Here is a 71,893-nt window from a genome sequence, read left to right on the forward strand (position 1 = left end):
CTAGCGTCCCCTTTGACCAAACACCTGGGCGCCGAAGCCTGGCTGAACTAACCTGTCATGTTCGCCGTCAAGGAAGGAAACTTGATCTCCCAGCGGCTAGGTTACTTTCTGCAAGGGACCCAGTCTCCCCAAAGCCCAGGGGCTGAGACAGCTGTCATTCTCTTCTCGTGACCATGGGCTGGCTGGGCCCCCATGGGGGTTCCTCACGGGGCTGCAGGCAGGTGGCAGAGGGCTCTGTGGGGACGGCTGGGAAGCGGGGGGCCTCCCCCTGCCTCCATGGGGCTGAGTCAGGCCGAACGCCCAGAGCATGTGGTCCAGGGGAAAGCCCATCTGGCTGTACCACAGTCTCTCATCGGTCACACCTGCCACATGGGCGAGGCCCTTGTAGGAGGGGACCACATGAGGGTGTCATACCAGGCGTGGCATCCAGCGTGACCGTCCACCACAGAAGTCAGCATTAGGCCCAGGTCAGTCTGACAGGGCTCTGGGTCCCTGAAAGGTCTGTCCCCATGCATCACGGTGGCTGAAGGCACATCTCCGGTCCTCACCAGTGTCTGACCATGACCCCGGCGGGCCTGGCGGTGTCCCACCCCCGTGACCTGTGGCTGACCTGCCGGAGAGGCCTGGCTGGGAACACATCCATCTGGGTGCATTTCTTGTGAGAAATGCTGCCCAGGGACTCAAGAGCCCAGCGAGGGGTCCGTGATGGGATCCGGGACCACCCTGATTCTCTGGTGCTCTGGGACCTCTGTGCCCGCAGTGGGAAGCCTGCCCTCACGGTTTCATGGGGGCGGGCGCTCAGCTTGGACTTTGTCTTGGGCACAAACACTCACTGCCCTTCCTGGTCCTGTCTCTCGTTGAGGATCAGAGGCCTCCCCCCAGCCTGGGGAGAAAGGCAGCGGAACACCTGTCCCTCACTCTAAAATGAAAGTCAGCACTCCATGTCAACCTCTTATGAGACAGAAAGTCAGCACTCCGTGTCAACCTCTTATGAGACAGAACCTCTCAAGGGTGGACGCTGAGGGACAATGACCACGAAACAGCCCTTCTGGACATGTCTAATCTCCAGCTCCGGTTCTACGTGGACATCTTTGCCAGCCTCTTGTTCCGTATTGATTTCAACCCTGTAGACACGGACAACGGGACGTGCTGCTCAGCGGGCACTTAGCACCTACGGCTGTCTCCATTCATGAGGCTTCCTGGTGGGAGCTGGGGTCAGGAGCCCAGCAGGTGACACGTGACACGCTCGGACGCATCCAGGCTGCTAGATCAACGGTCCTGGAAAACCTGACCGTTCGGATGACTGCTTTCAAAGAACGATACAGAGAATCCATGCCAATCACACGCACCCTGTGAGTGACACGCCGCGCCTAACGGCCTGGGATGTGCGTGGGTTTACGACGGTGTAGCGCATGGATAATATTTCACGGCAGAGAGCGCCCACGGTCGATATGCTTTCCTTGTGTATGTAAAGCTGCATTCGTAGTCACAGAACTGTGAGTTGAGTAAGTAATTCCCATCACAGGAACGGAGGGAACCAGTGAGGCCCCCCTGTGGGCAGTTCTGTAGAGTGCTGAGTGGTCCCACACCGCGTCTGGCCACCCTGCCATCCTGGGCGTCTGCCCGCTGCCTCTGCCATCAGAGCTCTGACTCTGGGGTGGGCGGTGGTCCCGGGACAAAGGGGGTTCCCCTGTTGACCAGTGGCTGGGTGAGGAAACTCCGAGCCCCAGCCCCACGCACCCCCCAGTGTGTGTGGTTTCCAATCTCGTTTGTCTTCCACTTAGAAAGAGGAAGAGAGACCGGAGGAAGGAGGGCCTCCAGGAGGTGCGAGTAAGGGGTGAGTGGGCCAGCGCTGCTGCTCGCGCCCCTGGCTCACGGGCAGTTTCGCAGGTTGGCGGGGCGGATGGAGGCAGATTTCTGTTCTCTGTCCCCTGGCAGGTGGTGTAACCCAAAGCTGGGTGTCACAGGACACGCTACACCTCCAGGATGTGCCACGGTCACTCTGTGCTATAAAATCTTCCTGGGGAGTGGCCACACACCTGCCAGTCTGGGTTCCGACCCCCCTCACCTGCCCCTGCCGGCCTCCATCAGGGTGCGGGTCCCTGCGTCCCACCACAACCCGCCCAGGGGCTGGAAGATGCCACCAGCACCTGGCAGACACACAAGGTCAGGAGCACCCAGACCAGGTCCTCCTCTGGGCAGGGCAGGAAGATGGTAGAGAGGGTTCTGGGGGACACAGATGTCCCAGCTGGTTGACGGGCATGGTGCTAGCACAAGAGAGGGTGTCGGTGGGGACAGGGAGATGCCCACTTGCCTTGATGACGTCTTCATCGGACGATCTGCACTGTACTGACGTCAGCAGGTCGGTCACTGTGCCGTCCTCCTCCACGGAGACCACCTTCACCGGAACGGCCACCATCTTCCCCGTGAGGATGGCCGTGTTCAGGATCTCTACCTCCTGGAAGACCAAGCACACCGACCATCACATCCCTCCCGGCGCGTTGGTCTTCCCAGCCCCCCGCACATGGCCTGGCCTCTTCTCAGGCTCAGCGAGCCACTGCTCTGCACCAGCCAAGGGGTCACGGTGGCTAAGGGATGACGTGCCGTCCCCCGGACTTCTGCAGGGGGACGGTATGGGCAGGGTGTCGCACGGGGAGGGTGCAGAAGCCACCTCATCATGCACGTGGCCCTCGACAAGCCCCGCAGTGTGCCAGGACCTGCTCCGACTGCTTTATACACGTCTGCTTGTTAGTTCCCATAGCATCCCGCCATGCCCGCCACACAGACGGCACTAGAGGTGTCGTAATGTGCCCAAGGTCACACAGCTCCTGGCCCCTGGGCCAGCCTGCCAACTGGTCTGAGCTCATATAAGCTGTTTCGGACTTAAGTGGCCAACTACTGGCCAGAGGAGCAGGGCAGCCCCCACGGAGCTCAGCATAGCAGCCCCTGTGGGATATGAGGGTGTGTCTAGCCTGTGGCCCGCCCATCTGCGCTCTCCCGGGCTACTTCTGGGGCCTAGCCTCTACAGCATCGGCCATGCGCTCACGGCTCCAGGTCCCTTGAGGCAGCGTAGAAACATGCAAGCCCAGAAATGTTAGGGTCACCACTGCTCGTTCACACACAACTGGCACTCTTTGCCATCATCTGCCCTGCAGGCTGAGGAGCGCGCACGCTCCAGGTTCCGCAGCTGCGAGAAGGGAGGGTGCCGCTGGCCTGGCTGCCCAAGTCACCACGTGGGGCGAGTGGCCTGCTGACCCTCACAGGGCATGCAGCCGAGGTGGTAAGCACGTGTTCCTCATTGCCTCATGGGGCAATGAGGCTCTGGAGCTGTTTGTTACTGCGCTATAACCTGACCTACACTGACTGACACACATCACCTGCCAACTTCAGTTTCAAAATCAGACAGTCACTGGATTCTGGAGTGTGCCCTGAGCCTGACTCAGCATGCCCTCCCCAGGCGGGGTGGCCGGCCCTTTGCCTCCTGGTCATAGCCCTGGTTTCCACTGTCCTGAACCTGGGCGGTCCCGGCCTCCATCAGTGTGGACAGCCCACATCTCTGCGGCCATGCTGTTCCTCAGTGTGACTCCTAAATATTCTTGAGTTCCCCAGCACAGATCAATAACCTAACAGAATAACAAGTCCTCACTCTCCCCTTGGCTTCCCGTTTGGCCGAACTCTGTCCTTCTAATACCCCAGCCTGCACCCCCAGGAAGTGACAAGCCCTCCCCAACCCGGGGATGGTGGCAGTGCCATTCTTGGTCGCCGCATATTACACGGAAGAGCTATGGAGGCCCACAGGGACGCCACACCTCATTAATGAGAACGCTGCCTGCCTCTTTTAACAAGTGGTGGAGTCCCAGTGTCTGCACTGTGAACACACTGAGCAACCAGCCCGGGTTTGCAAGCCCGTCGCCCCCGGGAGGAATGGCTGGGGTGCTGTGTGGACCACTACTGTGTTTCAGCAGCCTTCTGAGGTTCAGTGAAGCCGCTCCTGTACCCATGGGGACGCGGGGGGACGTCACACGGCAGAGTCCTCGGGAGTCGGACCGCCTCTTGGAACCACCGAACACAAGCTGGTGCGCGCAGCTTTCTTCCTTTCTGCTTGAGCTTAAAAACCCGATCGAGGCTATACGGCCTCACTCCCAAAATGCGGCATTTGTGGAAGGGTTCATCGTAAATGCCACACAAGGTCATCCCAGCTCAGGCCCTCCATGGAGCGGGCCCCCCCACCCGAGTGTGAGGGGTCTGGCTTTCTGTCAGCTCCCAGAACATGACAGGTAACTGGCGTGACTGCGGTCTCACACTGCTGCAGAGAGAGGATGAGCCAGAGATGGAAAACTGTGTCTGTTTACAGCTTAGTATAGATACTATGTAACGCTATAGTATCACCTAACTACATAGTCTCTTACGGTCACCAAGTATCTAAAATAAGCTATAAAATAAGCGTCAGTGTGGCGAGTGCTGGCTCTGAACCCCCCTTCCTCTACCTACTAGCTTTGAGGCTCCAGGCGGACTAGTGACTGCACCATGCCTCAGTTTTCCCATCTGCATAATGGGGACTGTAAAGGCCTCCATGGTATCAGGATGAAGTGAGGGTTTGCACATGTGACAGACACTCAGAACCCTGGCTGGCACGTGGTAGGTACACCCTGTTCGCGTTGTTAGGATCACCCAGTGTCCCCGACTGCCAGACCCCCAGCCGGGTCAGTCACCTGTGAGGGGAGCTGAGGGCGGGGTACAGGCTGAGGGACGTGGGCCAAGCTTTACGCAGCTGGGTGACCTTGGGCACACTGGGCAAGCTGGGGGGGGACAGCAGGGTCCTCATCTTAGACGGTCAAACGAGATAAAGGAGCATCCACGCAAGGCTCTGGGTACAGGAGGCCGGGGTGCAAACCACTGCCCAACCGCGCGGCCCTGCAGGTTACATCTGCTCCCTGTGCCGGCTCCCCTCCCCCGGGAGCCCAGGCTGGGTTTCCGAGCACATCTACTCAGAGCGTTCCTGAGAAGACTGAACGAGCTGACGCACAAGGCGCGGCGCGGCAGGCCTGGCACGATCCGTTTCCATCGGGCTGGTTATTATTAGTAGTAGCGTCATACAGGCAGTGACTTATACTAAGTCAATATGGTCTTAGCAAAAGAAAAAAAAGAAAAAAGCCAGAGAGAGGAGGAGAGGAAGGAGGAAGATGAGGAGGAGAGGAGGTGTGTCCCCTCCCCTCCGTACCCTGCAGAGTGAGCGTGCAGGGGTGGGGGGAGGAGGCTCGCGTGGGACGGGAGGTTCTGGCCCCTCAATGGCCCCGGGCACTGTGATGTTGCAGATAAACTTCCCCCGCTGGGCTCAGGGGCAGAAGCCAACGCCGTGCCGCGGTGCCCACGCGGAAGGAGACCTGGTGGCTTGGAGACGGACACAGACTCTCATGGCAGCCGAGGGCGGTGCTGACTGTGCGCTGTTCTCACCGCCTGTGCTCACTCGGGACCTGACCCCTGAGCGAGCCAGGCTCGGGGCCGTGGGCGAGGTTTAGCGTGCTGACTGTGTGCTGTTCTCACCGCCTGTGCTCACTCGGGACCTGACCCCTGAGCGAGCCGGCCTCGGGGCCGTGGGCGAGGTTTAGCCAACACCGCTTTGCAGGAAGACGGAAACCCCGGTTTGCGTGTCTCCTGATTTTTCGAGAGAAGCGAGAATTGGTATTTTTTAGGAAGCATCTGGTGGTTTTTATGTGTGGCTCACCGTCCGTGAGAACCATGGTCGAGCCTGAGCAGAATGTGTCTTAGACCGCACTGACCGTGGGCTCCAACCTGGGCCCTCTATCCTGGCAGATAATTGTCCCAGCAGTGAGGCCCTATCTGGACATAACGGGGGGGGGGGGGGGGGGAGGGTGAACTCTGGTCTCATTGCCGTCACGCCCCAGCGAGGCAGTGCTCTCCCGGGACCCGAGTTCCTTTCTGCGGGCGAGGCGACCTCCTGGAGCCACAGAACCCGGTGTGGTCCTGCATAACTAATTTCAGATCTTATTTACTGTCAAGTTACAGAATTAAGAAGCCAAGTGACAGCCGTTTAATTAATTCCTTAAGCTGATTAGACAGCAACACAGAAATCCGCTTGGCAGGGGGGACGCCACCGCGTGGGGAGAACCTAGGGCCATGCTCGTTTTTGTTTTTTTAATTTATTTATTTTCCATTGTAATATTTGAAATGTAGGAAGCAGTTAAGCCAGCTAGCCAAGCATCCCTGACACCCCTCAGGAAGTGGTCAGACACGGACTTTTATCTATCACACTAACTTCAGCGCAGGGTTTAGATCTGCTAAGCAAACGAGCATTAGGGGAGGGGTTCGGATTAACCTTCAGTCCCCACGTCACTGGCTTGTGCTGCCTCCTCCCCATCGATGAGACAAAGTCACTTGACAAGTGAAAAACTCTAACCCTAGTTTATCCTTAAGATGAGGGTGTTTAGAGGGGAATTCCCGAGGAAGAGAGGAAGCCGCAACGCTGCCTGACTCTAAGCGCCCGTCTGGGCAGGACGCCATAGCGCTGCAGACAGCGTGCCAAGAGATGGGTTTCCCTTCTGTTCCAGGGCTGGGCTGGGCGACCCTGGGCAACACGGCACAGACAGAAGACACGGCCAGGGGCCTCATGGGCAGACAGAGAGGCTCACGTAACATGTAAGCTACCACTGGCCCCAAGTTTAGGCGACGGCACGTAACTAAACTTCTTAAAAATGGAGATTAGGCATTAATTATAGCTGTTTAAAAAAGCTACTTTTCAATTGCGGTTGACATACCACAACTGTGTTAGTTCCAGGTGACTAGACATTCGTCGAGCACCCACTGGACACATGTTAGCTATCACAGCGTTACTGATGGTATTTATTCCCTGTGCCGGGCTGTGCGTCCCCGTGACCGAGTGGAGAGCTGGGAACTTGTATGTCTCCCTTCTTGTCACCTTAGTCCCCGTCCCTCTGACCCCTCCTCCCTCAGCCTGTACTCCGTGGCTGGGCGTCTAAGTCTGGGGGAGGTTATTTACAAGAGCCAAGATGTGGACATCAGCCAGTGTCCCCTGCTGGACGCCTGGACACAGAAAACGTGGTCCTATGTACCATGGAGGACAACATGGCCAGACAGGAAGAGGAATGGAAACCTGACCATTTGCGGCGGCGTGGATGGACCCTCCAGGGCAGTAGGCTCAGTGACACAGGTCAGACAGGGACAGACCCGAGTTTACCTTCTGAACTGAGGTTCAGGGGGACGTCTGTGGTAGGCTAGGGGGGGAGAGGACAGGGCATCCAGATCGCTGTGTGGATGAGTTCAGCTCTTGCTCAAGGTATGGAGGATCTTGCTGTATTATTAGTATTGTTATTATCGGACTCGCATACAGTGTGCAACCCATGAGCTCACAATACAGTCACCAGAATTGTGAAACCATCACCCCATTGACTTTAGGATATTTCATCACCTTATGAAGAAGCCCTCTGCTCTGCTGCTGCTCCCACTGGCTCCCCCGAACACCACCCATGTCAGCCCGGGGCAATCTCTCGTCTCCGCTCTGTCCTTGTGGGTTTCCCAGGAACCGAATCACACAACACATGGCCTTCAGTGCCCGGCTTCTCTCAGGAAGCACGGTGCTGCCAGGCTCCACAGGGCACGGTGTGTGCCACCCTTCCCTCCCCCTGGGGCCGAACAACCTTGCTCACGGCCGAGAGGCTCCATGTTTTCCGTTCTGCGAATTCAAGTTTTCTGGTGCCGCTCGAGTTCATGTTTGGGAAGCAGGGCTCTGTGGACGGATTGGCCCCTGACAAGGCTGGGCTTGGACTGCACGGATATAAGTTATCGTACAGATGGGGAGAGAAGCAAAACTCTGGGGAGTCTCCACCAATCAAGTCAGGCGGTTCCAGAGCACGTTCCGGGGACGGGGAGCAGTGACCACTGTCCATTTCAGAGTCCAGTCCTCCAGCAGGCAGAGTGGCCCCAGGAGGTCTGACCTGGAATCCCTTACAGCTAGTGCTTGACTTACGACCGCGATTGGTTCCGACAGACCGATTGTAACACGATTTGGTTGTAAGTTGAGTAGGCTATATGTACCCGTACTGTGAAATGATATTATAAAAATCTTTAAGTCATATTTTATCATAATTTTCTTTCATTATTGTTATATATCATAATTTTCTTTGTTCATTTTATGCCATTTGTATCATCTCTACACCATTTTGTTTCTTATTTTTACATTCGTCAGGTTTAAGTAAAACACTTTCCTTCTTGGCAGGCTGAGGCGTAGACAAAGACAATTTCCTCTTGGTAGACATCTTGGGAGGGGTTTAATGAAAAATATCCAAGACACAAAACACAAATTGCTGTACCGAGTCTGGGATGACAGTTGAAGTGGTGCACGCGGAGACGGTAGTGCTGCCAGAAACTGGTCCGCACTGTCGTACGCCCAGCTGGGCAACGCTTGCGCTGCCAGACGCGGAGCAGTCGTGGTTAGCGATTGTGGTCGTCAAGTCGAATGGTCGTAAGTTGTATAGGTCGTAAGTCGATCAATACCTGTACTTAGAAGCCTCCAGATGGCAAGGCCTGTGCCGTTCCAGGTCTGCTGTGACAGGACGCAGACCCTGCCCGGTCCCCGCGGCTGAAACGGAAGGCACGCGTCTGCATCAGAAACAGACCCAGGGCTCGCCGGGCCGTCTCTGACAAGTGACGGGGGCAGAAGCGCCGTGAGCGCGCTCAGTATGTGTCACGGACTGGCCACCGTGGACGCTGACAGCGGCTCTTCCTACCAACATGCGCCTCCCGACCGCCAGGCTGCGGCACTCGGCCGGAGGAGTCCAGTCCTGTCTGTGGTCAGGGTCCTCTTCATGTCCTGTGTTTGCTCTTTCAGACGGGGAGAGTTTCTGCCTGTGCCTCTGACGACAGGGCCTCACCCTTCCCCGTGCTACAGAAGGAGGCACGTCACGTCAAAGGGGCAGAGCTGTGCACAGGCTGGGAGAGGTCCAGAGGTTTCCCGGAACGTGAAAGTGAGAAATTAATTCCACTGGTATGGAACGGACACACAAAATGTACCAACATCAGAGGGCCGCTCCCGGACATCCCTGGAGCGAAGTGGGTGGACCGAGAAGTGGGTGTGATTTAGGGTCCCAGTCCCCCCCAGAGGGGTTGCAAGAGGTGCTGAGTCCCAGTCCCTTCCTGACTGATCCCCTGTGGGACCTCAGCACTCAGGGGGCGGGGGCAGGCCTGGGGCCATGTTCTCATTATCTATGTGGATGATGTGTCCGCATGATGGGCCCAGAGCCGGGAGAGTGCAGCGTCATGCGGAGGCCGACCCTGGAATACATGATGCGTTTTTTCTCTCTTCCACCAGACAACTTCTTAATTATGTTGTCCTCAGGCTAATGCAAAAGTGAGTCTGTATGCCTCGGGTTCACATTAATTAGGAAGAGGGAGGGATGCAATTAAGATTACTCTGGGAGGCAGGGAACATCTACCTGGGGTTTTAGGGTGGCCTCAGCCGTCCACGGTTGACTGCGGCCCCAGCACGCACGGGCTTTGAATGTGCTCTGCGGGGGTGACGGTGCCACCTCTCAGAGGACAAAGTCGATCCTCCCAGCCAAAGCCTTCCTGTCTCCACCTCCTCTCGGGATCCAGGGCCCCATGTTTCTGTACGTTTTAGGCCTGCCAGCTGGTGAAGGTGGAGCTCAGCCCTCGCTGAGTCAGGGGGTCAGGCTCACGCAAGTGTGAGGAGATGGGGGACACGGAGCCCACAGTTCTCCATCAGAAAGTTCCGTGCTCGGCGGGCAGGTCCCTGTGGACACTTCTGTCTTCCACGTCCACTGCCCGGAATTGGGAAATCTCGTTTTCTCCATAAAGCTCAAGGTGAACAATGAGTCGCACATTTAAAGTAGCCAAACCTGGTGGGACGTACATAGTCTAGTGCAGAGCAGAAATGTGTGTGTGTGGGGGGTCTCGTGGGCCGGGGTCCTGCCCTGTGTCTGCCTTGAGTCCTTGCCCTTGTTCTCTCTGTTGTTATTAATCAAGGTGGATGTTGCCCCTGCTGTAAGGCTGAGAGAACATCTGCCTCTGATTAGCTCAGCTGGTAGGAAGGTGGTGCAGATGAGTTCAAGGGCGCGGGTCAATCCCCACCTGGGTGGAGGTTTGCTCAACATCGGCGGGCTCAGATGGTGACCCTGATCTCGGCCAACAAGCTACACGCTTGCGGGAGGCAAGGTGGATGTTTCAGAGCCACACCAGCTTATCTTCCCGAGGCTCCGTCATGCCTGAGGCCAGGTCCAGGGCAGTGGCTCTGAGCCAAGGCGGGAGGTGGTCCTTCAGGAGAGTGGACGGGATGCCAAGGTGGGGGCCGGCCGCTGCCAGCTGGGCCAGGTCTCTGGGGGTGGGGCCTGTCACCAGTCCCATTCTCCACCTTCACAGGGTTCCAACCCCTGGTGAGAACTTGGCCGCATGTCAGAGGTGCTCAGGGAGATCAGACACTGCGGGTGCTGAGATCCGCACAGAGACTTGGACTGGGAGGAGCAGTCTGGACTCGGGAGGGGCGAGCTGCTCCCCTGGCAGCCAAGGCTGAGGGTTACTGCGCGTTCCCTTTGTCCATGAAGGGTGGTCGCTTCCCGCAGAAGGGCCCCATGCTGCTGGACCTGAAAGTCACAGGCACGGACCAGTGTCACCCCAGTGATATGGCTCTACAGGCAGCGCGGACGGCAGACTAGTGCGAGAATGGGGTTTGCTGCATGGCATTGAAGGGTTTTACAACCGTGTGACAGGCCATAAACAGAGGTCAGGTTAGGGCACATGGACAGACAACACTCAGGAAGAACCATGTGAGCGCGGGCAGCAGTCTGGTCCTGAGACCCCTGCTGCCGTGCCAGAGAACCAGGGTGCCCAGGCCAGACCCCCACAGAGCTCCTGTTCAGTCACCTCCTCTGACCACCAGCCACCCCCCAAACCCCACCTGACACCCTCCTCTTCACCGTTGTAATACAGTCAGCAGTGACCTCATTTCTGTTTATTTACCTCTAACATTTAATTGATTAAATAAAATATTATTGATGCAATTAATAATTTTACTGGAGCCCTGGCCAGTGGGCTCAGCGGCAGAGCATCAGCCCGGTATGTGGATGTCTCAGGTTTGATTCCCGGCCAGGGCACACAGGAGAAGCACCCATTTGCTTCTCCACTCTTCCCCCTCTACTTTCTCTCTGTCTCTCTTTTCCCCTCCCGCAGCCAAGGCTCCACTGAAGCAAAGTTGGCCCGGGAGCTGAGGATGGCTCCATGGCCTCCGCCTCAGGCACTAAGAAGAGCTCAGTTGCTGAGCAATGGGGCAATGCTCCAGATGGGCAGAGCATCGCCCCCTGGTGGGCTTGCCAGGTGGATCCTGGTTCGGGGTGCATGCAGGAGTCTCTCTCTGCCTCTCCTCCAACCTCTGAATAATAACAAAAAGAAAGTACCTCATCTTTTAGGGCTTGCCAGGGGGGAGCTGGCACACCAACCTGTGCTCAGGAAAACAAACCCGGGATTGACTTGGCTTCCCAGCCTCGAGCCCTGAAAACTGCACAGCTTCTCCATCACCTGATTTCTAACGACCCACACAGTCTGGTCCTCCCCTGCCCCAGCCACAGAATCGGCCTTTCCCTGCAGCCTCCTGTCCACAATGGAACCCATTTCATGACGCTCCCTGTGTCCTCCCGACCTCTGTGAAATCCCTGGGGGCACCCGCAGGATCACCAATGCATCAAGGGCGCCGACAGCAGCCACTTCTTATGCTAATTGGGTAGGTTTTTAATAACAGATAGAAATATAAGTGCTGCTATTGTGGGCGAGCAGAACGATCTCTCTCACAAAGGCGATCGATCCATGTGGGTGGAGGCCATTATGGTAAAAGCCCTCTGAAAAGGATCTATCTGTGTAGCCGGGGCGCGTCGACTCAGGCAGTTGTTCAAGTCCATTAAACGCGCTCCGTAATTAGTTGGCCAAAGAAATCTCATTAGACGTACATTAAATGTGTATTTAAGCCATATTTGAGACACTTCATTAAAGGGCGACACAGCGAGCTCTACTGCCTAACTTCAATGAAAAATAATTCTACTCAAATTAAAACTTAAATTTATGGCCACTCTTCCTCTTTCTCTGAGAACAGAACATTGTCTAGAATCATTGTTGTTTTCTTTTCCTGCCTCCACAAAAGACCAGTGCCAGCCACGCTCTGTATCTCATAACTGCTTCGTCTAGGCATAACTTCCATAAAATAAATTCAGCTATTTTAAATGTATAATTCAGTGAGCTTGCATACATTTACACAATGGTGCCAACGTCACCGCCATCCAGGTTGAGAGTGTCCCACCGGCCTGGGAAGGGGGCAACGCGGTCCTCACTCCCTCCCCAGCATTCCCAGTGTCAGCCCCGCCCCATCACCACCCTGCTGGGATGGGGCCAGGTGCGCTGTGCTCCAGTGTTGGGATGTGTTGTGTGGGTCACTGTCCACAATGCAGGGGCACTGGGCTGCACGTTTCTTTCCCTTGCTGTCTCTGTGTGGCCATAGCGTCCTGGCCTCACAAAGTAAATTGTGAAGTTGTTTCACATTTTGAAAGAGGTCGTGTCTGTTGGTATTCATTTAAAAAAAAGATACTAAACACCTTGTCTCGCCATCGGCCACGCAGATCAGAAGTTCACAAGTCGCTTTGGTGCTGGGCGTGCACACCAGCAAAATGACCACAACTGACGTGACGCGTGCACCTGCCAGTCCCAGATCTCCCGTGGCCCCTGGCCATCCTAACTCCCCAGCCCCGCCCTACTCCAGCCCGCCTTCCGGCAAGCACCCATCTGCTTTCCCTCACCACAGGTTAGCGTGTCCTTTCCCACGTTTTTATACAAACAGAACCATTTAGTATGTACGTACCGTTGTTACATGAAACAGAGTTTGGGAATCCTGTATTGAGCGTTGAACTGTGTCACCCAGAGTGCTGAGCATGGGACCTTATTTGTACACGTGATCCAGTTCAGATGAGGTCCTGCTGGGTTAGAGCAGGCCCTAATCCAATGACCGGTACCCTTCTATGAACAGGGAACTCTGGACAGAGACAGGGAGAAGGTCATGTGACTGCAAAGGCAGAGACCACATGCCAAGGACTGAGGCGGCCAGGAGCTGCAGGAAGCCAGGAAGGACCATCCCGGCAGCCCCAGAGAAGTTCGCCCTGCAGGCCATTGGGAACCTAGACTCCTCCCTCTCATCTGTGAGACTAACTCTCTGCTGTCTGAAGCCACTGACCTAGGGACCAGCCCCAGCAGCCCCAGGACACTGGTTCTCTCTGCCCAGAGCAGTGAGATTTTAGTCCCTGGAATCACACTCAGGTCTCCCGGGCACACCCCTCTCGGTATGTTAACCACTGGTCCGCTCTCAGGGAGGACCAGGAAGCCCTGGCTCCCTGGCTCAGCAACGAGCAACGTCTGCCTCCCATCCACGCCCGTGGACATCCGCTTGCTTGCGTTAATATGATGAAAGTTGAGTTTGCTCTACTGTAGCATGTGGAGATGAACTATTAGCACAAAGAAAACGGGAGTAAACAGCAAGCCTGCTGCCCGGGCAGACCGCTGTGGGCATTCCGTGTCTCCTCTAGGACTTTCCCCAGTACGCTTGCAATTTGTTGGTTTTATGTAGAAACTGACCCCCTGGCGTTGTGCTCTTGTCCTGTGGCTGCCTGTCAACCCTCCCCCCCATTTCATTGCTGATGTAAATTTATTCCATCTGCGTCCTTAGTCTCAGCAAATGGCTTCGCCCTGTCCCCCAGGGCGGCAGTAATTAGGATGCTCGAGTACACATTCCGTTACCAACAAACTGAGCAACCGGACAACACGCTGTCAGAAAACCTTCCTTGAGTGAATTAAGATTGTAGAATTGTTCCAAATCAGAATGTATCAACCTAGATGATGCACTGCTTCCAAATCATGGTGTCAGGTGACAGAGGGACGAGGGAGGGTGTGAGAACCCGCACGCAGAATGGCTTCCATATTGGGGATTAGACAATAAATAAAAAGGGCCCTGGCTGGATAGCTCGGTTGGTTAGAGCAGTGGTCCCCAACGCCCAGGCCGCGGACCAGTACCGGTCCGTGGGCCATTTGGTACCAGTCCGCAGAGAAAGAATAAATAACTTACATTATTCCCGTTTTATTTATATTTAAGTTTGAATGATGTTTTATTTTTTAAAAATGACCAGATTCCCTCTGTTACATCCGTCTAAGACTCACTCTTGACGCTTGTCTCGGTCACGTGATACATTTATCCGTCCCACCCTAAAGGCTGGTCCGTGAAAATATTTTCTGACATTAAACCGGTCCGTGGCCCAAAAAAGGTTGGGGACCACTGGGTTAGCGCATCGTCCCGAAGCACAGAGGTTGCTGGTTTGATCCCCGGTCAGGGACACATACAGGAACAGCTCGACGTTCCTGTCTCTCTCTCCCTTTCCCTCTAAAACCAGTACAATAAACACATAAATAAGTAAGTCAATAAATAAAAAGCTGTGAGATTTTTGTGTGTAGAATTCTTCCGAAGCCATTGCTACGTTTTTAGGGGTCCAGGTGCTGGGTACCGTTTCTAAGAGACCGCAAACTCAGGACGGGCATCCCTAAGCCGATGATCTTGCCCCAAAGCTTGGTTTTCCTGCCTCAGGGAAGGGCACCTGTTCTACCCGGCCACTCAGGTTGCCACCCTGGGAGGTCGCCAGCCATGTCTTTCCCTTCCTGCCCACCCAGCACTGTGTGCTGCCCGCTCTACCTCTGACCCCCAGCCCGCCCCTTCTCCACGCAGCACCGTCTCTGCCCCGACCCCCACACACCGTCATCCAAGCTGCCCTTTCCCCAGCTTGGGCTCTGGAGGCAGAAGGGCTCACTCACAGGCCCACCCACCATGGAACCCCAATCAATCATCTGTCCACTGAGTTCCGGCCCTGCCCCAGGAGAGCCCTTCCTACCTCCGGGCACCTGTCTCCCTGCCCGTCCCTGCCTCGGATGACAGTGAGCTCCAATGCTTTCCTCTGTTAGTGAAGCAGCAACACCTCCCTGGACACTGCCCCGAGGCCCTTGTGGGTACAGGCCTCTGCTGGTACACCCGTTTCCCACCCACCGCGTGGTGGTGCTGCTCCCGCATCGCTGGACGGAGGTCCCTCCTGTGCCGGCACCCCCCCCAAACACTGTCCCCTCCAATCCCCCAGGCACTCCCTCTAGCCCCTGCAGACCACCAACTCAGCACCGGTTCCTGGGAGGAGACCCTTCTTCTAACAGCCAGCCTCATGCCGCAGTCCCCTCCTCTACGGCCCTTGTCGCAGACGCGATGTCGTTTCCACCTGTCCTTACGTGACTAAGAGCTCTCCCCCTCACCAATCTGTGCTGCTCGAGGGCAGAGACTAAGCATGCTCTGTGCCCATCTTGCCCCTGGCCCGTGGCAGGGCGCTCCGCAAACAGCAGAGGATGGAGAATGTGAGCTGAGGGGAAGATGCGTGGGAGGGACCCACAATGTGAAAGGGACAGAAAGTAATTCTCCCTCTGACTGATCCAGCATCCCGTCCTCCCCATTCGCCGCAGGTGGCCCTTCCAATGAAGCTGCTTCAACCAGGACAGCCGCAGTTTCACAAGCCCGACATTCTGGGCGAAACGTTTCCATATGCAGAGCGTGTATGGAATGTCTGTAAGTGTGTGTGTGTGGGGAGGGCAGGGGCCACGGTCACGTCCATTTCTCCGTCACACCTTTGGCTGTAGAGTCGAATTCCGCTTGCCAGCTCTGAAGCCACACAAAGTCTCTTTTGCTTGGTTTGTCATTTCCCAACCGACCTGCGACTTTCAGTCTTTCTGGGCCCTTGTATTTTCCGCATATGCATATGTTTAATAATAAAACATGTACAGCTGGGGGGGGGGGGTACGTAATTTTTAAGTTCGGTCTGATGATTTCAGTCCCTGAACTGCAGAGTTGAATCCATTTTTGTTGGCTCGCATTACCTGCTACCCAGATACCTGAATTCATTCTTTTCACAATTTCTGTGTCTCATGCTTATTTGCCAAGTCCCTCTGACGTTTGCCTTATTTTTTGTTTCTTCTCTTCTTGCCTTTTGTGTCTTGTAATTGGCTATTTTCTCCACTTCTGTTGTCCGAAGTTACTCATTTTTTTCTTCTCTCTTATTTTCAGTAATTACCCCAGGGATTTTATGTTGAATGCAGTCTACTGATGAGTTCTTCAGTCATGTTACGAGGCAGCTATGGAATGCCAGACCCTGGGACTGTGCACAGGAAAAGAACTCCATTGGGCACAGGAAGTCCGGCGAGGGAGGCACTATTTCCTGACAGAGTCCGCGGGCACTGGGCTGCCTTCCTCACCTCCTGTCGGTGGAAGACGCTGCCCATGGATTCTGCAGATCTCGGCTTAGATTCGTAACTCTGCTCCAAACCCGTGGGTCGATTTAGCCTCCGACACAGCACGCAGAGCAAGGCAAACACACACGAGCACACACATGCATGCACGTGCACACACACACATCTGTGCCACCTCCAATCACAACAGATAATCTACAGTACAGACCAGCTGTGCTTTTCAAACATGCAGTTTTCCATCTTTTCGTTGAGAACCGTCTCACCGCTCTGCCTGACAGCAACTGCATCTGGTTCAGCTTCATAGATGAGAATGCTGGACATCAGCACTTGGGAGGGCTGGACCGAAGATTTAGGAACAAACCCGGGACTCTCTTCCGCAGGGCGCGCGCTGGCAAAGCCTGGTCTGCATGCATTTGCACACAGGGTACAGCCTGGTTCCTGTCTGCGGTGCGTGTGTTGTGGCATGTGTGTGGGTTACAAGGCTCGGGTGTGATGCTCACCTTGTCCTACACTCTGCATACAGAGGCAGCCGCTCTGAACGGGCAGGGTTTTGCCAGCCAGAGTTGACTGGCTGGAAGGAGTCTGGCCTCTGGCTGGTCTCCTCGCTCACGTGGGGCACCCTCTCCCGTTATTTTTGGGTCCCCCTGTTATCAGCAGAGGAGGCTTGATTTTAATCCTTGTAAAGGTGAGTTGAATGCAGAGTACATTAGATTCCTTAATGGGGTTTTCTTTAGCATGAATGAGAAATGTAAAATGTCAATATCAAAGGGCAGGTTGTTCTTGATTAATTTTCCTCTGATGGCTTTCGCTAACCGCCGGTGGGATACATCTTCGGTAATGACTTCTATGACTACCGTGTCTTGGAATTGAATGGACCGCTGGTGCTCACACGGGCAGATTTTTTTTGCAGAGTAAACAGGGCGGACACCTGGCTTAGGTTCCCGTCTGGAATCTGAACGCCCCCCGCTGGGGACAAAGCGCTGGGAGCTCCAGTCCCTTTTCCCTGGCAAGGACAGGGACAGCCAAGAGCGGTGCGGGGACCACTGCCCACCAGACAGAGGATACACATCTCACCTGTCTGCAGACAATCAGAGTGCAGCGTGGGGACACTGAAAAAGGGCCGGAATGAACCAGAAACTTGGGAAATGAAGAGGGTGCATTTAGAAATATTTGTTTATTATGCCAGGAAATCAAAAATGAGGACAACTGAATAGCTCTTTCAAGCTTGGAATAGTATTCCATTATCCAGATGGACTACAGCTTATTTATCTACTGAAGAACGTGTTAGCTGCTTCCAATTTGGGGGCCGTTACGCATAAAACTGTAGTTGGCCTTGGAAATGCAGAGGTTAGGTAGGGGTGCCAACCCCCCCCCCATGCAACCAAAAATTTGTGTATAATTTTTGACTCCCTCAAAACTTAGATGCCCTTTGATATGCACCCAGGATGGGTTCAGGGCTCCCTGCAGATATCAAAATCCGCAGATGCTCAAGTCCCCTAAATTAAATGTATATAGTTGGCCAGCTGCATTCACAGACCCCCACCATGAATAGAAAACAGGTATTCAGTGAGAAAACCCCCACAGGTAGGTGGACCTGCAGCAGTTCAAACCCGTGTTGTTCCAAGGGCAACGGTACCATCAGTGTTTGCATTTAGCCAATTTTTAAAAGTGCGTCAGAACATTTTGTGGACTAAAAAAGAGTTCTGCAACTCCGGAGACTTCTAGGGCCAGCTGATTTGTAAAGGAACAACATTTGTTCGCCATAGTTTAGGGGGTTGTGATGTGGGGTCTGACGGTGGATGGTGGCCACAGACGGGACGTGGCTGGGCCAGCCGGCGGTGAATGGCACAAGGAGGAGAAAACTAACACAGGATAGAACAAGACGTGAGAACTGACAGCCCCAGAAGCCAGACCTGGCCCGCCTGTGCGTTGTTTAGCCTGCCTGATGTTAAAAAAAAAAAAAAAGGAATGACTTGTCAGCCTCTAAATATCAGGAAGTTTCAGCAAGAATACAGAATTCTGGCTTTCATGGGAAAACAGGCACATCTGCTGAGCCTGGGCGTGGCCCTGGCATGCCACCACTGGATCAAGCTGAGGCGGCTGCCCCTCAGGCAGAAAGGGGCTCTGCTGGCCTGTCATCGTCCCCCTCGGGCCAGCCCTCCACACCCACACAGACAGTACCACATCCAGAAAAGGTCACCTAAAGTGACAGCTGGGAGCACCGCTTGTTGTTTTAGAGGAAGGGGCAGTAAGGGTGTCTTCTCTCCTTCCCATCACGGGAAGCTAGCTGCGTCTTGGAAGGCGAGACTGACACCGACTGAGAGAGATGGGGTGAGGGCTCGACAAAGGCTCGATAGGTGGAACTGAACGTAACGGGGCCAGGTTTCCGTGACCAGGACCTGCTTCCTGTGTGACACCGACTCCACTGCCATTGAGGGACCTGCCATTTTTGTGGAACAGGAGGACCTTACACAGTTCAGGGTACATTCTCTGCTCCTGCAACCAGTTGTGCTGCTTGTTAAACTGGCATCGAAGACACGAAAACGCTACACGTGATAATAGAGATTTTCAAATGAGCCTGTCCTCCTCCCTAATTGAAAAGGTAGTTTAAAAGCCTTCTTGGTAGCTTGCTTGCTTTCCTCTCAGTGTTGTATCAGCGAATGGACTCGAGCTCAATGTCTGGAAGCCACCATGCAGATGTTCTTTGGAAAGTGTACACGTCACTCTCCATTTACATTTCGCCAACCCTTCCAGTCCGGGGTTTGCGCAGAGGTTTTGTTCTCTGCATTTCCAGCCCCAGAGAGTGGGTAGGGAGGTCCGTGTTTGCAGAAGGCAAAGCGCAGGGATGGATATTTTAAAATGACGACATTCCGAGTGATGTCTGGGCCAGAAGTCAGCCCTCTCCCCACCTGGCATTCAGACTCTCCACACACAGAACTGCTGTCAGCCTCCTAAAATAAGGCTGAAATAGCTCACACTCTGGGCTTAGCAATGGAATGGCATTCTCCAGCATCCCGGTGACCACCAAGTCTAAACCGTAGAGGGGCTGTTGCCGCTGCTGTATCGCTCTGTGGCTTCTCGTCCCTCTTCGCAGAGACAGGAAGCCGAATTTTAGTGCACATCCCCCTGTGGGATTCACAGGGCTGTGGAACGAAGGACAGGTGCACCACCGCTTAGACCAACTGATGCCATGAGCAGGGCGTCCGTCCTTCCTCCCTCTGTGAGGTCAAGGTGAGGGGCCGACTGGCTGGACCACCATCGTGGGGTGGGAGGCAGCCATCCTTCTGGGGCCGTTTCTCCTGATGAAACTTGAGAGACTAGGAAGCTCAGGTGTTTCGAGGCAACAAAGCTCCCAGCCAGCAATGATATCTTAATAGATATGTAAGGCTTCCCTGGTTGGATATTTACATACCCGTAACATTAAACTTGAGTCAAATCTATAATTATTTGCTATCTTGATATCATCTTGTTGAATTTCCCCCAAGTCTGTTTGCAAAGACAGGCAAAGTCTTTTTTACATCAAGTGGAAACCGCCTAATTGCACTTGACTGTGATCTGAGACTTCACGAAGCTTGTTGAGGGACCCGCGTTGGGGGAAATGTTTGCTGAAGGACGGCGCTGGCTCACCTCATGCTGGAAACTGTGTCACCGACAGCCGATATCCCCATCAACTTCATGGTAATGAGCTCATCCTACCCTGTGATCTCACACCAATCGATGCAACGATCGTGCAAGGACACTGTGAATACTCACTATGATAAACAGCGAGGGCACCCTCCTCACAGAATCCACCCTGCTCGGGAATGAAGATGGCTCGTCGTGCCGCAGCGTGGGCGTCCCTGCATGCGCCCGCTGAGAACCACACTAGCTGCTGGGCCCCACCCCACATGGGCTTAGATTCTAATGGGGTCGAGGCTGACTTTTCACTAAGACGCCTGTTCTAACGTCCTTTGCAAACGAGGTCAGGGATTCTGCTAGCTGCCGAAAGGCAAGAGGTGGTGACATGGTCACCTGCTCAGGTGAGTGCCTGCCTACAGTGGACCCATGTCAGGAGACATTTATGTTCTACACTGACAGGATGAGTGGGTCCGAGCCCCTCTGGTTCCTGTATCTGAAATTTACAAACACTCAGAAGTTTGGAAAGTTGTTCGGAAAAACGAGAGAAGGAGTTGGGACACATAACAGTTCTGCCTGATAGAGAGAGAGATGGACAGGGCAGAGTCTCCTGCAGAGACAGAGCACAGGGCACAGCAGGGGCCTCCCACCTGAGGTGCAGGGGTGCCTTTCCTGGGTAGGGGGACCCTGAAAGCCCAAAGGTGATTTCTTCCCTTGGGGCTTTTTGGTGACAGCATCGGGGAAACAACAGGTGTGAAGCCAGGCAGGTGAGACCACGGGCCGCCCCCTAGACAGGTGCCAGACTCCTGTGCCTTGCCTGCAAACCGTCTCCGAGCCCCAGCTCACGCGGCCCAGACGCTGGCGCAGCGGTGGCCTGACCTGGCTGACCGCTGAGGACCGGACAGGCCGGCCCCCACTCGAAGTCCGAGTACTGTGAACTCATTCACACCTCTGCAGGACCGCACAGACTGGCAAAGGGAGACCAAGGTTAATTTTTCTACCAAACCCTGAAAGATGGGGCTTTGGGAAAGTAATTGAGTTACAGCAAAACAAAGAAATAAATATTTCTTGATTAAGTGAGCCTGCCCACTGAGATTTCCACCCACGGGAGTTGGACACGTGCTGATGAGCAGTGGAGGCCTCAGGTCTCCTGCAGGTGTGAGCTTTATTGTGTTGTGTCGGAATGTGGCTCTTTGCCAGTGGTGGGTGTGGCCAAGGAGCACCCAGTTCAGGACACAGGGGGTGGGGGGTGTCAGCTGGATGTGCCCTGGTGCTGTGGGGGGGGGTGTGCCCTTTTGTTTTCAAGTAGGAGGGACCTACTTGCACACAAACTGAAAGGCTCCCAACTGAGCTCTGTGTACCGGATCTGTGATCCCACCCACAGTGATCATTATAAAGACACTGTTGTGAACAGTTTATTTCCTACTCGAGCTGTTGGAATTCGAGAAGGGAAGTCAGTGGGCAATGGAAAAGCTCGAAATACGACAGGAATGTGCAGTCCTACAGAAGTGTGCAGACTTGGGGTTTTTCTTGGCTGAGGCTCCAAGGGGCTCATGCAGCGACGACAAGGTCACTGTAATTGTTACCCTGGGAACTGAAGGCACACGCCCCCCTGGCCCATGTGGGGATTTATGAAAAACCCTCAAATGAGAAAGCCGCACAATGGAGGTGGAATCAAAATTGAGGTGAGTTTATAAACTGTGCCTGTGCTACTGGGCATCTCTCCGGAGTTAGGGGCGGTGGTTCAATACCGGGCTCTGCCACTGACTGGACCTGGGACTTTGGACAAATTAATCTCCATAAGCCTCAGAGCCCTCAGTAATGGAATGGGGATGGATGGGTCTCCACACTGCACAGATGGGGTGAGAACTAAACGGGGTCAGGCTTGTGAAGGGCTCCCTGCCGTGCTGGGAGCTTGGACTACTGGGGGAATGTGGTTCTGATTTTCCTAAGAGAGGCACGTGCCTGTCAAGACAAGGCTCTGAGACCATGTCGGGAATGGGTACCTGCCCGGAACGCTGTGAGTCTCTTTACTCATTCTCCCCCACCATCTCCGCCTGTTCACACGCGTCCAACAGGCTACGGTCCAGCCCCACCTGGATTCTTGCCTCTCATCCTGCACTCTCCAGGAGACAGGGTCCGGCTCCCTTGTGACCAGAGGCCACATGAGACCCCACAGATGCTGGAACTGCAGGGGACAGGTGCTGCTTCCTGCACCTGGCGTGTTTTGGGCCAAGCTGGGTGCAGAGTTCACGCTGTGTCACCTGCGGGCACCCACCCAGTTTCTCTGTTGCATGGCTCTCAGTGACATAGTGTCAGGTTTAAAGCGCAGCGAGAGTCAGCAAAGAAAACATGAGGTACCCCATTGAATGCAGAAAAACAGTGAAAAAGTTGTTAGTATATATAAGTGTGCCATGAAAGTTGTACGGAACGTATTGATAAAAATTATTCCTTATCTGTATTTTTGTCTGGTGATCTACACATCCTCAGCCCCTACTTGTCCCTCACTCCACCCTCTAAGGCATCCCATCTCCATTTTGGGCTCAGCGGCCTTGGACAGCAAAACAGACACAGCATTTCAGACCTGACATGCTCATATGCACACCTGGAAGGGAGAGGGAAAGAATGAAACTCTGTCTCAGAAGCACCAGCAAATGCCCCCCTCTGTCCCATTGGTTCTGAATGACTTCAATACCCATGCAGGAACCAATCGCCTCCTTGGGGGTGGAGCCTACTTTGCCACGCCCTTGGATGGAGCCTATTTTGCCAGCCACTGGGTGGAGCCTATTTTGCCATGCCCTGGGGGTGGAACCTATTCGCCAGGCCCTGGGTGGGGCCTATTGAGTGGCTTCTGTCAATCCAACAACATGCTGCTGCAGGAGAGAGGCCACATGGCTGTTACCAGGGAGGCGGCAGTGTTTGCAGGATTCTTGTAGAAAGAGGGCAGGTGCCAGGTGCCAAATAAAACAAGTCCCCATCTTGAGGAGCTCTTCTCGGACTCATCCCTCCCTGTGCTCCTGTGTAACATCAGCGGGGAACTCCCACACTGTAATGCCCAGGCAGAGACCCACCCTGGGGCTCCTGGCCTCCTACCTCAGCTGGCAGGTCACCTTTCCACACTCCGCACGCCAGAGTCACCTGGGAAGAACGTTTTTTTCTGGGGTAATAGACTCTAGATACAGGGTCACCTGCTGGCCACAGAGGGCAGTTCTGGTGAAATCTGCTCACCTTCTCTGCTCAGGGTGCTCGGACAACCACATGTGAGCAAACCCTCCCTCCTCAGCCTCATCCAGGTGAGAACGTGTGCCTCAGACGGGTAGTCACAGCTCTGTGCCCTTCCGAGAGCAGGCGTGGGTCTGAGGACAGACATGGAGCCTGTGCAGGGCCAACGAAGCAGAATTTCACTGGGGTTTCCAGAAGTGCCACTGAATTTGAACCTCTAAGGATGTGGACATGAACCTGAGCTGCAATAGGCTCCACCCCCAAGATGTGGTGATTGGTTCCTCAGTGGGTATTGAAGCCATTCAAACCCGGGGGCGGGGGGGGGGGGGGTACAGAGCTGGGAATAAAGGTTGTCCAAAGGGACTGAGAGACGGAGGATCCTGGGACCCGGATGGGCTCCTCCGGAAGCTGGCATTCCCTGGGTGGTTCTAGCACACATCATTTACCTGAGATAGAGAGTTACAGCATCCTTTATCCTTTTTTTTATTTTTTTGTGCCTGAGCCACTTTGGGCCAGGTTACCTACTTCATGAAATGAAGATCATCTTAACTGACGCAGCAGAGAGACCATTCTGTACAGCCCTCACTGTTTAAACAGGACGCTCCCCCTCCCCCCAGATACATGGGTTTGACTTACTGACTCTAATCCCTTGTGGCTGGCTGAGCCCCGGCAAGTCATTTAAACTCAGAGCGTCAGTATCCTCATTTATAAAGCCGGGCCGGATCCCACACAGTTTACGGGGTTGTTTTAAGGATTAAGTGAGATCATCTGTGTAAATCAGATTGTACACATGTGACCCTCAGCCAGAACACTCCATCAACATCATTAATCGCACTTGAAGCCACAAGCATGCACATTTGTAAGAGGGTGACGCTGCTCTTGATCTTGTCAGCAGAAATGGAAAAGGCACGGTCTCCGCCTTGAGGCTGCTTGGCCTCAGATCAAGGGAAACACTGTTCTGAGTATGGACAGGCTCCTGGACCCCCGGGGGAGAAATAATTTTAGACTGATGAAGTTATGCTACTGACCTGATTTATCTCCGAGTGACATCTGCAAGGGGAAGAGGAATGACCTGGGCCATGTGTTCATTTTGTCCTTTTTGCCAAAAGACAACCATGTTGCTGGTGAGCCACGTGAAGCCGTCGCCTGCGTTGTGTGCGTTTGTTCTGTCCTGTAAGAGCTATCAGTGCCCACAGTGCACCAAGCACTTGTCCTGGGCTTGAACAGCTTTGGACAAAGAACTCCTCATGAGCGAAAAGGGCCGGAGGTACGCAAACAAATGCAGCCACCAGATACGTTCTGATAGCAAGTGCTGTGAGGTCAACAGGCAGGGAGACAGGATGCGTGCCCTAGGTCCAGGTTCCTAGAGGCAGAGCGTGAGAAAGCGGTGTGGGCGTGCGTGATGTACTGAAGGACACGCTTCAGGAAACACCTACCAGGAAAGGGGGGGAAGAGGTGAGCTGCCTGGCCGCAGGGGGAGCCGGCTTTGGCCGACCCTCATGGGCATCTGGAGTGTGAGTCCCACAGCCTGGCTGTCCACTGCTCAGCCAACATCAGCTGGCTGCTGGCCCTGGGCCACCCTCAGGAGGGGGGACTAGGTCTAAGGGTCAGAGCTGCCTGAGGCAGGGGCTAGTCTATGTTTTCATGCGGGATACAGAACCCAGCACTGTGTTAGAGAGTGTGCTGGGACAACAGGGCTTCAGTTACTGCCACTTGGTGACCGAGTGGGGTGAGACTCAGGTCCTCTGGAAGGCAAGGCAGTGATCCAGTCCAGGGGCGGGAAAGGACGCGAGGAAGGTGGTGTCCACCCCAGGGTGGGGCAGGAAAGGAGAAGGTAGTGACCCCGCCCAGGGGCGGGAAGAATGCAGGTGTAGGGAGCTTGACTATGTATGACTCTCACAGGCTCTGTCTTTTGAGTCGTCGTGTGTCACAACCTGGCCGCCACAGTGCGGGGTCCCGCATGCCGATCGGTGTGGGTGTGCCCTGCTCCTGCCGCTGTTCCCACTTTCCTCCTCCGGTGACGATTCATCATCCGCATCTCTGTCAGGGAGGTGAGTGCTGTCATGTGTCACCAGTTTCTGTAACGGAGGCTGTGTGCTTCCAGCTTGGGTCCAGAAAGCCAGCCCCCGCCGGTCGGGTCCGGTTGCCATAGAAACACCGAGAACACTGGGTACCACCTGAGTTTCGGGTCTCAGACTGAGGAGTCAAAGATGACTCCTGGAAAAAAACGGAGGCGGTAAGACAATGTATTCAGAAACTGGTTGCGTCACCAGGCACGATGGCACTAGTGTGCCCAAACCCCTGTCACTCAGTGCCGTAGAAACAGTGCCCAGAGACACACCTGCTGGAGCCACATCCAGTTGAGTTTCCATCAGGCGACGGAACAAAGTGTGATATGTATCTGCAGGGTCTCTGGGGCATCTTTGGGATGGCACCTCACCCATCATGGTCGGAACCCTACTGTTGGTGGGAGGTCTGAGCGGGTGTGTGTCATGAGGCTAGGTGTTGAGTGGGAAAAACAGGTGCTTTCTGTTTCACGCGAGAAGGGGGCTTCTCATGCGTTCGGCTAACGAAAGGCTGAGGCACTTTTCAGATAAGTGCTCACGCTGGGGGCTGGTCATGTGTCACAATATTAGCACCTCTGGAGCCCATCACGGGTGATCACAGTCACGGAGAGGTTTCAAGGCCCCGCAGAAATGGCGGCTGCTGGGCCTCTCGAGGTGCCTCTGGGCTCTGTGTTCCAACTGGCGAGGCGTATTTTTTCCATCCGTGCGGTTCCCGTGACAGCCACCTCAGAAGCTTTCTTGGGAAGAGCGAGAGCAGGAAGAATGCATTGCTTATCACGCCACAGACAGGCACACAAAGGGTGTCTCTCTCCACCTTCCCTTCTTTCTTGACTGCATTTTCCCTAAAGCAATTTCTTTTAAGTAAGGTTTGTGAAACTGTTTCGGGGGGGGGGGGGGAGTGGGCCATGATTTGTGGGGATTGAGTGAGGTTTTCAGGCAGGAAGACACCTAGACACCAGCCGGGAGGCCAGAAATGGTCCTTTCACTGGGGCCTCTCAGGGACACTTGTGCTCAGCTTGGGACGGCAGTGCCAACGCGGACAGACCCCTTTCCAGGGATGCTCACGGCTCACCTCACAGTGCTCCTTGGAAGAAGGCCGTGGCAGGAGTTTTATTCTGCAAAGTGGAGGTCCTAGAATGTCCGCGGTGACATACCAGGAAGAAAACAACACTCGCCTGTTATTGCAAATATGGTCCTTTGAGCACTGGTGCAGCACCCCCTGGAAGGTTCTAGACATGCAGAGGCAGACCCTCCCCTCTCTGACCGACTCAACTGGGAGTCTTCATCTTACTCAGACCGCCAGGTGCTTTGTAGGCACCTCGGAGCCGAGATGGAGCTGTCGGTGGTCAGGGGGGCGGGTCGTCTATGACCCTTGACTGGTGCTGGGACCTCTGCCCACTCCCAAGATGAGGTCAATAAAATCACGATCCACTGTTAACTCCTAACTGGGAATTCCAGGCTTTACCAATGGGGCTACCTGGGGTTGTCCACAGATGGGCTAGTTCTTTGCTCCTGAGGCAGAGTCTTGTCATGATTTCTAAGTCGGGACTCCCAGTGCCTTTATTTCGCCGGCTGTGTGAACCGTAGCCCCAATTCAGACACACCTGCACCTGCCACAGTGGAGAAAACATTGTCTCTGGTGTGAGCCCACAGTTGTAGAATAAAGAGAATGCATTTAAGTGACCCGATTTCCCCTAAAAAAATGGGGAGCTGGACATGACTGTTAAAAGGACTTGTATGCTTCTCTGCTCCCCACCTGTCCACCCCATGGGGACACGTCCTCTCAAAGCTGTGGAGTCTTCAAGATGAAGAAAGCCAGGCAGTGTCTACACCCATCAAAGCCGTCCTGTTGGAACCGTGAGGTCCTGGCTCCTGGGAAGATCGGGCGAGGGAGGTCTGAGTGAAGGCGTCACACGCAGGGAGACGCACACAGCCCCCTCCTCCGTTCCTGGCTGTGGTGTGAGACCTTCCCGAGCTGCTGTCGGGTTGGTGCTGCTGTGTGCGACTCGCCCACTGTCCTTCAACCACCAACAACCCACTCCTGTCTTTTCTTTCTTTAAACAAAGAATGAGAAGATGTCCTGGAACTGTTTGTTTTCTAACGTGGTTATTTTTACAGTTACTCTGTCATAACAGTAACAGCAATAAAAGTGATACAAGTAATCTTTAAAATATAATTATGCCATTAAAAAGTGGAGTCTGGCCTGACCAGGTGGTGGCGCAGTGGATAGAGCATTGGACTGGGATGCGGAGGACCCAGGTTTGAGACCCCAAGGTCTCCAGCTTGAGCGCGGGCTCATCTGGTTTGAGCAAAGCTCACCAGCTTGGACCCAAGGTCGCTGGCTCGAGCAAGGGGTTACTCGGTCTGCTGAAGGCCCACAGTCAAGGCACATATGAGAAAGCAATCAATGAACAACTAAGGTGTCGCAACAAAAACTAATGATGCTTCTCATCTCTCTCCGTTCCTGTTTCAACAGGAAGCATCTAGCCGAGGTAAGAACACAGAAAGAGCCCACATCATGGAGGCTGTGCCAGGACCCCTGAGCCCGGGGGCCATGCTGCCCTGCTTGGAGCACAGAGGGGCCGACTCACTCCCTGGTCCAGGCTGAACACACAGACCATGAGCTCAGAAACCCCCACCTGGCGCTGAGTTACACAGAAGAGATCACTCAAGGTGCACGGCGGGCAGGCAGCTACAACAGCACATGGCAGGGGATGGGAGAACAATATTCAAGGTCAGAAAGCCCTGTTCCCTCAGCAACCCTCTTCCAGCCTCTCCCAGGCCCCAGGTCCCTTGCGAGTCCCATGAAAGCCACACCTGAGATGGGGAACTTCCCTGCCCAGGGGAGAAGCCGTCTACAAGGGTGTGTGAGCCCAGCCAGCCAAGGGTAGGATTTTCCAGAATCTGTCCACTTCGGGAAAAACTATCTTAAATAACTCACTGATCCATCTCCTGTGGAGATTTCTCTTTGAACTGTCGCCCAAAGATAAAATGTGTGCCACCAGAGGCACTATTTTGCTAAAGAGGAGCTTTTATGGAGCACGCCGTTATCAGAGGCTCTGGAAGCTGAGTCGTCACTGTGGACAGCGTGCACGGGTTTTTTTCCACTGTTTTTTTTTCTTTTTTTCAGACAGCTTCTGAGGACTGGGACAAAGCTATGAAAAGGATGGTACTTACAGAACCAGGGATTTATGGGATTTGCCCGTTATTTGCACCCCCTCGTTTGTCAGCAGCACTGCGGTCTGCTCTTTGTGCGGAATTATCTGCTGACCTCAATCCCAGCAAGTTACCCAAATCCGCTGCTTGGCCCAAGCCTTGCAGGAGGGTGACAGGCTGGTCAGTGCCGGGCACGCAGCCCTGCACGGAAGGGGCATTCCGTGTGTTTCCCCAGCCCCAGACAGGGGGCTACACGGGTGAAGCATGACCCATTCACCCCCATCATTTCCAACCACGCCTAAGTGCTTGTTGCTTAAAAACTGCAGTAACAGGGTCCCCCCACGCCCAGGTCTCCTGCCAACCTTCCCAGCATCACCACACCCACGCTGTCCGTCTGATGCATGGTCCCGAGAACAACCGCCCGGGCCAACCTGACGCGCTGTCTCACACTGCGCCTGGTGCTCTGGGGAGACTGGGCCGTGTGTCGCAATGTCATCGCAGTTCCTGCGCCCGAGTCTCAGGGAGTCTGTGCCTGGTGCTCTCCGTGACTGACTGTCGACGTCCACTGCCTGAGAAGGCCTGACAGGAGCTCCAGCCCAAGGCGCCGTGGAGGGGACGGCAGTTTGGACCCAGGATCGGGGCTCCAAAGGCGAGGACAGAACAGCATGGAGGGGGCTGATAGCACCAAGGGGAACTGCCAGGTCTTTGCACAGGGACGGCGCGGGAAGACGTGGACGTGCGCGACACAGACCTTCGGAAACGAGCCCGGCTCTCTCGCTCTCTTACGTCTTCCTGGCCAGAGGGAACCGGGTCTGCGTGGCTGGGAGGCTCTTGGGAAGGAGAGGTTTATTCCTCTCTGTCTCCAGACCCAGCTCTTAGAGGTCTCCCATGTCCAATCAGAGCTCAATCAATATTTTAAAATATCTGCTATTTAAAACGTTCTATTTGATTAGAGATCTACCACAGATTATCACAAGAAATTTCAACATTAAATTTGCCAGGGAAAAGAAAGAATGTGGTCTCAACTGTTGTAAATTGATGAATGCTTGTAAAGAATGATTTTAAAAGTTTTTTTTATTAATCACTTGTTCATCAATGCTGATTATGAAGAATTTAAGTAGCTCATTAAAAATGATCTGATGTGGCCATTTTCAGCATAAAAGTTATGCTCAGGCACGCAAACTCAAGTTTCTCATTAAAAATGTACAAGATTGGATTTGGAAGTTATAAACAAATAGAGTTACTAACATTCTTTCTTAATTGCTTGTGTGATGTGCCTCTGACCAGAACCATGTAAAATGAAGATAACACACCACTTCTTTGGGGACCCCTCTAGATGCTTTGTGGTCCCCAGAAGGCCCCCGAGCTGGGCAGTCTGTCAGGAGGACAAAGCGTGGGCAGTGTTGGCCACAGGGTGACCCCACAGGTGGGAACCCCTCTCCTCAGACCGTCTTCAACAGCTCCAGTCTCTGCTGAAGGACATGTCCAGGACTTCTCACCAAGGGTCAGCTTTCTGGTGGACACCTGTCCCTTTGCAGTGGGACAATCTGAGCGAGAGTGGCAGATCAGGGAGCTGAGGGGCAGGCGGGGCAGGAGGGAGGGCTTGGGGTAAACGGTGAGTCCTCCTCAAGACAGACCCGCCGAGTCCTGACCCCACACCCCCAAGCTCTCGACTGCAGGGAACACACCGCCCAGTCAGTCTCCCGAGCTCCCTGTGGCCTTTGTGAACGCAATGTCCTGGCTAATGGCTGACGCCCCATTGCAGGGATGGACCCTGTGCTGGGAGAACGGTGTCACTCCTCGGCCTGCGCAGTACCCAGTAGCAGCGCTCCCCTGGGCCAGAGAGGCCAGGAGGTCAGGGGAAACCCCGGGAGGAATTCTCCGAGAAAGGGGAGGGGTGGAGCGAGAACAACTGCCCTCCGGGCCGGGCTTCCCACCCTCACCTGCTCCAGCCTCTGACTGGGGTCCCAGCACGTCTGGCTTCAGCAGGAGAGGGGGAAACTCCTGACTTTCTGGGGTCAGGAGGCATCCACCTGCCTCCCGGCTCTTCCTCAGGAAACGCGAGACCACCGCCGTTTGAATAAGCAGCCTGCGGCATGGAGGACTTCCGGGGCTTGGGCTCTGGGAGGAGGAGAGAGAACTTGCTTTAGAAAGCATCCTGCTTCCTCTCTTCACAGAGGTCTTCTCTGGGCTCCCGACAGCCGGCCCGCACTGCCCAGAGGCCACGGGAACACGGAGAAACCTGCAGAGGATGGGAGGGGTGTCAGGGACACTGACACTAGCCAACTCTGGACAGCACTGCTCAGATGTCACTGTCACCGCTCCTGGTGGTGGATCAGAGCTCTTGCAAAATGCCTGGGTGGGGCCAGAGAGGTGGCAGGAGGGCGCACAGGTCCCACGGTCCCCTGCAGAATGTGGGATCCGACGGAGACGCTCATCCGAGCTTCAGCTGAGGGCTGCCAAGCAGGGTTCTTGCGCGTGTGACGGTTTCTAGTTTTATAAGGGAATCAGAGACCCTCAGCTCTATATAAAACGTGATGTAAAACTCATCAGTAAAACTGAAACGTCATTTTAATCCCTGAGGGCATTTAATCCCTGGCTGTCCCCTTCAGCAGCTGGTGGGAGATGTGCGCTCCAGCGGACACTGGAGTGTTATTCAGCCAACGAGAGACCAGCGACCAAGACACAGAGAGACACGGGGGGAACCCAGATGCACGTTAAGTAAAAGACGCCGACCCACCAAGGCTTCACACTGTGCGATTCCAACCGTGCGACCTCCGGGAAAAGACCGAGTGGAGAGAGCAGAAAGACCAAGGTTGTCTGGCGTGAGGGGAAGGGAGGGGCCAGCAGGGAGAGGGCACGGAGGACGTTCAGGGCGCTGAGATACTCTGCGAGAAGCTGCGACAGTGGACACAAGTCATTACCCACTTGTCCAAACGCATGGATGCTGACACACCCTAGGGACGGTGATGTGTCCATGGAGGTCTGTCACATGTAGTGAATGCACCCTCTGGTGGGGAGTGCTGATGTGGGGGGTGCTGTGTGTGCGTAGGGGCAGGGGGTATGTGGAGAATGTCTATACCTTCTGCTCAATTTTTCTGAGGAACTAAATCTACTCTAAAAAAAAAAAAATAAGGTAAAAAAAAAAAAAAAGCCCTGTGCAGCCGGGGCACAAACCTGGCTCACGGGACAGCAGTCCGCCATTGCCAGTTGATAGGAAGAAGTCACTGTCATCTAGTCAATGTTCAGGGAAGATACTCCTGAGGATTTTTCTCCAGCAGGGATACGGTCTGCACCTAACAGCGCGGGCACAGCACCCCAGAGACGCCCAACTCGGGAGGAACCCGACGGAATAATAAAGCTGTCACAGAGGGTTCTTCTCTTCGTTCCTTCACTTCCTAGAGAGTGCCCAGCGTGAGGACGCGTTACACGTTTAGGAGAGAACTGACCGAGAGTTCTAGAAGGTTGTGAAGCTTCCCTGCTCCAAGCGCAAACTGGGAACAGAAGCCGTAACCACACTCAGTGCTGTTGGAAGACAGCGTCTGAGAATTCCCTGCTAGCTGGACTCTTTAATGTTTGGTTTCCTTCACCTGGATTATTATGTTTTATTTTCTGATAGAAAAGCACATCTCAGAAGACCCTTCAGCAAGGGATTAAATAACGAATCAGAGCGAACCCTGTCAGGGCCGATGGTCGCTGGGAACTCCGTCAACCCTGAAGGCGGAGCTCCTGGTCTCAGGACTGAAAACAGAAGCACCACACCGAGGGTCTGCTTGCCCCTCCCCGGGCTCCACGGCAGCACATGGAGAGTCCATCCCAGCAGAGGGGTCAAAGCATGTGCCCGTTTTTATGCAGAGACTTCATGTCCTTCCCTTTCTGAGCGCAGGGCTTCGTGAAGGGCAGAGTCTGGCAACCCCTCCGCGCCTGAAGTGAACGTCAGTGCGGCCCTGATTAATTCTACCGGAGAGCGCGTGCAATCTGGGCTCATAAACGAGACACGTTGCCTTTTCCAGAGAGCTGCATCCGTCCGGTTTATGAGGAACGGCAGCGCACACGGAAACCAGCCCGGAGTCCATGTGAATTTACACATCATCCATTAGTGGGGGGGGGGGGGGGGGATGGTAACTGAACCACTCACTTTGCAGCACAGAAAACCCTGCTGGCTTCATAAAGGAAAACTATCGTATATAATGTTCTAATTAAGACCTAATGGCAGGGCTGTATATAGAGGAAAGGGCTGTATATGTGGAATACACACAGCATACTAGGGATGTGGACCACCCGTGCCATCTGGATGAGTTCTTCCAACGCCCTTATCACCCCTCTGATTTACAGGGAGATGTTTCATCACCGATGTCTGTGACAGGTATGGCGGCAGTAACACTCAGGCTCAGGCTCCGGTGTGTAATGCTCGTCACACACACATTTACGTTGGGTCCACGCACGGCTAGCTTAATACTGCAGACATGCTTTAAACCAATATAACCATGTTTACCGTGAAGCCTTAGTTCTGTATTTGTTTTTGCCAGTACAAACAAACAAAATAACGAAAATGAAATGATTAGGTTTTACGACAAACATAGGTCATTTTACTAGTCACAAGTAGACGCCCCCCCGGCAGCAGAACTTGAGAACTCAGCGGAGGCGGGCTCCGGCCGGGCTACTTGGTGGACGGGTACCAACTTCCCAAGGGTGTGACCCTGATTTTTGTTGACAGAGAGGCATTGGTTTTTGCAAAATCTGGAATAATGTGGCTAGTCTAGATTGTGGACTTACTGACAAATGAAGAGATGTCTTCTCTAGTTTGGGGTTCAGTCAGGAGGCAACTGAACTAAAAATAAGTAGAATCCGAGTTCCAGGCACCCCAGCTGGCCCTGAGCCTTTCTGGATCACTCTCTAGGAAAGGCAGCAGTCGGTAAGCCCAGGAAGAGGCCAGAGCCCCAAGGCACCGGGCACCAGTGTCTCGCTGTGGCGATTCAGTAAAATCCAGGAGACAGTAGAACATTTTAAAGCACAAAAACGTCTCAGCAAGGTCATATTTGAAGCCGATCTAATCGTCTCACAGTCCAGCCTAGATGTTTCCAGGTGGCCACGAGCATGGACAGTCTACTGGGCATGTGACCAAGGAGACGGGCTGGGAGGCCCTCACATGGAGTGTTTCTGAGCGACAGACCAGAAGCAGCATCCGGCTAAGAGAATGGAGGGTATCCGCACACTGAGGAACGAGGTTGCAGGGGCAACAATGTTCCACGTTTGTTATACTGTTTCCTCTTCCTGGACACAAAGAAACAATGTCTCCTTTCCCCTGTCCTGGGACCTGGGGGGAAGGAGGGCTGGCATCCAGGAGTGTGAGCAAGGCAGGATGAATTATTTTGGTTCCAGAGCAGCTAAGAGCCCAGCCTGTGGTAGCACAGTGGATAGAGCATCGATCTGGGACACTGAGGTCTGCCAGTTTGAGACCCTGGGGTTGCCCAATCAAGGCACATACAAGCAACCAATGAACAACTAAGGTAAAGCAACTATGAGTCAATACTTTTTGCTCCTCCCCCTTCTCTGTAAAATCAGTCAATAAAACCTTTAAGAGCTCCGACAGTGAGAGAGTCCGTGTTCCTGAAGCCTTTCTCCTAGTCTTTCCTTCCTCAATTAGTAGCCTGATAATCCAGCTATGGGGTTGCTGCTGCCTTTGCCTGGATAGTAAGAGGCTCAAAGAGCTGGCAACTCCCTACTCTATTCCCACTCAGCACAGGGCTCTGGGCAAGGCTCAGTCAGTCAGAGCTGCTAGCATAATCAGGCGGGGCTTCCACCCACTCAAAGACCTCTGGCTCTGCCACTCTGTCTGGTAACATGGGCGGGCGCCCACTCCCGGGGCACTTGGAGGAAACTCTCGCTCATTATCTGCGCACGCAGACCAGGATATCAGGCCGGCAGTCTCACACTCTGAGTGAAACCCCCACCCGCATGGAAAAGTTCCAGCATTGGAATTGGCTCTCGCTCTGACCCTGTGCGCGGCTTTTGCAAGGTGCTGGGGCGGCCCGAGATTCTGCTTTTGGCCCACACAAAGGCCCCTGACTCTGCCCCTCTGTGGGATAACACGGGCGCGTACTGCCGAGGCACTCAGAGGAATCTCTTGCTCACTATCTGCGTGCGCAGACCAGGATATCAGGCCGACCGCCTCACCCTCTGAATGAAACCCGCGCCCGCACGGAAAAGTTCCAGCATTGGAATTAGTTCTCGCTCCCTCCCCGCGCGCGGCTTTCCCAGGGCGCTGGGGTGGCCCGGAGATTCCGCTTTCGGCCCACACAAAGGCCTCTGATTCTGCCTCTCTGTGGGATAACACGGGCGCCCACTCCCAGGGCTTTGGAAGGAATCTCTCGCCCACTATCTGTGCGCACCGACCAGGGGATTGGGGAAAATGGCTGCCCCGCTTGTCTTTCTTTGTCTGGGTTTGGCGCGAGTGTTAGCTTGTATTGCCTGGGTTGCCACAGGAACAGTTTTTCCTCAGATTGGGTCTCCATGCCACAGCCTGGTTCGGCCGTTTGTGCTGCGGCCTGGATCTATTCACCCCCTTTGCCCGCCTGAGTTTCTATATTCTCAGTTCCCAGTGAAAGCCGCCTTGTTTAGGTTAGTGAGGAAGGCGGAGCATTTCTTACTCCCTATTTCCTTTAGGGTTTGGTTATATATTTAGCCAATTTTTTGCTCGACCATACCTTCTGGTGTATTGCGAAACATCTGGAGGCTCCAAGGATAGGTTTTTCTGTTTCTGGTTGAAGATCTTGTTGAGTTTTGGGGGAGATTTATCAGTATCGCTTCCTACCCTGCCATTACTCTGACGTCATCTCCAAAACCTTTAACAGCTAAGAGCAAGCATATGCCTCCAGCACCCAGACCTTGGAAGCTAAATCAAGTTCTCTGAGAAAAGAAACCTGAAACCCTTGGAGATTCCTGTTGGACAGAACGGGGTGAACCTGAGACCTATGATGGAGAATTTACCAATATTATCTCCTTTTTCAGGGAAAGAGATGATAAAGAAATGAATCACTTCTTCGGGGTCACCAGAAGAAAACAGTTCCACTACTGAAGAGAGGTCTGAGGCCAAGGTCAGCATAACAAGCCTTCTAGGATTCACCTGACTGCAGATTTCTAAGTTGTTTACTTCCAGTCCACCACTTTAAAAAAAAAAAAAGGAATTGGGAATATAATTCATCAATCGAGTACGAGATCCAAGACTGAGTTCCAGAGGTGACTGGTGAGGGTCACAGTGTAGCTGGGAAGATAGGGACTCCATGGACACACGGGATGCCACAGTGGAGACAGGTGTGGAACACAGGCCTGGACGCCCGGGTGCAGACAAGGTCCATGCGCCCGGGTCTGAGTGGCCCCCGGCAGAGAAGCTGCTGACTGCGGCGAATGGGCACTGAGCATCTTGGCAGAACATTTTTAAAGCACAAAATCAATAACGTCAGAGTGCCCGTGCCGCCCGGACTGTCGACTTGAGAAATGCTGACTGCAGAGAATCCTGCAGCAGAGGAAATCAGGACTAGAGCAAGACAGGCAAGGTCAGGTGCGTGAGGCCACCTCGGGGAGCTTCTGTCCAGCTGCTGAAGGTGGGCGGCAGCTTGGCCCGGCAGCGTCCTGCGGGCTGAGGACGAGGTGCGAACAAGGGCCATTGTGAGAATCAGTAGAACAGGTTGGTCTGGAAACACGTGGGTTCCAGGGATTCAATGCACTTTTGGCACAAGCTACATCTTCAAATCGCTTAAGATTTGAAACAGGCCACCTGGGATTAGAGCAAAGACCACCCCACCCCACCCCCAGGACATTTTCCCTAAGCAAATTCAGCAAATTTAGCAAATGCAACTAGGGGACATTCTTAGAGGTCCTGTTTAAACTTTGTTTTAAAACGAGCGCTATGGGTTTGAACATGGCTGTGCGTGTTCATGCAGAAGAATTTCAGAAAGCTTCAAGAATTCGAGAGAAACCTGCAAACATCCCAGAAAGGCTGCAACCCGTACAAACAGCAGCTGCTACAAGGCGCCTACTATGTGCCTAACCAGAGGGGGCACTTGGCAGTGGCCATCGCCCATCCAATCAAAACACAAGCGAGGCTCGCTGACGGCTCCTCCCTTTTAAATGACTGACTGCCTTGCCTGACCTGTGGTGGCACAGTGGGATAAAGCATCAACCTGGAACACTGAGGTCGTCGGTTCGAAACCTTGGGCTTACCTGGTCAAGGCACATATGGAAGTTGATACTTCCTGCTCTTCCCCCCCTCCCCTCTCTCTAAAAATCAATAAAAAATAAAAATTTAAATGATCGACTGCCTTGCTTAGAAATCATAAATTGAATACACTGGCAAAGCAAAAGGGTCCTCCGGAGAGAGCAGAATACCTCTCCCCTCATTCTCGCATTCACTAACACACCAACCAGCGCAGAGCTCTGGGCTGTGAGGCAGACTTATTTATGAAACAGACTACGGAGAAGAAAGAGCAGTCGTAACTCAGCCATTCTTTCCGGGCTGGTCTCCGCTCACAGGGCGCGGGCCCATGATGGGATGACAATGTCCAGAAAGGTCTTGTCTTCCTGCAGGGGGTAAGTAGCTGATGCTCGGTAGACATGGATTTCTCCGTCTTATGGGTCCTACAGGGGATTGCGTAAGATGCCGGAAGGGAAGCAGCTCTCTTAAGCAGCATGAGGGTCAGAGAGCCTCGGTCTTCAGGATGCTCCGGACAGCCTCAGTTTACCCCTCCATTCAACCCGCCCTGCCTCTCTCTGTCACTTGTTAAATCTCCTGAACACACACACACACTCCAGAGACAATTACGTCTTGTGTTTATTGATAGCAAAACACTGCATCAATATCGTCTTTAAACTGGAGCTCTCCCTCCTTAGGTCCCGTACCAGATGCCCCCCTCCCCCTTGCCCTGTCCCGCACGGCCCCCCTGGGCCACACAGCCCCCTGTATCACATTCCCTCTGGCTCATTTTGAACACTTACTTGGTTTCTAATGTTCTTTCCGTGGATGTTGGAGATGCTTTTTGTTGCTGTTAAGAGCAGAGGAAATAAACTGTCCAATTACCTCCCTAATTGCTGCTTCGGTAATTACGTTATCAGTACTTAGGAACCATGTTATCGCAGCCGCTGTTCTGAAATGCACTTTGGTCTCCACCTCTTCCCTCACGGTGACACAGTCCGAGTGGGGACAGTTCTTCAGCACGTAAGTAGGGGCCTGGCCTGGGAGTTCCTGGCTGAACGCTTCTGCCTGCCTGGTAATCCAACCTGCAGTCCAAATTCACCAGCAGCCCCCGCCAGCCCATGGGGAGGGGAGCTGGACTTCACACAGGCTCCCTGCGAGCTGACCTTCCGCTTCCCTGCTGCTGGTTTCCATAGCTAGCCCGCGGCCATGAGGGGGGCAAGGGGTCCTACAGGCTGAGCAACGAAAATGTGGGAACAGAGCTCCTATTGGAAAAACAGCACAGGGCGTTTCAAACCACTGAAGGTTAATCAAGGAATCCTAGGAAAAAAGTAAAAGGAAGCTAGATCTCAAAACCCGTAAGAGGGTCGCCCATGAAAGGTAGAGCAGGGTCCCCCCTTCTACCTGGGAGGTTCAGACAAGGCACCTGTGTGGAAAAGTCCCGGCCACAAAGCAGGGTTGCAGATGGAGACCTGACTGCTAAAAGAAACAAACCAAATAGTAAAAAAGGTCTATGCACCAACAATTCTAGAAGAGGTCTAACCTCGGGGGAAAACTGAATTCTGATCTCACAACTGCCAATGATGGCCGGAGGAGGAAATGTCAGAGGCGCCTGAGGGCCCCGATGTTGGTGGTGGTGGGGGGACAAAACGGGAGCCGTGTGGCAAGAACTGGGTCTTGAGGAGGAACTCACGGAATCGGTCAGGGTCCCAACAGAAGCAGAAGGGCAGTTTTGGGAAGGTCTGTTCAGAGAGGGGGAGGTGGAGGGACCATGGAGAATGTGTCCGTCACTGGGAGCCAGCAGTGGCGAGCTGCAGCCAGCCCTGGCCCTGGAAAACAGAGAGACGTCTGCTAGAGAAACACGCCCAGCCTGCTGCGGGACACCACATGCAGGACATACGAGCTCCCGCTCAGGGGGGACGGCCACACCATCCAGCTGTCCCCAAGCGAGGACAAGCCTGGAAGATGGCACTAGAAGAGGCTGGAGGGGGAGGCAGGTCCCGTCACGCTCCGAGGCCCTCGCGTGCCGTGTTACGCGCGCTGGAGTCTCCTCTAAGAGCAACGGGAAGTCATCGGTGTGTCTTAAGCAGGAGCTAGTGACACCGTGCACTCAGAGAACACCAACAAGGGGCCCGTGGGGATGCCGTGGAGGGAGCTCCATTGCAAACATGAAAAAAATTCACTGGCTGTTTCAACACTTATCACTGCTGATCTTTCAAACAAAATGTCAAGAAGTCTATTAAATGGATGAGGTCAACGGGGCATTATTTCATAGATAAGAGCAGGGAGACACCAAGAGAGACAGTTACCAGAGCAACTGTGAGCAGAGGTGACAGAAACATGGGTTTTCCCTTGTGACTCCTATTCCTTCTCTCCTGTCCCCAGGGAAGCTTCCAGCCACACACACATGTCCACACCTCCTCACACTTGTGAACCTCACGCTGGAAAGGCACATTTACCCATTTACGTGGGAGTCCGATGGAGGGAGGCCCGCCTTCCCCACCCACCCGTGTCCCTGCGTGGTGAGTGGCCGCACTTCCTGCTCTCTCCCGGCACAGGGACATGTCTCAACGTCACACATCCCCCTTCGGAGGCAAGTGCTGGCTCTGCCTGGTCTGGCTGCCCTCCTCATCCGCACTTGCACCTGGTGATTACCAAGTGCGAGGTTTGGATATAGACTCCGCAGCCGCATGACTTTTAGTAGCTCACTGTCTCCATGCGTCAGAACACCTTCCAGGCAGGGAGACAAACAGGCAAAGAACGTCTAATACCAGATGAACCGACAAACCAAAGCCTCACCTGCCGCTGAGCCAAAGAGAATGAAACTGATGCTGAGGGAGAATTGAGTTTTTTTCTTGTGATCGACAAGGAGACAGAGAGAGGTACAGACAGGAAGGGAGATGAAAATCATCAATTCTTTGTTGAGGCACCTTAGTTGTTTATTGATTGCTTTCTCATATGTGCCTTGACGGGGGTGCTACAGCAGAGTGAGTGACCCCTTGCTCAAGACAGCAACTTTGGGCTCAAGCTGGTGAGCCTTGCTTGAACCCGCTCTCAAGCCAACGACCTTGGAATCTTGAACCTGGGTCTTCCATGTCCCAGTCCAACACTCTATCCACTGTGCCACTGCCTGGTCAGGCAAGAATGTCGAGTCTTTAGGAAAATATAATGAGCGCGGGCTTAGACGTTGGCTTAACATTGTCAAGTCATTCACATATTTGTGATGTTCCCTTTCAACGGGAAGTTCACAGGTTATACAGATAAATATATTTCAAAGCTTTAAGTCTTGGCTGAAGCTCGATCTTCAACTTCTAATTATCACCAAACACTTTAATGTGGCTTTTGATGATGAGCTACAGTGGACCCTATAGTCCTCAGTCTATTAATGACCACGGGCCATTGATAATATCCTAAGACAGGAGTAATCGCTGCACTCAGCCCCAAGACTACATTTCCTAGAATTCCCAGAGATGACTATGTGATTATGTTCTGGCCAATGAGATATAGCACAGGCATTGTGGGAAGCTCCCAGGGGGGGATTCTACGGGGACCTTTTTGGTGCCTTTCCTCATTCCTATGTAAACTTGCAATGCAGACATGAGGGCTGGAGCTTTACTAGCCATTCTGTACCATGAGGTGATGTTGAGAATGGAATCAGCTGCATGAAGGGAAGATACGTCCAGGTGGATCCAGGGTCCAGGATATCCAGGTGGCCACGCATTCAACTCAGAGGGCCTCCAAACGTCTCCCGTGTGAGAAAGAGACACATTCCCATTGCTGATGAAGCCGCTGCATTGTGAGGTCTCTATTTCATGTGGCCAAACAAATCCAATCTTGCACAGTGAGCCGATAAATTCTGATTTTCGCATCAAGCAGTCTGATTCCAATTTAAAAATGTCCCAATAGATCCTCCATTTTCATTTTGTGCCCGCCTAACAGGTCAGCGAAGGTTTCTCGTACACAACACAGACCTCGTTACTTACTATTTAAAACCTTATAGGTGTATTGAGTCTTTTTTTTAAAATCTGTATAGGACATTCAATGTTTACTACTTCCTTAATTTCTGGGCAAACTTGAAGAGAAAAAAATATGAGGAAGAAAAAGAAATAATTATTTCACTTTCTTCTGCTGATATCCCCAAATATACAGCTTCTTTCTTGTTGTTGTTGCTAATGGCAACAGTACTTACTGTGCAGCTACTCAGCACTGGGCCCTATGCCAAAACAGGTTTTTCTTTGAGCCAGTAAATTCTGCATCACCCGGTGAGGTAAAACACCACCATTCTCCCCATTTTGTAGATGACAAGACTGGGAGGTGCAGAGAGGTGCTTACACTGCCCAGGGCCCACACGTTTACAAACTCTTTGGCCCTGGACGCAGATGCAGCTCCATCTGCCATGGGCCAGACGCTGGTCTGAGTGCTACAGGGGCAGCGTGAACCTCACAGAGTCAATCCATGACACGTGAGGTTTCAAGAAATCCCGTGGAGAACAGGTAAGTGGCAATAAAGGAAAACAAAGAGAGACCATGCTGTTCATGTGAGAGGAGGGGAGGCAGAGAAGACTCCTGCATGTGCCCCGACTGGGATCCACCTGGAAAGCCCACTAGGGGGTGATGCTCTGCCCATCTGGGACCACTGCTCTGTTGCTTGGCAATCGAGCTATTTTAGCTCCTGAGGCGAAGCCATGGAGCCATCCTCAGTGCTTGGGGCCAACTTATTCATCTGAGCCATGGCTGCAGGAGAGGGAGGGAGAGGGAGGGAGGGAGAGAGAGAGAGAGAGAGAGAGAGAGAGAGAGAGAGAGAGAAGGGGGAGGGGTGGAGAAGCAAATGGGCACTTCTCAAGTGTTCCCTGACCTGGAATCGAACTCGGGACTTTCACACGCCAGGCTGATGGTCTACTGCTGAGCCAACTGGCCAAAGCCAATGACAAGACCTTCTATAGACATGACCTTGTCCACACGCTAAGGTGAAATTTCACTGACCCCCAACATGTACACCAGGTCAAGCTGGATGGGATCTCGACATTATGTGGTCCCTGAAGCTTCCCACAATTCTGAGTTTGGGGCTAGGAGGTCTCTCCTGAGAGACACGTCAGCTTCACCAGTATAGGGCATGACATGGGCTTGGCCACGGGAGGACACGCCTGGAAAGCCTGTGGGTCCTCCATGCCATTACCTCTGAGAGGCGTGCTCACCTTTCGGGAATTCCTGTGGAGAGTGCGGCATTTGAGGAGCAAGCCAGCCTTTAGGAAACCATTCAAATGCCGGGAAACGTTGGCCTCCAAGCACTTGCAACCTGTAAACTACAGTGGTACCTTCAGATAAGAATTTAATTCGTTCTGTAACCGAGCTCCTAAGTCAGTCAACTCGTATATCAAACTGCTGATACTGGACCCGTGCGCCAACACGCCAACTAGCGGCAGCTTTCCGAATCACGACTCGTATCTCAGAATTTCGCTCGGATCTCAAACAGAAATACGGACCGAGTCACAGTTCGTATCATAAAAAATTCGTATGTTGGTCTGTTCGTATTTCAAGGTACCTCTGTAGTTGCAAACATGCCCTTATGTCAATTTCCAGTTCTCCTTGCTCTCTGCCACTGGCAGGGGAGTTAACTCTGAAGTTTATGGCTCCCGCCAGCCAGCACACTCTGCTGTTGTCTGGTGGGTCCCAGCAGAGAGAAAGGTGACGGGGTTCATCAGAGCAGGGCAGGACACTGAGTCAGATTTAGGAAGAATAAATAGCATGAGCCTGGCCATCTCCCAGAGCTCTGAAAAGCTGGCTTCAAATGTCACAGCGTTAGAGGGCCTTGCTCAGGCAGCGGGCCCGACGGTCTCAGGCTTAGTTATGACCCCTGGGCTGTGTCCTTGACCATGGAGGAGGCAGGCTCAGACTGCGGCCTCCTCAACGGGGTCTGAGGACACTCTCCACAGAGAAGAACTCGGGGAAACACATCCCTGCTCACCACACAAAACACGCTTTCCTGATAAGACGTGACTTTCAACATTACTTTCATATTCAGGGGCCCCCTCCCTCAAGGAGGCCAAGCTTCCTGTAGGACTGGACCATGGAGGGGGGAGCCTGAGACAGTAAGGAAGGGCTCTGTCCATCCCAGGCCAGGCACCACAGTGACTGCTGTGGGCTGTGGTTCTGCCCAGCCTGCAGCTAAGACGTGTTTACATTTATACAGGTGGAGCAGAATGAAAAGAAGTGTGCTATTTGGGGACAGTGTAAATGACGCAGAGTTGGGATTTCAGCATCCAGAGCACAGCCAGGCCCTTGGCTTACCTGTCATGGCTGCTCCAAGCTCGGGGATGGCTGAGCTATGGACCCACACAGCACGGCCAGCCAGAATGGAAAATCGACTCCCTGAGTCTCCCAGAAAATAGTTGCCAAAATCCCTGTTTTCAGCCCCGTTTCGGCTCATGCTCCTTTTACAGGACTGAGATTTATATAACAAATTAAGTAGTGCTGACTTTATTATCCTGAAATAAGAACCATAATGAAAACAATTCACCAGTTCACATGCTTAAAAAAATCGATATAATGTCTGAACTGAATTATGAAAGAGAAATAAAAGCAAAGGGTTTATAATAAAATGATATGATTGGGACACATAAATTTGGGGCAGGAACCACTCTGGAAGACACAGCAGTACATCTCAGAGGTGCCCCCTGACGCGGAAGTGCGCAGACGGGCCCACAGGGCGCGCAGACTGGTTCCGTGCTCTGAGCCGCAGTGCACACATCACCGCCGGTGCTGGTGCTGGTGTGTCTCTGGTGAGACAGGTGACTCATAGGAGCTGGGGCTTCGATAGCCTGGCACAGCCCCTGAGAAGCTGTAACAAACTCTCAGGAGAGTGACTAGGAGACCCTTCTTGTCACCCTCTGTCTGATCTCCATGCAGTGCCTGCCACTGATGGCCCACCCAGAGTCCCTGGGACATGGCAGTCCAAGCAGGCGATCTATACGGGCAAGACTCCAGGGACAGAGCAGGTGCCGAGGGCTGGAGACCACACGGCTACCATTGCAGGGACAGCACGCCTGCCTCTCAGCCACCCGGCCCAAACCTTTAGAGCCGTGCCCTCCAATGCAATAGGCACTGCCACGTGTGGCTGGTCAAATTTAAATGCACTGAGTTATAAAACTCAGTTTCCTCCATGATAGGAGCTCATGGCCAGAGCCCACTGACCCGACGTCCTGTGTGTGCTGTATTGGAAGGCTCACGTGACAGGACGTCCATGTTGTCTCAGAGAGCCCGCTGAGCGGTGCTGCCGTCCGGACTCACATCTGGGCTCTCCGCCTCACACCAGCCTCTGTGGTGTTGGCGAGCAGATCCTGACGCCGCTCTCAGAAAGGACGTCCCCTCACCTTTCGTTTGTTGTCAAGATCGGCGCCATCACCTAGTCTGTGTCTCAGCCCTTTCCATCTGGACCACCCAAGCAGCCCTCGCTGGTGGTCTCCCTATTTTCAGGTGGATCTCACACATGTGTTCTCCTCTTGGCATTCAGACTGGCATTTTAAAGAGAGATGACAACATACAAATGGCCAACAGACATGAAAAAATGCCAGTGTCACTCATCATCAGGGAAATGTATATTCAAACTGCCGTCAGGTACCACCTCACACCTGTCAGAATGGCTGCCGTCAATCAATCAACAAACAGGTGCTGGTGAGGGTGTGAACAGGGAACCCTCGCACACTGCTGGTGGGAAAGACGCATGCAGCCACTGTGGGACACAGTATTGCGGTTTCTCAAAAAATTAAAAACAGGACCACCATATGACCTAACAATTCCACTTCTGGAGATTTGTCTAAAAAAACAAACAAACCACATACACAAAAACAGAAACATCAATTTGAAAAGGTATATGTACCCCTATGTTCATTGTGACATTATTTACAACAGCCAAGATCTGGAAGGGACCTAAGTGTCCATCAACAGACAAGTAGATAAAGAAGAGGTGGTACGTTTATACAACAAAATACTACTTGTCCATAAAGAAAGAATAAAATCTTGCCACTTGCGACAGCATGGATGGATCTCGAGGTTATTGTGCTCAGTGACGTGTCAGAGAAAGACAAATATTATATGATCTCACTACTATGTGGAATAAGAAATTTAAAAAAACCAAACCAAACCAAACAAAAGGTAACCCCACAAATACAGAGAACTGCAGGTGGCTGCCAGAGGGAAGGGGGAGGAGGATGGGAATGAAAACCATGATCGTGAGTCAGATCTGTGGGTGAGGGGCCGTACAGCTGATGCCATGGCTGACAGGCACAGTGCCCAGTGCCCACCTGCTCGACCTCGCTCACCTCCCACTCACGAGTCCCCAGCTGCACGGGACTGCCCCATCTAGTGCACACCCAGCTGGCCCCCTCTGGGCCTGGGCATCCGCGTGTCCTCACGTCTGAAGAGCCGGCTCTTCTTGGATGTGCCCAGGCTGGTCCGTGGCCTCTGTCTCAGCCCAAGAGACGCCCCGGCTCCAAGGCCTCCCTCTGCTGGCTTCCTCCTTCACGACACCGTTTTGTTTCCTTCCAAGCACAAATCAGCTCCGAATGGATCCTGGTCAGTGATTTGTGCCTCATCTGCCAGCTGCACCCCTCTCCCATGTGTGTGTGGGGGGCTGTGAGCTATCACACCTCTGCACAAAGGCCGGAGGCCTGCACAAGCTGGGGGCGCAGGGCTTCTTGGTGGGGCTGCCTCTCCGCGGTGCCTGCAAAAGGGTCACCTGATGAGACTCTGTCCAGTAGCCTGCCTGTGTGTCTTGCACAGGGCACCTCCAAAGCACTGAGGCTTGCTCCGCAGTCACACTGCACGCAAAGCACCTAGGATTGTTCTGTGGTCATACTGCATGCAAAGTGCAGAGGCTTGCTCCGCTCTGCAGTCACACCGTGCACAAAGCACCAAGGCTCGGTCCACGGTCACACCGCGCGTCGCCTCTGGGGGAGACAGCTTGTCAGGGAGCAGCAGGGGCGGCAGCGGTGAGACTGGAAGGAAGAGGCCGGGGCTCCTTGCGCGATGAATAATTCATTTCCAGAGGACCTGCCTACTTCAGGAAGGCTCCTCAGTTCTTACGAGTGTGCCTTCTTGCATCTGCATATTCTGAAGATCATTTTGCATAATGAACCGATCAACAGCCTCAACCATGTTTCCACAGTCAAGTGAACGGACAGGGGTGGGGGGCGAGCATAGGCCCCCTGAGCCCATCCGTCCAGCATCCAGTTCCAGCTCGGCTTCTCAGCAGCGTCCCTGGGGACCCTTCCATCAGCCCTATGCCCTCCTGCGTCCGTGCGGCGGGGTAAGAGTCACTCCCACCAACCCCAGCGGGTCTCAGTGGGAGTGAGTGTGCTGATACACAGAGGGGGCTCAGGGCCACCCTGGCACCTGGCACGCAGAGAGGACCTGGTGTGGTTACTGTGGGTCTGTGTGGGAGGTGTGCCGCTTGACAAGCACACACAGCCAGGCCACGCCGCGGAGCAGACGGTGTTCTTGCGGGCCGTTAACTTGCACTTGGCTGAGAAGGTATAAAAACGAAAGCCATGGTCCGTGGTGGGCTCTGCAGTCTGATGGAACTCTCAGAGCCCCTGAGACAGCAGAGGGAACCGTGCACATTCATTAGCAGGGCAACACAAGAAAGAAACGCCCGAAACATCAGAACAACAAAGAGCCACGAAGCTGTACTCATGCCACAGAGGGAAAGGGATTTAATTACGGAAGCAAGGGGAGATGGTTTCCTTCCCTCATTCGGGGGCCTTGCCTCCCATTCAGCTGCCAGGAGGTGACTGGCACAGCGCGCTACCTAACATCACAAGTGACGGGAGAGAAACAACCCTTTGTCACCCAGGCACTCAGACCTGCGGGTCATGCTGCGTAACAGACTGTTCCTGGTGCGTCTGACACAGGCTGGCTCCGTGCCTTTTGCTGGGGCGCAGGCACACAGAAGGCACAGACTGACTGCACTGTGGGCAGGAGATAGCACGGCTAGGACAGGTCAGGAGACTAAGGCCTGCAGGTCCCAGGGGGTAAGGTAGTTGCGGCTGGTAGAAGGGAAGTTCGTTTTACATAAGCAGAGAAGCACATCAGATTCAGGACAGCTTATTCAAAATGCATTTCATGGCCCTGGCCAGTTGGCTCAGTGGTAGAGCGTTGGCCTGGCATGCAGAAGTCCCGGGTTCGATTCCCGGCCAGGGCACACAGGACAAGCGCCCATCTGTTTCTCCTCCCCTCCCCCTCTCCTTCCTCTCTGTCTCTCTCTTCCCCTCCCACAGCCGAGGCTCCATTGGAGCAAAGATGGCCCGGGCGCTGGGGATGGCTCCTTGGCCTCTGCCCCAGGCGCTAGAGTGGCTCTGGTAGCAACAGAGCGACGCTTCGGAGGGGCAGAGCGTCGCCCCTGGTGGGCAGAGCGTTGCCCCCTGGTGGGCGTGCCGGGTGGATCCCGGTCGGGCGCATGTGGGAGTCTGTCTGACTGTCTCTCCCCGTTTCTAGCTTCAGAAAAATACAAAAAAAAAAAAATGCATTTCATCAAAAGTTTTTCTAGAGTAAATTACACAGTTATGCAACTGTGAGTTTTGTCGGCTTGCTTCACAGAGATGGAATATTTTACTAGGTCACAGATTTTAGGGGAACCTTGATCAGCAAGACTCAGGAGACACAAATGGGACACGGAGGGCAGAGGTTACAGAATGGCTCTACTTTTGTCATCCCAAGAACCACGTAAGAAAAGAATTCCGCACTCAGCCAAGTGAGTGCAGGGCCTGGGACACTGACTGCCCAGCTCCCCCGCGCCGTTGGGGTTAGGGGGCCCCCTCCTCCAGCGGGGGGTAGGAGGAGAAGGTGTGTGCGGAGACATCCTGGTCAGCAGGGTGGGGCACTGGGCGGCAGCTGCTTCTATTCCAGAGGAGGGTGTGGACCCGGGAGGGGTTTGGGTGGGGTTCACACTGCAAGGTGGAGAGGGAGGTCTCAGAAGGGACACACATTGACACGCTGAGAGCTCTGTCCTTCCAGACACCTGGGTGTGGCTCTGGCCCATGGCTTCTCCCAATGCTGTCATCTCAACAGCAGAATGAGCGAGAGTGACCCCCTCCCCAATTCGCCACTGGGCCTCCTGTGCACAGGGAACCGACAGGGTGGACAGAGGTCACGTCTGGCAGGAAAGAACAAAGGAGAAGTCCTTGCAGGAGGTGGAGCGGGAGGTGGGCGACACAGATGCGTGTGCACCCCCTTTGGTGTCACATGCGAGGAAAACCTGCAAATACAAGAGAGCACAGGGCACACGGCCTCTGTTTTTGCTGAAAAATGCTGCAGGCGTTTCCCCAATCTGCTGGGCAGGAACCGTCGGCACACACGTCCGTACTCTCAGGACAGCACAGATACTGCAGATTGTCTCGGTCACTGAGTCACCCGAGGGTGAGCCCTCTGGTTAGCATCAAGCGTAATCCAGACGCTGTCCATCCTGATTAACTTTGACCTCAAATCCCACTTCAAGTCTAAGAACTAAAACGTGGTCTCCGGGGACGGAGATACAACCGTGAAGGGGGAGCAGAGCATGGTCCTACTGCCCGCAGGAGAGGGGAGCCCCCACCCCGCACACCCGCAGCAGCAACCACCTTCCCAGCAGGAATGGAAACACTGTTTGTTTTTATTTTGAAACAAAGGAGCCCAAGTTACTACATCTTAAAGAACTGGCTGGTAATTTATCAAATTGATAAACATCAGCACCATTATCTCTGAATGCTGGTAGAAGCTCCGAACACTTGTCTTCGCCTGAACTCGGGAGGCAGCGACGAGAGGACCATGTTCGGAAGCCGTGAGAAACGGGGGCCGCCCTCGTAACCCCCCTCTCCCCAGGTCCCAACTCTCCTCAGGCACACGCACACTGCTCTCCACAGTCAGACACAACACGCAGTCGTGGGCGGGCGGGCGGGCATTGGTTAGATTAGTGGACGTGCACACTTCATGACCCTGACCCTCAAGACTCCTCTCTCAAAGGACAGACACACAGAAACCTACAAGATGGTGAGGTATCACATCAAGGCCAGACAACATAACGCAACGAGACTCCTGTAAATATACACAGGGATTTAAAAATTAAATTTAAAAGAAGCTTTTAAAGGCCACAGACTTCAGGGGAAAATAGGCAAATTGTTGAGGCAGGGGGAAAGAAAAAAAGTCTTTAGGACAATTAGCCTCAAATGGCAGCGCGGAGCCGTACCCCACCTCGAGCCCTCGCGGAGGTGGCGCTGACATGTCACGCGGGGAACGGAGATGCCGCGGGTCTCTCGCCCCGGACTGATCTCGGGTCCTTACTAACGGCGGAGGCGTAGTGGCCCCAGTTCCCTTTGGCCCTGCTGCTTGCAGACTGTGGTCCTAGCTGCTCGAGTGAGCTGTGCGCGGGCACCTGACTAGTCGGAGATTGTGCAAGGGCACGTGAGGTCGACGTGCTTTTTCTTCTCGGCCACAGTAAGGGAGAGGGAAGGGGTTTCCATTAGCGACCCTATCAATGGATTAAGGGGACCGCGTGAAAATTCAACCCAGCTAGTTCCACGTGCTAACGTACACCATCTCTGAGGGTACCGGGCACAGGGTGAACAGAGAACACTCACAGGAAGGTTAGGATCCCCTGTACCCATGACAGGGAATGGCAGGGGGCAGAACCTCCCGCCGCGGGATGAGAAGGTTCTCGAGCATTCTTACACAGTGCTGCAAACCTATTCCACAGTAGTGAGCTGTATAGTTAAAAGTGGGGAGAGATGACCAATTTAATCTTATGTTTGTTTGTTTTTTAACCATAATAATAAAAAAAAAGATTTTGTATGATAAAGTAATAAGTTGAATCCCCAATAGGAAAAGAACATGGGTTAAGAACAAATATAGAAGAAGGAAATGAAAGAAATAATAATGGGACCCAAAAAAGGCAGGGGGTGGGTGGGAGGGGGCAAATTACAGCCACACTGAGATATAACTTGAGCTCAGCGGTCCCACTTGTAAACTTCCGTAGCTCGGGACATCCGGTGGCCGGGAAGGGTGGGCTGCAGGCAGCTCCGCCACAGGCAGGCAGTCCGAAGACTGTTACCCAAAAATATTACATCGCCTGTCTTTTGATCCGCCTCCTTGGTTTGAACTGGTTTCTAAATGTCCAGCTCAGAATCAATCAGAGATGTGTGCAGATTTTTGTGCCAAAACAAACCGTGGGGTATTCCAGAACAGGAAACCTCGTGAACACTTCAGGTTTGTGTGGCGCTGTCCTGGGGACACCTGGGGAACTGTTCGGTTGGGCTGAAACTAGAAGTTACTTTTTTCCCCATTATTTTCTTCATTCACACCTCCATCCAACGAAAGTCCCGTCACCTGCCCACTAAAAGCTTCCTCAGACCGTCGTCTCTGTTCTCCTCCACTGCTGTTCCCGCCGTGCCCAGGGTGGGGCAGGGCAGGGCACAGCCAGTGAACGTGTCCCTCCCTTCTCCAGCTGTAGTACATTTTCAGCCGGACACGTGGTTTCCTGGGACAAAGCTCACCCTGACTCCCTTGCGGCTAGAGGCAGTCACTCGGCTGAGTTCATGGGGTGATGCGGTCAGAGCAAGAAGGGTCCTGTCCTCAAAGGACAAGAGCACTGTCTCCCCCCAACCCCCACCCAGCCATTCCTGCTGGCTGCCACGTGGATGTGACTGGTATAATTTGGGGTCATGAGGACGGGGTCAGTTTCTTTGGGATGACCCAGCACAGGACAGTGGGAGGCTGCATCCGGTCCGTCTGGAGACACGTGCTAAGCCCTTGGAGGCTGACATCATGCAGGAAGGTTAGGGACATGTCAGTGCTGAGCTCATTAGGTCAGCGTCTGAGGGCACCCGGAGCGCAGCCCCGCCCTCGCTATGCCCCCACCCAGTCCATTTCCCACCCAGTCAGAGGGCTCTTCAAACACCACCAGTGCACGGGCCCCCCACAGAGAGCCTTGCAGGGCCTTCCCTTCACGTAAGACCCCCCCCCCCAGGGCTGCCATCCCGACCTGGGCTCGAAGCCTCTGTCCTCTCTCTCTGACCGTTTCTCCCATACTTCAAGGGTCTGTGACACTAATGAATACCTGAGTGGATGCACATACATCATATTCCTTTCCAATTTCTCTCAATGAAGCAACAGAAAGTAAAAATGAAATAAAATAGCAAACAGTCTATTTCATAAACATTATTCCGCCTAAGAATGACCAACGTTCTTTTACCAATGGCGTCCACAGTGAAACGGAGCCCCTTTCTCTGGCCAGGACACAGGGCTTTGCCCCCGGTCCCAGAGGAGGACGCAGACCCGGGAGTGCAGACTCAGGGAGCAGACAGGCCGCCTGTCTGTCCTTCAGGCCCCAGCCCAGCGAGTGTCTGCCCAGCGCCCAGCACTCCATGCGGGCAGCAGCATGCAGGGGCTGGAGGACCGGGCCAGCCCCCTCCCCTAGGAGAACCGATGTCCTGACAGGCTACTGCTCACACTCTGTACCCAGTGTTTCCTTCCGAGATGGTCATGGAGGCCGACACTGATTGCAGTCAAGGCTCTGGTCCAAGTCTTCTCACCGCGACCTTACCAACAAGGCTGTTTCCCGTGACCGGAGAGGAGCCAGGGCACAGCGGTTGTGTGGCTACCGAGGGGACGCCGACTTAGTCGTTATTCTGCTTCGCGGGAGGATCATGAAAACCAACACAGGATGGAAAATACTCAGGGATGAAGACGAGTGGGCTGTCCGAGCCTCAATTTCCCCATGTGGGACGGAGGAGCAGTGTTGTAAATACTGATCATCACCTTATACTATCTAATCTCCTCTTGTTCCCTGTCATTATACTCTGTTACTCTACTTTAGAATAGGATGATGTCCAGAATCGGCTTATTTGCAGGGGGCGTCACGGTCCTGCTGCCCCCTCCCCTGCCCCCTGGTTCTCACGGACACCTGCCCGCCACATCGGGTCACAGGGCAGAGCCTTCCCCGGCCCAGAACCCTGCAGGGCCAGCTCAAGGCAGAAACATTCTTTTTCTTTCTTTTTAAAAAATATTTTATTTATTGATTTTAGAGAGAGAGAAGTGGGGGGGGGGGAGCAGGAAGCATCGACTCCCATATGTGCCTTGACCAGGCAAGCCCAGGATTTCGAACCAGCAACCTCAGCGTTCCAGGTCGACGCTTTAGCCACTGCGCTGCCACAGGTCAGGTGGCAGGGACACTCTTACCATGGCCAGTGGGATGACGCCGATCAAGTCCTTCTGGCTCACGTAGATCTTGGAGATGCCCAAGTCCGACGTGATGTCTCCTGGGTACTCGACCTGCCATGTGACCAGCTGCGTGGCTGGAGGGTCACTGGGCTCTTCGATCTCCACGTCAACCTGCATGATCTCCTCAGTGGTGCCGTCGGCCCTGGGGAGGAAAGGAAGAGTGCGCTGAGGGTCAGGGACGGCACAGGGACTGGCTCACACCACCCCACGAGAGCCTGCAGACCCACAATTCCTGAGGGCATGAATGACTCCCCTTGCGGTCCAGGCACCTGCCTGGCTTGAGACACCAGGCTCAAGCTCCCGGCTGCCGCACCTGCAGGCTGGACTCCTCCCTGGGGCAGGGCGTGACCACTTTTCCTGAATGCTGTCTGCTCCGCTCCACCCCCCACTTTCCCTCACGTGGACCCCTTGGTGCACCGATGCTGAGCCTTGTTGCTGGGCAGCGCCTCGCTAAGACGGCAAAGGGACCCTGTGCCCACAGTGATACTGCCCGAGGCTGCCCACGGTGTATGGGAAGCGAACCGCTCTTTCAGAAAACAAGGGTCAGGTTGGCTCAGACAGACGGACCCCCAACCTTCAGGCCACGCTTGAGTTTGGGGGGGCCCAAGAAGCAAGACTGACCTGGAGACCCTGCTGGACCACTGACCTGGAGACCCTGCTGGACCCCCCACCACCACCACCTCCCGAGGCCAGAGAAGGGCATTGTTTCCAAAAGAAATAGTATTACTTTCGGATCGCCTTGCATGACCCAGAGTGAGGCACTGACTCTTTTATGGAGCGTCTCTGACGTCCGAGCCCCATTGGAAGGGCTTCTTTTATCTTGGCATGTCCTCCTCACAGGATTCTGGTAAGTACCTGTCTCTGGCTCCCACTCTATAGACAAGCAACCAGGCTAAAGGAAGTACACGTGACGTCCAGGTCAACAGCTACTGAGCGCAGCACGCCTGCCCTTGCCACTGTGATCTCTGTCCCGGGGAAGGACAGACATGCTCATGAGCAGTGAAGACAGCTGAAGCCACTTGCCCCACCCTCCCCCAGCAAATAACACCAGGCTTATTCAACATCCAGACACCGATGCTTCAAGTAAGTTCTGCACGTGTTGGGACATTTTTGTCACAGACACTTTGAGATTTGCCTGCCTTTAGGGAGTTCTGCCAACTTTTGATGTTCTCTGAGTGTCTGTCAGTCTGAACAGAGCACTAAGAGAAGAAAGCCGACCGTTCTCTGGACAGAAAGACAACCACGCAGAACACGGCCCCTCCAGCACCACCTCAATGCAGTCACTACTAAGACGCAGGTCACTGCACCTTCACTGCCTGCATTTTTTCTCCCCCCAGATTGGAAAGCCAGCATGTTATGTTAGATCCTTAAAAGGCACGCTGACGATCAAAGCTCAGTCTGCCGCCACCCGCGTGTGCAACGGGCACCCCCCCCCCCGCCCCGTGCCTGCTTCTGGGCGAGCTGGCGGCGTGCGTGGGGGAGGCAGAGAGTGAGATTCCATTTCCAACTTGGGTGTTCCCAGATGGTGCTCTAAAAAAAAAAATATGGGCAAAGTGTCTGGAAGCAGAAGTGAAGCCAGGAGAAGGGCGGACCCAGTGTCTGGACCTCCGTGCCCTGAGGAGACCCTGCGAGCCGCGCCCCGCACGTGTCAGGACACGCAGGCCCCATCTCAGGGTCTGCCGTGAGGGAAGCTCAAGGGACTTGCAGAGTGAGGGGGACACCTGAGGCCACCAGCGGATGTCACATGAAAGATTCGGCTGTGCAACAGGAAGGAGGGAGGACAGAAGAGGCGAGGCCGCGGTTCCGGGGACCGAGCACAGCCAGCGCCATGGCGAGGGCCCCTCCGACCCAGCCAGCGGTCGCCTGAGGCAGCGCTTTTCGAGATCCACATCGGACACAAAGGCAGGCTACCAGATAAAGGGGCCGCTGTCCTCCTCTCTCCTCCCCTCCCCCTTCCTTCTTTCAGATCTCATTTCCAAAATTAAAATAAGCATATTACTCAAACGCATCATTTCTTCTGAGACAGGACCCCAGTATGCAAGTTTTTCATTACTGACGTCTTTTTTTCTAACGTGTTTTTATTTTCATTAGCGTTTTCAGAATAAAAACCTTTCCTGATGAGGTAAAAATATGTATGATTCCCCCGTAATGCATGCACTTGGTAATGAGGTTTTTGTCACCAGAAATGCCTTCTCACAGCGTCTGTTTCTACCTTATAGCACTGGGTCCAGGAGCCAGTGTTATTCCTGAAGCTGAGTCACGCTGCATTTCCTCCTTCAGTCTCTGACCTTCCCTACTCTCTGTCCCACCGTTTCCTCCCTTCCTTCCTTTCTTCCTTCTTTCCTAAGATAGTTCTGGGACCCCTGAGCTGAGAGGCAGATGCAGGGACAGAGGCTGGGCCAGCCAGAGGGGGTTCTGTTCCCTTCTCTACACGCAAGGACGTCATTTCTGTAGCTTGGACTTGACTATGATGGAGATATTTACACCATGGACATTGGTCAGTGCCAATAATCAGGGTCTCCAAATCCCTAAACAGCACATGACATGGCTGAAGACCCCTGGTCCTAGAGAATACGGTCTCATGGGGAAGTTGCACACTAACTGAACAATCATGTCAACCACCGTGAATTGTGAACGGTAAGCCTTTCTCTAAGAACAAGACCATGGTTCCAATGGTAACTTATGCTCATTTACAATGAGAGAGCCTGATCCTCTCCCCTCTGAAGCTTCACTCAGAAAAGGCATGTTCCTTCCCAACCCTCCCTCATTCATCACTGCTTTTATGATGACCCCTCGGTCTCTGGTTTACGTAGATTAATGCTAAGTGATCTGTTAAGAGAGCGGGTATTTCCCTCAGTGAAAGAGGCTCCCAGCAAGTCCAAGTAACAGAGAGATGGGAAGGACGGGGAATCGGGAGACACTGAGGTCTTCACTCAGTAACGGGAGAAAAAAGGCCAAGTTCTGTGTGAAGTGAGTGTCGTGACGTGGTCCAGTGCCGCCCTAACCCGCACCCCCACCCCACCCCCACTGGCAACAAGTCGCCCGCTCGTGAGCCAGGCGTCTGTCTGTGGAAGACAAAAGTAGGAAAAATAAAGCTATCTCGCTCAGTTCCTTGCCCTGACATTTCCTTACACATATTCACTTGGATCCGGAGACCTGCTTTATTTCTAAATATTTCTTTTTGTTGGGAGTGTTTTACTTGAAAAAGAAGCCAATATGGATGCTGCAGGCACGTTTGCTTTCCTGCCAGGGCTGCCGGCTGTTCCGGATTGCGTCCCGTCTGCACGAGCTGGTAATGGGGATGCCGCGGACGCTCCTGCTCAGCATCTCCCGAGGAACCCCACGCACGACTTGGGTGGGACGCACAGGCTGGAACTGCCGAGGGGGGCAGGCAGCCCAGGCGGCACAGGGTCAGCTCCCGAATGTCTCCGTGTCTCCTCCGTGGGGAGGGGCTGTTCTCCAGGCACCAGCTCTGCAGCAGGCACCTTCCACCTCCGACTGATGGACAGCTGCGCGTGGGACCACACTTCCCCTCAGGGGAACATCTCGGTGAAATCTGGCAACTCAGTGCTTCTTCTTTGGCTGCTCCCTCGTTTTTATTTATTGCTCTTAAGAGAAAACACCCTAAGAGAGACCTGTCCAACAGGATCCCACCTCAGCAGGACAAGTGCGCAGACAGGTCTAGGGAAGGTATCTGGACAGGAATTCTCAGGGTACTGACAAGGGCACTTAGCGCCTCGTTGTGAGGGTTGCTCACAGCTCTCGGGTGATCGATGGCCCATGGGCTGCCTCCAACAGGATAGCGCCTCCTTGAATGGCCACACTGACAGCGAAGCCACCTGTGAAATCCTGGGCGTGTGAAACCGAATGCCGTCAGCTAGACCCCGGCACACAGGGTGGGCATGGCAGAGTTTCTCGATAGAGCCACGATCCTCTGGAGCAGGAAGCTCCCGCATGCGCTTGACAATGCAAACAAGATGACTAATTGATCGTGATGATAATTGCTAACTCCACTAATAGCTTTCTCGGCTCCCAGCTGACGTGACAAATCAAAGCCCCCTGAGAGGCTCAGGCATTTTATTCTCCTGCGATAAAACATGATTCAAATATGCATCTGGCGAGCCCGGCTAGGAGAGCGCCGCTCTGTGTCTTGAGGCTTAGTGGCTGAGCGCCCGGGTGGACGCGCACGCACACGCACCGCCCCGCAGCCTCGGATCAATACCCCACTGTGCTTCAGCCTCCCGGGGCGGCGGTCCGAGGCTGGAGGATTAGTCTGCTGGTGGAGGTTAATAGAATGTCAATTCATTTCTTGGTATAAATGTCAATACATTCAGTGAAGCCCCGTGATTTAAATATAATTAAAGATAAACTTGAAGTCAATGTTGCCTTTTTGGTTCCAAGCATGACAGGTGATGTCACCTAAGTCCCGCAGAGCTGCTGAGAAGGGAGAATTTCATCAGGAAGTTTGTCTTTCTCATCTGAGCAGAGAAAACGGGATGGACTACACCTGCTATATCTCAGGCGCCCAATGGCCACCTGTTTTTAACCGTAACGGATTGAGTCATAGGGCCAGTGGGAACAGGCTCTTGATGAGACACCAGCCACAGACAGTGAACCATCCCGGCTGAGACAACAAACTTGGGGTGGGTTACACCCAGGAGAGGGCTCCGAAGGGGCTACTAGCTAAGGATTTTTAACACTCGATCTCTTTAAGCCTCTGCCTTCTCAGCTATGAAACAGCCAGTAGTTGCAACTCTCTCGGGATGGTGGTCAGGCCTCTGAGCACGGTGGACAGATGGGCACTGAGCCACCCCAGTGGCACCCGCCATGCAGCCAACATGGTGCACTTTCCAGTTGTGCCGTGCATGAGCCGTGCGGCCGTGCGGGCCCTTCCAGCCCTGGTGGTGACGATGATGAAGGGAGGTCATTCACATGAGTACTCAGGGCTGCACAAATGCAAAGCTTGCGCAGGGCTGTGGGGGAACACCCGGTTAGTGTAAGTTGCAGTGGCGACAGGGTATTGAACCTGAAAAAAGTTTTTTTTAGGGCTCATGGGGGCCGTGGTTATGTCAATCTCTAATTCAGCAGAATTAGATCTTTTATTTCTCCTTCTGAAGCACAGGACTCTGACCTCTTCTTCCACCATGGGCCCAAGTTCCAGAACTGAAAAACTGGTGTGTTGATTCTGGAAGATGCATTCATTCAGGGCAGCCCTTAGAGGCGCTGTCCAAGGTCCTGAAGATGCAGCAGGGACCCCAACACACACAAGGCCTCTGCTCGCATGGAGACAGTACTTCAGTGAACCAGGGACCTCCATGAAAACAGACTCAGGGTGCAGGCCCCATCTCACCTGACTGGCTAAAGTTGTCTGGGGTGGGGGAATCTGTCATAGGAAACTGGACTATTCCCACCCTGGTATTTCTTCTGACCACCCTGGTTCTTATTAGGTGCATGAGACTCTGCAGCTCGGGAGTTGAAACTCTCACTCAGCCTGGGTCCTGGGCTCAGAGGTTCTGAGTCCAGTGGTTCAGAGCGCAGACTGGGAAGCTGGATTTGAAGAGCACCCCCAGTGATGGCAACATGAGACTGCTCTGAACGGTATTTCTCTCAGGTCATGCAGCGTGTTGGGATCACCGGGGAGCTCTACGAACCGAGGACTGAGCCCTGGGCCCTGAGCCCAGGCGATAATTGTTTTACAAGCTTCTCAGAGATCCTACTAGCGCCAGAGTTAGAGACCATGGGGTGTGAACATTGTAGGTTGAACACGGTGATGCTAGGCTGGAATCAGAATGAAAATGTAATGTTATTGCTTCAGAAATAAACGGGGAAGTCAGGTCTCGAACATTTTGGGGGTGGTCAGAAAAAGTGGCACAGGCTGAACTATACTCCCCCCCCCACAACATCTATATGTTTAAGTCCTAACCCTAAACCTCAGACTGGGACTCTACTGGGAGGTAGGACCTTTAAGAGGTCACAAGAGTGGGTTGTAATCCAGCATGACCACTGTCTTTACAAAGAGAAGAGGTTGGGACATGGGCACACAGATGAAATGCCACATGAAGACAGACAGAGAACATGCCATCCACATGCCAAGGAGAGAGGCCTATGGAGAAACCAGCCCCCCTGCGTGCTGGTCTCACACTCCTGCTGGCAGAGCTGTGGGAAAGAATGAATCTGTGCCGTGCAAGCTGCCCAATCTGTGCCCCTCTGCTGTGGTGGCCCCAACAAACTAATACTGAAGGCTTCTCTGGGGATGGACATCCCAAATCAGGCCTAATTCAAGAGGTGGACGAGGCCGGGGAGACCTTAGTGGAGGCCTGGGAGGAGAACACTCAAGGCCAAGGCAAGAGCAAACACATCGACTGCTGGTCTTCAGGGAGAAATGTTCAAAGCAGCAGCAGCAGAATAAAATGAAACATTATTCTTAACTGTTGGGAGGTTGCCAAGGGCATGGCTGCCACATCCCACAGGGTCCCTCCCCTGAGGACCAACAAAGGACATTCCACCAGGGTCTTGTAGTCAAGAGAAACGGCCCCTCTGGAATAACTGGCCTGGTTCCACCTGTGGTTACTTTGAATCTTTCAACTTGATTGTGTCCTTCTGTCTGCTGACCGGTAGAATGTTTAGGAAGACATGTCTGGTCCACCTCCTGCAACCATGCGGAGCCTGCTGGTGTGTGTCTGCACGAACCGCAACCTGACTTTGCCATTTTCGTTTCTACTCTCCCTTTGCAGGGTCATCCTTAATTAGCTATCTTTTCTATGGCTCACTCTGGTGAAAAAAAGAAAGGGAGAAAAAAAGCCACTGTAAGTCATTTGTGGACTCAATACCTTTCCTACAAGTGAACTGTGGCCACCGTCCTTTAACACCCCAGGCTGTCCTGGGGTCTGGTCAGTGTCTGCTGTCGTGGGACAGTGCCCTGGCACATTTGCCAGCACCCCTTTGAACGACACTGAATAATCACTTCAGCTCCTGTCTTCTGGGATCCATATGAAGACAATCATTTCCTCAAAGCGAAACTTTGGGATATACCAGAGAGCCACCAGGTGCCCCACGCCGCAAAGGGTGCTTTAATGAAAAGGGGTGGGGATGTGTGAAAGTGAGGACATGCATGCCGCATCCCAGGTGTACACCCCACAGATGATCAGAGCACTGCACCTTCGTTTGGCTCCTGCCTGGCCCTGCGGGCACCGGCCCCCCACTGTCTTGCGGAGAACTGTAGGCTGGGCTCAGGCTGGACCCTGAAATGCAGGCTGTTATGGTTCTCAGGGGCTCTGGTAGGTCCCATAGAAGCAAACCAGAGGTTCTGGGGGGACCTGGTAGATGAAGCATTTCCGAGGCAGCTGGGGGCGCAGAGCTTTGGCTGAAGCAGCAGCGAAGTAAAGAATGGGGTCTCTACACCCCGTTGCCCGTTCTCAGGGCCGTGTGCCCTGCGGTGGAGCTGGCGCAGCTCCGGCCAGCTGTCCACAGAGAACACAGGCCTGTGTCCACTTGGCCGCTTGCGAGCTCACTTCCTCGCCGTGGAGGCTCCGTGAGCCGCAGCCGCGCTGGGCGGTTTCAGACGTGGCCCTCACCACCTTGTGCTCGCCGTGCTTTCTCACGGTGACTGGGAAGCCACGGCAGAGTCCAGGCAGCACCAGGGGCAGAGGCCGGCAGAGTGAAAGCCCTGTTGTCAGTGCTGCAGAGCACCTCGTAGAGTGGTGCACCTGCGAGCTCAGAGAGGTGCGCTCCGTCGCGATGTGCCCACAGCGCAGGCGCCTGGAGATGCCTCTGCGCTCCGCCATGCCAGTCACCCGAGGACATGCGCTTAATTCAATCAGCGGATTCCGCGTAATGAGCCTGATTATGGGTAATAAACAGTGAGCACGTGTGATCCTGGGACGGCTTTCATGCTGTTCTGCGCTTTCACGCTCTGGGAACCCTGGTGAGTCCCCTCTCGCCACCTCCTCTCGCAGTTATCACTCTGCTGTCAATCACATGGGGGGGGGGGACTCACAGGTGCTTTCTGTTACCTGGATGTTCAGATTCATGGGGCTGCAGAGGAGGAGGAGCCAGGGTTCCCTGTCCTCTGGTGGCCGCAGGCCGGAGTCTCGAGCCAGGACCCACCTCAGCGAAGAACCTGGGTGTTAATTCAGGAGAAAGCCCACACCTTGAGGTTGCAACCTCTACTCATCACTGACCTACATCACAGGTGGTAACACGGGCTGGGGGTGGACAGAGGTTGTTGCTGTTTCAAGAGGCCGGAAGCCCCAGTTTTTAGGCGAAAGCCTTTAATTGTTCAAACGATTCATTTTAATTTAAAGACACAGTTCAACCACACCTGTGAGACAGATTCCACCAGGGTGGTGAGATCTGAGTTCTGGTTCATGGAAGGAAGGCCCGTCTCGCTCATGTGCAGCCCATGTGGGTGACCGTGGAGGCGAAGGCCGGTATCCAGCGGATACAGCAGTGAGTGGAGGAAATGACCCCGGCACCGTCCGGCTCTCTATTCATAAGGTCCATTGTCCCTGGGTCAGCCACGTGTTTAACTGGTCAGATGCAGGTACAGGGGGTGTCCTCCTGGCCTAGCCCACCATCGCGGTGCCTGTGTCTGAGGCTGTGGTTGAGAGTATGTTCTGGGGTTTTCTGAGATGAACGTGACCCTCTTCCATGGGGACGGCCCCCGCCAGCCTGCAGCACCCGGTGCCCTCTGGAGGGAGCAAGTGCTCACAGCGGCCTCAGGCTGCCCCTCAGAGGCCCGGCTACATGCAGGACACCTCTCTTTACCTTCGCCGGGAAAGTTTTCAAAGCCCTTCCTGAGAGGCCCTGTGTGGCCACCCTTCAGGAAGACTGATGGGCTCCAGCCGGCTCGCCCTCTCTGGGCGCAGCTCCCACAAACCGCACGGGCTTCCCTCCTACAGGAAACACCTGTCAGTCAGGAGTGCCAGCCACCCCCATACCCGGGGATGCAGGGACGGCGCACAGCAGAGCGACACCTCCCCGCCCCAGGGAACCATCAACACCACCCGGGCTCCGCCCCTGTCTGCCAGGTGACCCAGAAGGACACGTGCCTCGCAGACACACAGCCACATGCGCCCGATGGGACCGTCACTTAGAACCCGCATTTCCACGAGCAGCCGTCATTCCTCATCACCGCTACCTCTTTAACAAGGCAGAATCACAAATTGAATTAAACGACTCCCGTCCCCGTGGTTTCACAGCACTGCACATTTTTCAGCATGGAGCCCAGGAGGCGGAGCCACTGATCAAGCTGTGTGAGCGCAGGGTGACGGGCAGAGGAGATGTCACAGAGCTGGCCTCTGAGCCGGAGCTCAGCTGTCAGTGCCGACCGGGCTCTGCCCGGGAACATGAAGACGCTGCCCGCCAGCTGCTGCTCCCGCAGGGCCCTGCTGTGAGAGCCGCAAGCTCCACTCCAACTCCGCGGGTCCATCATGGTCCCCGCCAGGCTGAAATGCCACCTCACAACTCACACGCGGGCACCGGAGCCCAGGTGGCCCATTCAGTCACGGAGACCGTGGGTTAGAGAGGAGTGTGTGCTCTCACCAACCCCTGCTACGGGGCAGCCAGGACTCCCGAGGCCTCCGTCACTTCTGGCAAACAGGGCCAGAGTGCCGAGCCAGGGACAACAAAGGACCCCTGGCCCTGGGCCGTCCTGGACCTAGAGAGGTCATGGGGTAACCGTCAGGTGGGACCTGGGGAAGGGGGACACAGCAGTGCAGAGAGGGTGACATCGGGCTTGGCGGCTCTGATGTGTCACAGTGTGCACAAGGATGCCACTCACATACTCAACGACGGTCACAGCACGGCGGCCTGGGTGTGAGCTGCTTACAGGGGCGTCCAGGACGGGCAGGCTGTGGACAGAAAGTCAGGGCTTCTGTCTGCGGATGGGGTGGGAGTGGAGATTAGCAATTTCCGAGGTGCGACGGAGCATTTTAAAATTGGGTTGTGAGGATGGTCGCCCAACTCTAAATATACTAAAAGCCACTGAACTGTCCATGAAGCAGGTAAACTTTGTGAAAGGTACACGACACGTCTAGACCTGCCAACGGGCTGACATGGCCCACCCACCTCCATCCAGAGAGCCACCTGGGCTGCCGGGCAGGGAAAACTCTCTCCGCAGCTCCCCGGACCCAGCAGAAAACCCTCCGGGTCCCGCTGACTCAGCACCGATGTTTCACGTCCGTGCGATGGGGAGGGAGGGGCCCCATTCCCACTTTTGTGAGGAATTGTTGGGGGAAACAGATGATCTTCGTGCCAAGTCACAAGTACAGTATTCTAGAATGGAGTACCGGCTGTTCTGTTCGAGTGGGAGAGTGACCAACATCTCTGGGGAAAGCATGAGTCACGTCACGCTGGTCATTTAGGATGCAGTCAACAAGGGGAGACAGAGCATGAGGCCTTGCGGTCTGACCGGGCAGACGTCACAAAGCTGGGCGCCCGCGTCTCAGTCCCTGAAGACGCCACCCCGTCTGGCCCCAGACTGATGCTTCTCCATCCACGACAGTCCGGAGGTGCCCAGCAACCCAGCTGTGCGCCTCACTTCTCCGAGCCTGTGGTGAAAGCCGTGGTTTTCGCGAGGCACGCCTCTTTATGACGCTGGACCACTCAGCGTATTGGGAGGAACAGGTGACGGGGCTCGAGATTTTCCTCAGCCCCCAGAACAGGTGTTCCGTAAAGGTTCTGGGACCACTCAGTGTCCCCACAGCGTTACCTGATGTGCTCTACACACGTCGCCTCAGCTAAGCCTCAGGCTAACTGCGAGGGGGGTCGAGGTTGCCCACGGCCCACGTGAGAAGTGGGGGCCCAGAGCAGAGGTGACGTGCCCCCCCTCCGGCTTACACAGGTGCACACAGGGAGCCGCACATGGCCCTCTGGCTCTCGGGTCCTTGTCCTCCTCTGCTCCCCTGCCTCCCCTCTCGGGCACCGGGTCACGTTGAAGGGCACACACTGACCCCGCGGGGCCAGCCTGTGAGCGAGCACCCCAGCCGGCACTCCAGGAAGAGCCAGGGAGCGGCAGCGCCCAGTGGAGACCAGGCTGCATTTCTGCAACCCAGAGCCTGCAGAGACAGGACGCCCCGCCACAAGGTCTCCGGGGAGACACGTGCTGACCGTCAGGGTTCCCACGTCCACACTCTTCTGGAATTTGCTGCTGTTGTTGTCTGGCTAAATAAAGAAAAGTGACAAAAAGAGGAAGATGAGGAACTCTGGGGCGTCCCGGCCTCCAGCTGTGGCTGCTGTCCTGGGAGCAGGCCCCGAGGCTTTCCTGAGGACATCAAACGTCGGCAGGATGTCTCAGCCTGTGCCGCTGCGGCCTCGCGACATGTTCACTAGGGGACCGAAAGGCTGACCGGCTGGAGCGGCCCCTCAGTGTCCCTCCGGGAAGGTGCCCGGGAGATGGAAGGTCACTGCACATGACGCAGATCTGTGAGACTTCCTTACTTGGGAACTCAATCAGAAATGTTCAATCTCAATGAATCGGCATGGGGCGACCCTCCGGTTCACGGCTGGGCGTCCACTCCACTTTGTAACTAATGGGACAGAGAATTCTTTCCTTCCCAGGAGCTGTGGAGCAGAGAAGGTGGCTGGGGCGTCTGGTAGGACAGCCGCCCTCTTGTGACAGTGAGAGACCCGCCCCCAACCCAAGAGCAGAGGTACTGAGGCGTACCTAGAGTCGGCATGTTTCCTATCGTTCACACACACACACACACACACACACACACACACACACGCACACGATCCAAGGACGTCTCCTCCCCCATCACTGGTTGGGGTTACGTGTCAATCATGGACTAGCAACAAAGATCCACCCAATAGGAACATTTACCAGGACTGCAACGGGACCTTTTTAAATGCAAACTTGGTGCTAAACACAAATTATTAAAGGACTGCTTTCAATGGTAATTCCCACCTAGAACAGGGGTCTCAAACTCAACTCAGCATGTGGGCCGCAGAGCAAGATCACAGCCGTTCGGTGGGCCGCACTAGGTTTACAAAAGGCAACTGTTACACAACACTTTTCCCACTGCAGTTGAAAACAAAAAAAAATCAGTACAACAAGCACAATCGTACATGCAGTTTACTCAGTGTCACAAAACGACCAGAAACTGTAGTTCGCATCGCAACTGCTGTTAACTAAGCTAATATCTAGCTAGGATGCTAGAGAAATGAAAAATACAAGTAGGCCCCTAGGCTTACTTAATTTTATCCAAAATATTTTGAACTTCGTGGATTAGTCTGCGGACCACACAAAATTGTTTGGCGGGCCGCAGGTTTGAGACCCCTGACCTAGAAGATTCTTCAGGTCAACTTGCCACCCAGAGGATGAAGGTCCCGTGGCTGGCAGGACAGTCTCTGCTCCCCAGACTGGTCAGCGAGGCCACGGCTCACACTCCGTGGATAGCAGCACCTGTCATTAGACCCCCACCTCCAGCAGCTCTCTCTTCGGAAAATCTGGTTAACGGAAAGCATTAACCACCCCGGTGCTGTGTGGAGATTACAACCTAGTGATCAAAGACTCTGTAATCTGGAAAAGCACCACTTCAGAAGACACACACACATCCCCGAGAGAAGGCAGCAGCACAGATGTTAGCAATGGCTGCAGAGCACTGGGGGTGGGGGGAGGCACACCACAGAGAACACCGTGCTAGTGCACTGACAGGGCCCCTGACCTGCAGATCATGAGCTCACATTGCTCTTGAGGACGGCATCTGCTGTGACGAGGCCAGCACCCTTGCAATGGGGGACCCTCAGGCAACATCAATACACCCTCCTGCACGACCTCTTACAGCCCCTTCCTGAGTCCAGGGACCACCTGTCGTTCACCTGCTACGAGTCCGGTGCACGCTGGAGACGCCAAGAGAGCAGGTCCCGGCTAGGACACAGGGTCGGGAATTTCACAGAACAACCTAAACTCATGACAGCGGTCCCTGCCGCGAGCAAGACAAGTAGTCAGGAGGCCACTGGGTTGAAAGGTGGTCAGGAAAGGCTCCCTGCAGGGGCCACACCACGCACGGACAGGACCATGTGACAAAGCCAGCCCCGTGAATTCAAAGTGAAGCCTGTTCCCCGCTTTCCAAGTAGAGATAACACACATGTGCGTGTCTATGTATCTTATACATCTGCACACATGTGGCCACACACACCACACATGCCACACCGGCCGGCGTGTCCGTGACCTTGCAGGAGGGAGGTAACAAGAGGTTGGTCTGGCCGCTGCGGGGGTTTTGGGCTGTGTCCTGCGGAGGGGGACACGGCATGCAGCACTGGGCTTCCCCCCACCCTGGTGCCCACGCAGGACATGACTCCTGTTCCCAGACCCCAAGCACTCCCCCTCGCCTGTCTCTCTTCTTCCCCCGTGCTGCACAATCGTGACACCCCTCAGGTACAAAGGTCCCCGTCAGATAAAGCACAGTCCCCCCCACCCCGCCCCATCAGAGAGAAACGGCTCCCAGGAAATCCAACTTGAAATGAATCATCCCACATTTCACAATCAACAATGAAAAAAACTATTTTTTAAAGGTCTAAAGACTTGAACAATGACGCTGGCATTCCCAAAGTAAGTTTGTTTCATGTACGTCAGCAAAATTTTGGTGATAACGGCGGCAACTATGGATGGATTCTTAGGGAAAAATTGAACAATAAAACAGAGAATGAAACCAACTCCTTCTCTAATTAATACGATTCATACAGAAGCTAAAAATGCCAGTTTGTTAGCTATAAATATTTAAACCTCAGCCCCGCGCTCCCTGCCACATCTCCCGGGAGGATCCTGGAACCCTCACAAGTCGGACATGGCCCCGCTTCTGTCAGGCTCCCCGCCAGAGGAAGAGGCATATGTTTAGCTTTTACATTTACATTTCATTTCATTAGGAAAAAGAAAACCCACTATAAAAATAGCTACACAACCTGGTGGAATGACTTGAAATGTCACCAGGAAGAGATGCTAAATTATTAAAATATATGAACGTGTTCCTGAGTTTTTAGTTCGGAACCGCTGACCCGTCTCAGCGAAAGCTGTCCCGGCAGCCAGCTCCGGCGGCAGCCTCCGCCTGCTAGTCCCTTCTTTCCCTCCACGGCGCGGGGTTTAGGTCTCCCGTTGCCCTCGTCCGCGTCGCCTGTGTGCCCTGGGCGCACGTGGGGGTCCTGGCCCCCACCCACCGAGAAGGGGCTCGGGCTGCTCTCACCAAACACGGATCCCTGTCCCACGTCAGTGTCTCGCAGCCGCAGGTCACTACACAATTTATTTGTGAGATGCGTCTGCCTTTGCCGTGTCTCTTTTATAAAATGTGATGGCAGTTATTCGGCATAATTGGGAGACACTTTTGTTATTTTCTGGGTGCAGTTAGGATTTTAATGAGCACAGTACTGCACGTATAGGTTGATGTGTGGTGGGCCAATCGCGTATCAATACTCGCTTTTTAAAGGACCGCCCGGGAATGCAGAATGCCCTCCAGTGACTGCAGTCTTGTTTCTCATCCCTTAGCGGAGTTTGGGGATTTTCTCCTTCTTGGCACCAAACGACTGTTTCTGAGTTTATCGTTTCATTTCCACACATGGCAGTTTAACACCACGGAGGGAGAACCAGAGCAGAAACGATCGAGTCTGCTCCACGTCACTGGCCCCTAACATTCTGTGTCAGGAATGTGTCTGCGGGTGTGACGATGTCCATGGCACTGTTGACCTCTCTGTGCCCACGAGTGTATGGACACGGCTGCGAGCCCACTCGTGGCGCACGGGTGACGTCGGTCTTCTGGATGACTCAGTACATAGGAAGTCATGCCCCACCACAGCCCACGCGGTGCGCACACGGATGGGCACTGAGGAGGCGCGCCGACCGCGTCTGACGAGATGGACATTTCACTGCATCGTCTTGGATGAAATGTAAAAGCTGCCTGTCTTTAATCACCTCTGTTCCAGCGACAAACATGCTGTGTGAGGGGCACTGTCACCCTCTGGGTGCGGAGACCTTGGTGGGTGATGCGCTTATATGAATTAGGAATGACCACTTCCAGCTATTGGCCAAGCTAGCTGGTCACCAATGTTGAAGAGATCAAGCAAAAAAGAACACACCTCCTAGACAGTCAACAGTACGGTGGCTGCTGGACAGAAAGGGGGTGGAGGGGAGGTGGGAGAGGGTCAGGGGGGTCAATGGAGACGGAAGGAGACTCGACCCGGGGTGGTGAACACACAGTGCCATATACAGATGATGTATTGTAGAGTGGCACCCCTGAAACCTATATAGTCTTACTAATGAATGTCATCCCAACAAGGTCAATAAAATATATAAAAAGGAGAACACTCAAATAATAAAAGTCATAACTAGAAAGAGCAATGACATTACTTCTATTTGGACAGCAAAAGGCAAAGTGCCACAACAGGACATCCACTGATCCGAGTGACTCAGTGAGCCCCAGAAGAACACCTACAGGTCAGTGGGACCCCTGGCCTACACGGCACAGACAGTGGCGGCTACAGCCATGCCACCACTGGTCACCAGGCGACAGACAGCCTGCGTTTCAGGGGGCTGCCCGCTGCCCACTCATGAGCCAGGGGGACTGTGTCTCAGGGTGCTGCCGTTCTCGACGAAACCGTAGGGCTGCGCGGGGGAACTGACTGGCGCCTGAAAACGGGGAGCGGCAACCCAGTTCCAGAGGGTTCTTCACAGGGTTCCACGTCCTCTCCTCCTCGGATCGCCTGGCCAGACTGCCTAACGCCCTTCCTTCCGATTAGTGCGAGTCCACGAACCTCCCTGCAAATAGATTAATTGATCCTCCCATTGTCCCGAGATCAGAATATTTCCCCAATTCATTTATCACCAAATGGAACACACACAGGGGTGGGCAAAGGTAGGTTTACAGTCGTGGGTACGTGGACCACACAGTCCATTCTTGAGCTTTCATTAATTGTTATATTATTTCTCATAAAGGCGACTGTGAACCCACTTTTGCCCACCATGAAGAAAGATACGTTGGTTTAGAAATATTCCTTTCTCCTGCTCACGTTTCACAAAACAATTCTGTACAAACTCACCATATCTTTTCACATAGCTGTGCCCATCGCACACATCATTTTTAACCACAGTTTCTTGCGTCCCTTCCCATCTAAGCGCTGCCCTCAGGACGGAAAGGGGAATGGGGAGCCCGCGTCAGACCCGGACGAGTGTGGGGTCCCGGGCTATCATCCTCAGGACTGCCTTTGCAGGGAAACAATCCTCTATCAGGTTCAACTGTGGGAGTCCTGTTTCTTCCAGAGTCAATCAATAGCTGATCAATTCTCTCTGCCGGATAGTCAATCTCTGTATTTTGAAAGTCCATCTAGAACGTAGGCTATGCCATTTCCCACAAATTGGGCACGAAAGTCATCAGGGAGGATGAGGTAACTCTGCACCCTGGAGACACAGGGGCGACATTGGGAACAATGAGATCAATCGGCTCTGCAGCCAGCACCCCCTCTTCCGCTGGCAGCAGCAGGCTTCTGAGGACAACAACACAACGCGCGTCCCCAAGGCTCTGAGCTCCACGAGCACTCCCTGCGCGCCAAGCACGTCGCCAAGTGCAAAGGGAACACGGGGCTCTTACCTCGACCTTGGAGAGGTGAGGCTCTCTCTGTCCTGGGAGACAGACACCCCACAACACGGTGGACGCTGCACCAGAGGTCTAGGACAGCGAGCTATTGAAACACGCAGAAAGGAATAATTGTTCCTTCTGCGAAGCCCTGTGAATTAAGTAGTCGGAACATTTGAGCCGGCCGTGAATTCACAATGTCTCCTAGTCAACAGGCACTAACAGAACACTTTCTGAACGGAATGAGAATGTTGGACCGTAGCTCCAGCCAGAATGCAGCCCACACACGACCCTGAGTTCCCGAGCCCGAGGCCACTCTATTATGAAGACACACAACCCAGTCGCGGGGTCTGCAAGCTCGTCGGCTGGCTGACTCCCACTCAGTCTGCACTGCAAGGCCTCCAGCGCCTCCGTGTACACCCCGTGCCTCCTGTTCTCTCTCCCAACGCCACCCCACTTTCTCCTCAGCATCTATTTGTTACACCTTGAAATTAGGTGTCCGCTTAGTGCTTATTTTTAAAGTCTGTTACCAAATGATATTGGAACGAACGAGTCTCTGGATTCATTCTTCTTCCCCAGAGCCTAGCATGCAGTAGGTGCTCAATAATCACACATGGGAGACAGAGTTTCAGAGCTGCTGTGGATTGTGACAGTCATTTCTTAAAAACTGTATTCAGAACTCACCCCTTCCTTTGCACATAGACCATCTGGTTTGATATAGGGAGCATTTCTGATAAGGATATGCCAGGGCAGAAAATAATTCTATCCTAAGAGTTCGAAAACTATCTTTATTTCTTCCTTTTTTTTTTTTTTTTAGGTGAGAGGAGGGGAGATAGACTCCTGCCTGCACCCCGACTGGGATCCACCCGGCAACCCCCGTCTGGGGCCAACACTCAAATCAAATGAGCTATCCTTAGTGCCTTAGGCTGATGTTTGACCCAATCAAGCCACTGGGTGTGAGAGGAAAAGAGAGAGAAAAGGGGGGGGGGAGAGAAACAAATGGACACTTCTCCTGTGTGCCCTGACTGGGAATCAAACCTGGGACATTCATAGGTCGGGCCAGTGTTCTACCCATTGAACCAGCTAGCCAGGGCCTGAAAACGACCTTTTATGAGAAACAAAAGTGAGTGGACACAGAGAGCTGGTCCTTCCTGCAAAAGATGAGATCCATTTCCCAAGTAAAGTCTCTGCATGGAGCTGTGACCCGTGGGGCACCTGCTGAATTAGCTTTAGGGAGTAAAGGTCACTCCTCATTCATGGGGCCCCCCTCTGGGAGGCAGGGTTCATTTCTGTTTATCTACTTGATGATGCCTCATGATCCGACCACAATGAACTTGTACATTGAAGTTGTAACTGTAAGTTGAAGACCAGCTGGGCAAATTAAGTTTTCATCTTGAAAGGTCACCCTTGGAGCTTGGCAGTGATTCCTGGAGAACTGTGTTAAGAAGGATGGTGTGGCCTGGCCTGTGGTGGGGCAGTGGATAAAGAGTCAACCTGGAACTCTGAGGTCACCAGTTCGAAACCCTGGGCTTGCTGATCAAGGCACATATGGGAGTTGATGATTCCTGCTCCTCCCCCTTTCTCTCTCTCTCTTTCTCTCTCCTCTCCAAAATGAATAAATAAAATCTAAAAAAAAAAAAAAAAAAAAAAAGGACGGTGTGTCCATGAAAACTCAGGGGAGGGGGAGGGGAAGGGTGCTGTGGTCAGTGACCAATGCCTGTCACGGGCTCCCCGCTCGTGCCTACAGGAGTGCTGTCCAGTTCCAACTGCTCTGAATCAAAGAGCCAAGTGGTCCCCAGGCACGGCCATGCTGCGGATCTGTCAAATAAATGGAGGAACAGTGCAGGGAACTCTGAGCCAGAGGGCAGCTGCAGCGGCCAGGGGAAAGCTATCTCTTGGCTGGGTTGGCGTGAACTTTCTCACCTACCCACAGTCCTGCGGGAAGTCACACGGACAAGAGCATCCAGGCCAGCCAGGACTGTCCAGCCCCCCCCCCCAGGCCACCCTCATTTTAGCCTCCCTCCGTCTGAAGCCCAACCCCCAACTACACACTAACGCAGAGTAACTGTGTCCGCAATACCTTTCTGAGTACAGACACATGCCACCAGTATCGACCTACTGAGCAGCGAGCATCTCAGAGCCTTTACGTTTCAATATATAGTCATCACTTGAGGTGCCCGGGGTAGGCGTTTAGCAGACTGTCCCCATCCAGTTAGGAAAATGCCATCCACTCACAGGCTCCATCCCAGCAGCCTGGGCTCTCTGCACATCTGTTCCCACAATCTGAAATGGTCTCGCATTTTATGAGGCATGTTGTTTGGAAATTTATGAGACATCCCTTGAAACGATCATGTGCTCCCTCACTTCTGCTAACCTGGTAACAGGCATCCCGGTGAGGGGGAGGTTGGGCATCCCCAGGAGATGTTTCTGAGGGTCGTACCTGATGGGAAAAGGTGCCCTGACACCAAGTGGGTGGGCCAGGGATGCTATGAACCATCCCACAGGGCACAGAACAGCCCCCACTGTGGGAAGAACAAAGAACAATCTCTCCCACGAGGCCGACTGACCGTGCTGAGACCCGCGGACAGCTCCTTAGTGCCGGTCCTCAGCGCCTTCTGTCGCCTTCCTAACAAGCTCGGTCCCCAGACAAACTCGACTTGGCCGTAAGTTTAATGCTGGGTTTGAGTTCCTAATATTCTATGTAGGATTTTGGCACCGGTGTTCAATTTTGCCATGTATGATTTTTGAATTACTGTCAAATTTGGTCATCAGGGTAAAGCTAGACTCAGAGCATAGTTGGGACTATCACCTCCTTTAAAATAGTATATTTAATTACCGAGCAGTCAGACTCCCCCTGTGGCGTGTGTCCCCACGGGTGCTGACAGAGATGCACGGTTGGGTGACTGTCACAACAGTGAAGCCACAGAAGAGCTCAGCCCCTACCCCAACCCCAAAACAGTCCCCACCCGGCCCTGAACGGATGGTCAAGCAATCCGTCAACTTCTCTGTTTGCATTCTTTTTCTTTTTACTGTATTTTTAAAAAATTTTAAACTTAATTCATGGTTGCTGTAACTATCAAACTCTACAGCAACGCTTAAAAACGCTTTCTACTTTTCTCTCCTTGCCACCCCCACCTGGCACGAATGTCAACGTTTTAGCAACTACTTATGAATTTGGGGATCAGAAACTGTCTTGTGTTGAGAGGCAGAAAATGCACATCCGTACGATCGGAATATTCTTGTTGGTGAAAGCCGGCACAGAGAGAACCAGAAGAGCTACACCCGGTGCGGCAAAAGGACGTGAACGTCACCTGGCCACACGGGACCAAGCGCCTGTGCGTGGGTGTGGGGGCCGCAGACGGCTCGATGCGAGATCAGCTCTGGGCTTCAGCAGGCACGGAAGAGAGGGGAAGGTGTGGGCGGCAGGTGAGTGTCCCCAGGTCTGGGAAGGCTGCTGGTAAATAAGTGCTTTCACAAACTGTTGTC

The sequence above is a fragment of the Saccopteryx bilineata genome, chromosome 2, assembly GCF_036850765.1.
Source record: "Saccopteryx bilineata isolate mSacBil1 chromosome 2, mSacBil1_pri_phased_curated, whole genome shotgun sequence".
Lineage (NCBI taxonomy): Eukaryota > Metazoa > Chordata > Mammalia > Chiroptera > Emballonuridae > Saccopteryx > Saccopteryx bilineata.